Raw genomic sequence first — 72,089 nt, forward strand, 5'->3', positions numbered from 1 at the left:
GTTGTGTGATTTGATAAATGTTAAAGATTGACAAACATAGCATTAAATCTGTCAAGTCTGTATACGTATATATATATATATATATATATATATATATATATATATATATATATATATATATATATATATATATATATATATATAGTAAATACACACACACATTCAGTGGATTACTTTATATCCATCTATCTATCTATCTATACATACAGCGCATCCGGAAAGTATTCACACCCCTTCACTTTCCCCACATTTTGTTATGTTACAGCCTTATTCCAAAATGGATTGAATTACTTTTTTTTCTCATCAATCTACACACAATACCCCATAATGACAAAGTGAAAAAGGTTTTGTAGAAATTTTTGCAAATTTATTAAAAATAAGAAACTGAAATATTGCATGTACATAAGTATTCACACCCTTTACTCAGTACTTGGTTGAGGCACCCTTGGCAGCGATGACAGCCTCAAGTTTTCTTGGGTATGAAGCTACAGGCTTGGCACACCTATGTTTGGGGTATTTCTCCCATTCTTCTCTGCAGATCCTCTCGAGCTCTGTAAGGTTAGATGGGGAGCGTCGGTGCACAGCTATTTTCAGGTCTTTCCAGAGATGTTCAATGGGGTTCAAATCTGGGCTCTGGCTGGGCCTCTCAAGGACATTCACAGACTTGTCCCAAAGCCACTCCTTCGTTGTCTTGGCTGTGTGCTTAGGGTCATTGTCGTGTTGAAAGGTAAACCTTCGCCCCAGTCTGAGGTCCTGAGCACTCTGGAGCAGGTTTTCATCAAGGATCTCTCTGTACTTTGCTCTATTCATCTTTCCCTCGATCCTGACTAGTCTCCCAGTTCCTGCCGCTGAAAAACATCCCCACAGCATGATGCTACCACCACCATGCTTAACTGTAGGGATGGTATTAGCAAGGTGATGAGAGGTGCCTGGTTTCCTCCAGACGTGACGTTTGGCATTCAGGCCAAAGAGTTCAATCTTGGTTTCATCAAACCAGAGAATCTTGTTTCTCATGGTCTGACAGTCCTTTAGGTGCTTTCTGGCAAACTCCAAGCGGGCTGTCATGTGCCTTTTACTGAGCAGAGGCTTCCGTCTGGCCACTGTACCATAAAGGCCTGATTGATGAAGTGCTGCAGAGATGGTTGTCCTTCTGGAAGGTTCTCCCATCTCCACAGATGAACGCTGGAGCTCTGTCAGAGTGACCATCGGGTTTTTGGTCACCTCCCTGACCAAGGCCCTTCTCCCCCGATTGCTCAGTTTGGCTGGGCGGCCAGCTCTAGGAAGAGTCCTGGTGGCTCCAAACTTCTTCCATTTACGAATGATGGAGACCACTGTGCTCTTTGGGACCTTCAAAGCTGTAGAAATTTTTTTGTACCCTTCCCCAGATCTGTGCCTCGATACAATCCTGTCTCGGAGGTCCACAGACAATTCCTTTGATTTCATGGCTTGGTTTCTGCTCTGATATGCACTGTCAACAGTGGGACCTTATATAGACAGGCGTGTGCCTTTCTAAATCATGTCCGCTCAGTTGAATTTACTAGAGGTGGACTCCAATCAAGATGTAGAAACATCTCAAGGATGATCAGTGGAAACGGGATGAACCTGAGCTCAATTTTGAGTGTCATAGCAAAGGGTGTGAATACTTATGTACATGCAATATTTCAGTTTTTTATTTTTAATAAATTTGCAAAAAATTCTACAAAACCTTTTTCACTTTGTCATTATGGGGTATTGTGTGTAGATTGATGAGAAAAAAAAAGGAATTTAATCCATTTTGGAATAAGGCTGTAACATAACAAAATGTGGGGAAAGTGAAGGGGTGTGAATACTTTCCGGATGCACTGTATATATACACTCACCGGCCACTTTATTAGGCACACCTGTCCAACTGCTCGTTAACGCAAATTTCTAATCAGCCAATCACATGGCAGCAACTCAATGCATTTAGGCATGTAGACATGGTCAAGACGATCTGCTGCAGTTCAAACCGAGCATCAGAATGGGGAAGAAAGGGGATTTAAGTGACTTTGAACGTGGCATGGTTGTTGGTGCCAGACGGGCTGGTCTGAGTATTTCAGAAACTGCTGATCTACTGGGATTTTCACGCACAACCATCTCTGGGGTTTACAGAGAATGGTCCAAAAAAGAGAAAATATCCAGTGAGCGGCAGTTCTGTGGGCGAAAATGCCTTGTTGATGCCAGAGGTCGGGGGAGAATGGCCAGACTGGTTCGAGCTGATAGAAAGGCAACAGTAACTCAAATAACCACTCATTACAACCGAGGTATGCAGAAGAGCATCTCTGAATGCACAACACGTCGAACCTTGAGGCAGATGGGCTACAGCAGCATAAGACCACACCGGGTGCCACTCCTGTCAGCTAAGAACAGGAAACAGGCTACAATTCGCACAGGCGCACCAAAATTGGACAATAGAAGATTGGAAAAATGTTGCCTGGTCTGATGAGTCTCGATTTCTGCTGCGACATTCGGATGGTAGGGTCAGAATTTGGCGTCAACAACATGAAAGCATGGATCCATCCTGCCTTGTATCAACGGTTCAGGCTGGTGGTGGTGGTGTAATGGTGTGGGGGATATTTTCTTGGCACACTTTGGGCCCCTTGGTACCAATTGAGCATCGTGTCAACGCCACAGCCTACCTGAGTATTGTTGATGACCATGTCCATCCCTTTATGACCACAGTGTTCCCATCTTCTGATGGCTACTTCCAGCAGGATAACGCGCCATGTCATAAAGCTCGAATCATCTCAGACTGGTTTCTTGAACATGACAATGAGTTCACTGTACTCAAATGGCCTCCACAGTCACCAGATCTCAATCCAATAGAGCACCTTTGGGATGTGGTGGACCGTGAGATTCGCATCATGGATGTGTAGCCGACAAATCTGCAGCAACTGCGTGATGCTATCATGTCAATATGGACCAAACTCTCTGAGGAATGTTTCCAGTACCTTGTTGAATCTATGCCACGAAGGATTAAGGTAGTTCTGAAGGCAAAAGGGGGTCCAACCCGGTACTAGCAAGGTGTACCTAATAAAGTGGCCAGTGAGTGTATATATATGCACATATATATATATATATATATATATAATTTTATTTATTTTTTTCTTCTCCCCAATTGTACTTGGCCAATTATCCCACTCTTCTGAGCCGTCCCGGTTACTGCTCCACCCCCTCTACCAATCCGGTAGAGGAGGGCTGTAGACTACCACATGCCTCCTCCGATACATGTGGAGTCGCCAGCCGCTTCTTTTCACCTGACAGTGAGGAGTTTCGCCAGGGGGGACTTAGCATGTGGGAGGATCATGCTATTCCCCCCAGTTCCCCCTACCCCCCGAACAGGCGCTCCGACTGACCAGAGGAAGTGCTAGTGCAACGACCAGGACGCATGCCCACATCCGGCTTCCCACCCGCACACACAGCCAATTGTCGCGACACCCGACCAAGTTGGAGGTAACGCAGGGATTCGAACCGGCAATCCTTGTGCTGGTAGGCAACGGAATAGACCACTATGCTGCCCGGACACCCTACTTTATATAGTTTAGCGTTGGTCTACAACGAGCAGCCTCGCAAGAAAAAAAATCTGTTGTATTGACTTGGCTAATTTCGAATTTTGAACACTTGCTGAACACTGATTACAGTTCAGTGAAAACGGTTGTGACCATAAAGAAACAAATAATCTCCGTTTGAACTTGTGTTTTAACTCCACTAGAGGCTTTGACCTTGTTTTGTTTTATAACCTCCGTAAACAGTCCGGTGCTAACAAGCCACAACCGCCCATCTGTATATGAAGCCATTTTCCCGAGTTGCCGAGGCAAGTTTTTATGCTATCTAATCCTCCACAGGAACACAACATATTCTCTCATTCTCTTGTGCCATTAATCATTGTAATGTCGTTGTGTTGTTCCATCTCCTTGTTGTGATAAATCAGAACACAGTCTGGGTTTTATTATTCATTTTATGTATGCGATACATTTAGTTACCTTTCCGGGCTTTCTCATCCATCCTGGGTGTCAAGTACGGTATTCACGGTGACATGTTTTCCCTGGATTGAAATAAGACTGATAAAATGCATGTGAATAAAACTTTTTTTTTTCAGAGGTGGAAACTTCTCGGAAAAAAACCCGCTGCTCTCATCTGTGGGTATGTGTGATATTATTGGCAAATTGACAAGTTTGACATCGTTATGGACAGGATGCAGGTGGCGTAACAAAGAGTAGAGATACTACACACTATTGATGTCTGTACTGAACCAGCCTTGGATTGCATGCTGCAGGAGACAGCGCATCCCTAAAGGTAGCCCTGATGAAGGCATTTGCCAGAATGACATGGTTTTATGCATTAAAGTCTCATTTTTATCTTGCACCCAGGAGTGCAAGAATCATTTTCTCTCCCTTTTAGAAGAAAATGTAGAAATCCATACAAGTTTAACAGTACATTGCTGCATGCCAATGCCTCTGAGAACATTACTATATTAACTCAGCAATTGAGGAACTTTATTTGAATAATAGTTTAAATTTAAAAAAAAAGCTTTTTCTTTGGGGACATCTCTGAAAGATTTGTTTCATAGACTGAAAATGCACAGTCAGCGTCCGGGTAGCATAACGGTATATTCCGTTGCCTACCAACATGGGGGTCACCAGTTCGAATCCCCATGTTACCTCCGGCTTGGTCGGGCGTCCCCAGAGACACAATTGGCTGTGTCTGCAGGTGGGAAGCCGGATGTGGGTATGTGTCCCGGTCGCTGCACTATTGCCTCCTCTGGTCGGTCAGGGCGCCTGTTTGGGGGGGGGGCTGGGGGGAATAGTGTGATCCTCCCACATTCTATGTCCCCCTGGCAAAACTCCCCACTATCAGGTGAAAAGAGGTGGCTGGCAATGCCACATGTATCGGAGGAGACACGCGGTAGTCTGCAGCCCTCCCCGGCTCGGCAGAGGGGGTGGAGCAGCGACCGAGACGGCTCGGAAGTGTGGGGTAATTGGCCAGATACAATTGGGGAGAAAACGGAGCAAAAATCCTAAATAAATAAAAATGCACAGTCTGGGGCGTCCGGGTGGCGTTGGGGTCTATTCTGTTGGCTACCAACATGGGGAATGCCAGTTTGAATCCCCATTTTACCTCCAGCTTGGTTGGGTGTCCCTACAGACACAATTGACCTTTCGTAAAGTCCCAACCCCCTTAGTTACTGTTGCTATGCCCTTCAAGCATTTCAGAACCATCCAGGAAGTAGCCGGAAAACCCCAAAACATGAAGGAAGAAATCAGCGCATTCCCAGAGAAAATAAGGGATGTATTTTGGAGTAATTCATCCTTAATATCATCCCGTGAAAGGCAGAAGGGGCTACAGTATGCGGTGGCGGGATACATTCAGAATATTAAAAGTAAAACTGACTTGCGTGGACTCCGGGCTGCCGGGTGCGACTGTAATTGAGTGTAAAGCTTACCGGTCGCAATCAAAGAATGAGAAACCTCATCAACTAATTCTGAAACACATTGTGGACCAATTGTGCTCCTGCACTGTAGGGTAAGTTACATATTTCAGCTATTTTTGGTATATTTTGGATAATCCATTGTCAACATCACCATATTATAGTGTTGATTTTTGCCATGGTTCCCCATAGCGTTCTTTTATCCAGGCTTTTTCGGGGGTACAGTATGGGCTCCTGGGGGTCGCAGGGTGGCCAGGGACATGCCCCGGGGCCGGGGCATCTTCAAGCTTCTCCGCGTTTTGACCACGCTTCCTGTCACCAGTGCCCATGTCGAGAGAAGTTTTTCCCGTCTGGGAAGGATCAAGGACAAAATGCGCAGTACAATGACGGAAAGACGGCTTAATGGACTGACATTGCTCTCGGAGCACAGAGACATTGTGGTGACGTCGGAAGAGGTACTGGACATCTTTTGCAGACAAAAAAGACAATTGGACCTGCTTTTATAAGGTAAGACCCACTTTTATTTATTAATGCATTGATGATTATCTATGGGCCATCAATACGTTGACATTTACCGTACGGTTGGGTATTAGGCCATAGTATACAGTGGGGGAATTTTATTTACCGGTAGCTTTCGGCAGTGTTGCCCGACCCCCCCCCCCCCCCAAATATGTTTCTGGCTACAGGCCTGGCCGGGGGAACCGCCCCATTATTATTTTTTTTTTTTACCTTCGGACCAGAACCGGTATTTTCAACAAAATAAGGCAAACGAGATGCCTCCGCGGGCGGGATGACTTTTCCGAACGGCCGGCCCCCACCTGGAGCTCACAGAGGGGGAGAAACATTTAAAATAGGCCGGATATGAGGAGGTCAGACTGGCCAGAGACCATCCCAGCCGAACCTCCCCGCTGGTCTTTATGCTCTGAAATGAAAGGTGGAACCTGGCTAACCTGTGACTAGCATAACAAAGTTATGTTAGTGGGCTAGCTATCATTAGCTATCATTAAATTAGGTATCTCTGGCCACAGACTAAGCTCATTACGTTCATCAGGTACATTAATAATGTTATTATGTTAGTAATATGTTGATATGTTAATAATGGTAATAATAATTGTGTGGGTAAAAGTAACTAATAATACGTTAGCTGTATTAGCTATCAATAATAGCTAGTAGCAAGCTTAGCTTGGAGCAGACAGGTATTTTTGTTGATTTTGGATGGAATAAGCTAGCCATGGGGTCTGCTATACTGCGAAATCTATTGCCGACATTGCGCTTCTTGTGTTCTGGGTTTCGGGAAGGGAAAGAAAATTACACCCCCTCCAAACTTTTCAGATATCTAGTATCCAATTTGCAGATCCCATAGGCACACCGTTTCAGCATTTTGCTGTGTGTTTGAAAGGTTGACGGACCTCCCTCACATAGAAACCGTTGCTAAGGTAGGATTTTTTTCAAGATGGCGGCGCGCTGGACGCAGCGGCTACTGTGGTTCCCTGTTCAGTGTCGTGTTTTCTTTGTTATTTACACGTTAGTTTTAAGTTTACTTACAAGTGTAGGTCGTGCGCTCTTCTACAACCGTCAGGAACTTTTAAACCTCAGAACGGATTACTCACTTCCCTCCACCATCATGGACAATTTCCCATCGATATTATCCGCTCACCGGTCTCGCAGTGGAAACGCTGCCCCCATCGGCAACGTAAACAAAAGAGGGGAAAACGTGGCGGGCTACATGCTAAGCTAAGTAGCGTTCCCTTCAAAGTTTCCCTCCCCAGCATCTTCATGGCTAATGCCCGGTCGTTAGCTAACAAAATGGACGAGATAAGACTCAGGCTGTCCTCTCAGAAAAGGCTGCAGAACTGCTGTCTGCTGATGTTTACGGAGACTTGGCTCAACAGCAACATAGCCGACTCGGCAGTCGAGCTAGCGGGCCGCACAGCCTTCCGTGCTGACAGCACAGCGGACTCCGGCAAGATCCGCGGAGGAGGTTTGAGTATTTATGTCAATATCTCTTGGTGCAACAATATAAAGATCGTCGAAAGGCATTGCTCTGCTGATCTTGAGCTCCTTATGATTCAGTGCAGGCCTTTTTACCTGCCCAGGGAGCTAACAGCCGTTACCATTGCCGCTGTATACATCCCCCCACATGCTAATGCTAAGGTAGCACTTAAGCAGCTACAATGTGCCATCAGCAGACAACAGACCAAACACCCGGACAATGCCTTTATCATAGGTGGTGACTTTAATCAGGCTAACCTCAGCTCTGTATTGCCCAAATTCCATCAGCATGTCTCCTGCCCCACTAGGGGACAAAACACCCTGGACCATCTCTATACAAACATCAAGGACTCATACAAAGCTACTCCCTGCCCTCATCTGGCGCATTCTGACCACCTCTGCCTGTTCCTGGTCCCAGCCTACAAACCCCTAATAAAACGGATCAAGCCAGCAGTAAAGACAATCACTGTCCTGTCAGAAGGAGCAGTCTCTGAACTCCAGGACTGTTTTGAAAACACAGACTAGAGTATTTTTGCACATTCAGCTACCCATGGCTCCCATACAGACATTAATGAACAGACATCTGCCATACTAGCCTACATTAACTTTTGCACTGAGAGTGTCACAACAAAAAAATCAGTCTGCACCTTTCCAAACCAGAAACCCTGGATGACCAGTGAGGTCCGGCAGCTGTTGAAAGTCCGGGATGCAGCATTCAAGTCAGGTAACTGTCAGCCCTACAGCGCAGCCAGATCAAACCTCAAAAAGGGCATCAGAACAGCCAAACATAAATATTCCCTACAAATAGAGGACCACTTTCACAATAACTCTGATCCTCGGCGAATGTGGCAAGGCATTCAATCTACTACAAAAGCTCGCGGTCCCGCTGTCCATGATGCCTCCCTGCCAGCCAAGCTAAATCATTTCTATGCCCGCTTCGACAAGGACAATACTGACCCAGCCACAAAAATCCCTAGCCACCCAGAAAACCAGGTGCTCACTCTTATCAGTCGCAGAGGTCAGAGAATCACTGCGCAGAGTGAACACACGGAAGGCTGCTGGACCAGACGGCATACCGGGTTGGGTCTACCGGGAATGTGCCGACCAGCTGGCTGAGGTCTTTACACCTGTATTTAACCTCTCACTGTCCCAATCTAAAGTCCCGGCATGCTTTAAGACCACCTCTATCATTCCTGTCTCCAAGAAACTAACATCCATATGTCTGAGTGACTACCGACCCATAGCACTCACCCCCATTGCCATGAAGTGCTTTGAAAGACTGGTTCTGGCTCACATCAAAAACATTATCCCCCCCACATTCGACCCACATCAGTTCGCCTACCGTCCCAAAAGGTCTACTGAGGATGCCATTGCCACTGCCCTACACATTGCTCTGACCCACCTTGAACTTAACAACACATACATCCGGATGCTGTTTATAGATTACAGCTCTGCCTTCAACACTATCATCCCCGCCAAACTAACCACCAAACTCCTCTCCCTTGGCCTCAACCCCTCCCTCTGTAACTGGATCCTGGACTTCCTGACCAACAGACCTCAGTCTGTTAGGTTAGGTGACCACTCCTCCTCCACCCTGACCCTCAGCACAGGTGCCCCTCAAGGCTGTGTTCTGAGCCCCCTCCTTTTCTCCCTCTTCACCCACGCCTGCCTGCCAACTCACCCCTCAAATGTTATAGTTAAGTTTGCAGATGACACCACAGTCATTGGCCGTATCACCAACAATGACAAGATGGCCTACAGAGACGAGATTGAGCACCTCACATCATGGTGTACTACCAACAATCTTGTCCTTAATGTGCAGAAGACAAAGGAGCTGATTGTGGACTTCAGGAGGTCTAGACGCTGCAGCCACTCCCCCATACACATCAATGGGGTGGAAGTGGAGTGTGTTTCCAGCTTTAAATTCCTTGGAGTCCACATCAGCGAGGACCTTTCGTGGACATTAAACACCCAGGCCCTTGTGAAAAAGGCCCAACAACGCCTGCATTTCCTGAAGAGGCTGAGGAGCGCCCGTCTACCCCCCAAAATTCTCACCAACTTCTACCACTGCACCATAGAGAGCATCCTGACCATCTGCATCTCAGTGTGGTACGGCAACTGCAACTCAGTAGACCAGAAAGCTCTGCAGCGGATTGTCAAGGCGGCCCAGCATATCACCGGTACCCAGCTCCAAGCCATAAAAGACATTTATCACAAACGCTGCCTTCGAAGGGGTCTGAGCATCAGCAGAGATCCCACCCACCCCAACCATGGACTGTTCTCCCCCCTGCGCTCTGGGAGGCGCTACAGGAGCCTCAGAGCCCGCACTACCAGGCTCAAAAACAGCTTCTTTCCACAAGCTGTTGCCCACCTGAACCTGGCTATCCACTGAGTGTCTGTAGATATTTTTTAAATATTTTGTACTCCAGCTCTTTTTTAACTTATTTTTAGCTTTTGGTCTTCATGTGTGTATATCTTATACTGTGTTTGTCTGTGTCTGTCTTGGTCTGTCTTGCACTGTTTGGTGAAGCCACAGCCCTCATTTCATTTTTAACATGTGCCTGCACATTGTTTCAATAAAATTGAATTGAATTGAATTGGACAAGCACCGTTCTGGGGCGGTACTTTGCGAAAGGTCAGTTGGCCGTGTCTGCGGGTGGGAAGCCGGATGTGCTTGTGTCCTGGTCACTGCACTAGCGCCTCCTCTGGTCAGTCGGGGTGCCTGTTCGAGGGGGAGGGGGAACTGGGGGGAATAGCGTGATCCTCCCACGTGCTACATCGCCCCGGTGAAACTCCTCACTGTCAGGTGAAAAGAAACGCCTGGTGACTCCACATGTATCGGAGGAGGCATGTGGTAGTCTGCAGCCCTTCCCGGATCGGCAGAGGGGGTGTGGCAACAACCAGGATGGCTCAGAAGAGTGGGGTAATTGGCTGGATAAAATTGGCGAGAAAAAAGGGGGAAAATTCCACAAAAAAAGACGTTTTTTTCTTACGGGACATCTCTGAAAGCTTTGTTTCATAGACTAAAAATACAGTCCGATTTCATGAAAATGGGGCTTTCACTGAGACCATCTTGTAGTCCGTATGCAAGATGAAATAAATGATCATAACAATATCCTGTAGAATGGATATGTATTTCTAATTCATGCCAACACTTAAGGATGTCCGTAGGAGGGAAATGGTTTTAAGAAAACACAAATCTCTTGCTGTAAAGAACAAGCGGGGCTGCTAAAGTAATCTTTATACAGAGAGCTGTTAATCCCTGATGTGATTAAGTCAAAGTCTGAGTGCTCTGCTTGGAATACATCTCAGTAACTAACATATTAAAAAGGAAGGGGGAAAAAAAAGGACAAAATCAGAAAAAAAAGATTAGATCAATAATAACACATTCAGAAATGCATTTTTCTTACAAAATGAGATCATGAATTGTTCAATCCAAAATGCACCAGTAAATACAGGACAAATGCAAAAACTTCCAATCATTTAGAAATCTTTATGGACTGCAAATACCTTGTTCAGCTTCTGAGTCTTACTTCCCTGACAGCAATCATTTTGAAAGAGGACGTACAGGCTTTTATCATAGAGCAGATATCACATTTTTATACAAAAATCATTCAGAAAATTCAAAGGTTAAAGCCAGAAATGCTCTAAGGGCATACTCCGCACGTCACATTACTCTTCCATTTTGACTGATTTCCAGGTGGGATAGAATAAGTGAACATGTGGGTCAGCGCTTTGGTTCTGTTTATCCCACAAATTCTCTTTAATCCAAGGTAGGAAATCTGCTAACACAGTCTCCTCGCCTGCTGAAATCTGGTTTCTAGAACGATCAACACACTTGCCTTGAAGGTTTGTTGCTACATCTGGAGCAGGTGCCTCTATTGTAATTTAGGTCATACGGTTTGAGTAGACACAATTTTGTCCAAAGCCAGGCACTACAAGCTAATTTTTCAGTTGCTCGATCCAATTTGCCATTAATACTCCCTTTAGTTGATCAAAGAATGTAGAATTTGTTCCTCTGGATACCATGTTTATTGACAAATGCATTTCATCACTCATGTAAGTGACCTCTTCAGTCTCAACTAACTGCAGGTATCCATCCATCCATTATCCAATCCACTTATCCTGCTCTCAGGGTAGCGGGGATGCTGGAGCCTATCCCAGCAGTCATTGGGCAGCAGGTAGGGAGACACGCGGGACAGGCCGCCAGGCCATTACAGGGCCGACACACTCTCCTCCTCTGGGTGCTCCGGTTTCCCACAGTCCAAAGATATGAAGGTCAAGTGAATCAGCTGTACTAACTGCAGGTATCCTTACCCTTATAAACCATACAGTGGCATAACAACCAAAACCAACGATCGGTTTCATATGCAAATTGCCATGACCATTAACTAGAGTTTCATTAACTAGAGTGAAACGGATCATTCAAAGAATGTTGAATCAGTTCATCTGAACCGATTCAACCTTCTTTGATCTTCTTACCTGGATTATTGAGCATACATCAAGAAACTGGTCGTTGGTTTTGATCGTTATGCCACTGTATTGTTTATAAGGGGTGGGGATACCTGCAGTCAGCTGAGACAGAAGCAGTCACTTAGATGAGTGATGAAACGTATCTGTCAATAAACGTATCCAGATGAACTCATTCAACCTTCTTTAATTTTCTTACCTGGACTATTGAGCATGTATCAAGACGTCCCCTTAGTTGAGTTTAATTGCAGTTTTTGTAAATGTATATATCAGTTGTGAGAATGTTGTATCGCTTTATTAATATGCCCACATGTGAAGAACTTTGGCCGGTTAATAGAGTTGTCTTCATATGCAGAACGTTTAAGGGTTCTTCAGCAGTCTGCCTAGTTCGGTGTGAATGCAGCCAGTGAAGTCACATCAGCTGCAGCAACGGGGAAGCGGAGAGGAGCTGCCTCCTTATCAGTTAATGGATGAGTAAACAGGAATGTCTGCCTTTTCTCTGTGCTGACACTTAAAGTGATGATTCCTATTTTCCACCCCAAACACAGGACAGCCACACACAAGCGGAGAGCACTTTTGCACCCATGATAAAAAAAGAAAAAAGAAAAACAAAATGTAAGTATGTGAACAACCAATCTCCCGACATGAGTTGTAAGGGGAGACATCCCAAAATTGATCACCGGAATGTGTTGTTTGCCTTGGATGCCATATTGTTATCTCCCACTTAAAGACTGTGTACAAAGCCTTGAACTTGCACATAAATCACATGGTGTGGGTTCGGTCAGGCCTAAGGAGAGGTAATCAATAATGCTCCTGCAGACGCAGAGGAAGAGGTTGAGTTTGCACTCTTGGCTACTCTCATTACCATAATCATCCCCCCTTAAGTGATGCAAATTCAAACACAGACATCAACATGGCCCTGGGGGATGAATTCACCAACAGTAAAGGCCTGCAAGTAAAAAAATAAAAAAAATAAAAAAAATAAGACAAATACATTTGCTTTAACATGACTGAACTGCTTGTAATAATCTCTGATGATTCTCGTGATTGGAATTTCTGGAATTGTCTCAGTGAGTCAAGCAGATATTCTGTGTATCTGAGCTATAAGAGGAGACAAAGGCGCTCACAAGGGAGGAAGACGCAGTTGCCTGGGACGGTGTTTTCAGTCAAGGCGCAACTTTGACAGCATGTCTGATACCCAAGAATCATTTAATAGTAAAAATAAACCAACCCAGATAATATTCTAATAAAAGTATGAATAATATGCCTTTTAGCAAAACTCTGACAAGAACTCAGATGTTGTCCAAAGGAATTGAATCAAGTGCAACTGGACTTGGTATATATCCGTGAAAACGTTTCGCCTCTCATCCAAGAGGCTTCATCAGTTCATGCCTTTCTGACTAGACCAAGCTAGTCTGACTGGCTGGTGATGAAACTCAGATATTTATCCTCTTTGTAGTCGTTATCAGAGCTATTGATGTCCATGGCTCTTTGTGTTCCGATGTTTACCAACGCCCGTCGCTATCAGAGCTATTGATGTGCATGGCTCTTTGTGATCCGATGTTAAGCAGCGACGGTCGTTGGGGGTGTTAGTTTCGACTTCGTTAGTGCTCCATTTAGTGGTCATGAGTCGTTGGAGCCGTTAGTGACTGACTGTTGTTCTTGGAGGCAAAGCTTCTTGAGTCTCCTGGTTAGAGATGAAAGGACGGCATTGTAAGTGGGAGACAGGTGGTGTTGCAGACCTCCTCCTCTGTTGAGGGATGGTTTTTCTAGTTTCGCATAGATGGCTTCCTTCACCCCTCTTTCAAACCATCTATCTTCCCTGTCCAAAATGTGTACGTTGCTGTCCTCAAAGGAGTGTGTCTTCTCCTTTAGGTGTAGATAAACTGCTGAGTCTTGTCCTGAGGAGTTTGGCCTTCTGTGTTGGGCCATCCGTTTGTGTAGTGGTTGTTTGGTTTCTCCTATGCATAGGTCAGTGCAATCCTCATTGCATTGTACAGCATACACCAGATTGCTTTTCCGGGTGTGTGGTACACGGTCTTTGGGATGAACCAGTCTTTGTCGGAGTGTGTTGCTGGGTTTGAAGTATACCAGGATGCGGTGTTTGTTAAAAATTCTCCTGAGTTTCTCGGAGACCCCAGAAACATACAGGATGACTATGTTATTCCTTCTTTTCCTTTTCTCCTCATCGCTCACCTGGTTGGTCTTTTTGGAACGTGTTGCAGTTTTCACAAAGGTCCAACTGGGGTAGCTGCAGGTTTTTAAAGCTCCCCTCAGGTGTTTGGGTTCTTCCCGTTGGACCTGAGTGCTGCTGGGCACATTGTCAGCTCTGTGTTGCAGAGTTCGGATGACGCCCAGTTTGTGTTCCAGAGGGTGGTGTGAGTCGAAAAGTAGATACTGGTCTGTGTGTGTTGGTTTCCTGTAAACCCCAATGTGGAGGCTCCTGTCTTCCCCAATGTGGACGTCACAGTCCAAGAAGGGCAAACTGTTGTTCTTTGTCTTCCCTTGTGAACTTAATGTTCTTGTCCACTGAGTTGATGTGTTTGGTAAATGCTTGCACCTCTTGTGTTTGGATTTTGACCCATGTGTCGTCCACATATCTGAACCAGTGGCTCGGAGGTGTTCCTCTGAAGGATTTCAGGACCCTGTGTTCTACCTCTTCCATATATAAGCTGGCCACAATGGGAGATACTGGTGAGCCCATTGCACAGCCGTGTTTCTGTCTGTAAAACTGGCCCCTGAATTGGAAATATGTAGTGTTCAGGCAAAGGTCCAGTAGTTGGCAAATCTGGTCTGGGCTGAGGTTGGTCCTATCGTGGAGGGTGTCGTCCCGTACCAAACGTTGCCTCACAGTTTCCAAAGCCTCCATGGTTGGGATGCAGGTGAATAACGAGGCCACGTCGTAGGATACCATGGTTTCATTCAGTTCCAGTTTTATGCCTTGGACCTTGTTCACAAAGTCAATGGAGTTTTGGATAAGGTGAGGTGTTTCGCCCACTAAAGGGGTCAAGATGTTGGCTATATGTTTGGCAATGTTGTACCTGACCGAGTTTATGCTGCTGACGATGGGCCTGAGGGGGGTTCCATTTTTATGGATCTTAGGGAGTCCATATATGCATGGAATGTTATCTTGTGGGTAGAGACGGTGGTATTGTATCCGATCAATGGTTCCTCCTTTCTGTAGTTTCTGTAGGTATTCTATTATTCTCCTCTTGTAACCACTAGTTGGATCGCGTCTCAGCGGTTGATAGGTGTCGGTGTCGCTGAGTAATGACGTGATCTTGGCGTGGTAGTCTGTTGTGTTGAGGATAACCATGCATCTCCCCTTATCTGCTGGAAGGATAGTGATGTTTTCATCCATGCTCAGGGCTGTCACAGCTTTCCTTTCCTCCATGGTTAGGTTGGCAGGAGGGAGTTTTGCATTGGACAGAGCTGCTGATACCCAGCAACACACTCCGACAAAGACTGGTTCATCCAAAAGACCGTGTACCACACACCCAAAAAGGCAATCTGGTGTATGCTGTACAATGAGGATTGCACTGACCTATACATAGGAGAAACCAAACAACCACTACACAAATGGATGGCCCAACACAGAAGGCCAAACTCGTCAGGACAAGACTCAGCAGTTTATTTACACCTAAAGGAGAAGACCCACTCCTTCGAGGACAGCAACGTACACATTTTGGACAAGGAAGTTAGATGGTTTGAATGAGGGGTGAAGGAAGCCATCTATGCGAAACTGGAAAAACCATCCCTCAACAGAGGAGGAGGTCTGCAACACCACCTGTCTCCCACTTACAATGCCGTCCTTTCATCTCTACCCAGGAGACTCAAGAAGCCTAGCCTCCAAAAACATCAGTCGGTCACTAACGGCTCCAACGACTCATGACCACTGAATGGAGCACTAACTAAGTCGAAACGAACACCCCCAACGATCGTCGCTGCTTAACATCGGATCACAAAGAGCCATGCACATCAATAGCTCTGATAACGATGGGCGTGGCTAAACATCAGAACACAAAGAGCCATGGACATCAGTAGCTCTGATAACGACTCCAAAGAGGATAAATATCTGAGTCTCATCACCAGCCAGTCAGACTAGCTTGGTCTAGTCAGAAAGGCACGAACTGATGAAGCCTCTTGGATGAGAGGTGAAACGTTTTCACGGATATATACAAAGTCCAGTTGCACTTGATTCAATTCTTTTGGATAACCATGAGCTGGATGAATGAGAACATTCACAGACAACTCAGATGTTATGCACCTACCAATGATTTATATTTAATCGCTGCGTGAAATAATGATTGGAATATGCAATTTGACAACCATGCGAATCAAACTCAGTATTAATGGATTTGTAAATAAACATGTAGAAAATTACACTCCATGTATTATAATTTTATACTAGTTGTTTGGTTGCCTCATTAGAAGCAATTGACAGGCTTGCTGGGGAGTGAAAAGGCAAAAGAAAGGTGTCAGACTGCTGAAAGTCTAATCTGTCTTTTCCTCCATTAATGAGGGAATGAGCAGCTAATTGAAGGATTGTATGGGGCTGAGGGGACGGGGTCCTTCAAACAGATGGTAGGGGCCTGATCTTGAATAAATAAGCTATTACGTCCACATGGAGATGAAACAAAGAGACGGCCTCATGCCAGCTTCTCTGACAACTTTGTTAAAACATTTAACATTATGAATTATGTCAGATGTTAAGATGATGACACGAGTAAATACAAACTGTAGAGCTGCCCCATCACAATTCATTATGCACTAGGAATGGTAATGTTCAATACACTATGAGAAAGGGAAAAAAAACAAGTAAGTGATCCTTGTGGCTTTGGCATACTGATTCCATTTTTTCCATCTTTACCCCTAACAGAGCGGTAGGGCAAGGATTTCTAAATATTCTTTTTGTATTTGTATGCATGATATGCTGCTGGTTTCTGGCACGAGATTCTGATACAGCCAACTGTGTTTGTTCTTTGCCCGAGGACTATCAGTATTTTAATTTTCCAAGTTCATAGAAGTTGTTGACACTGGAAAGAAATTCCTCTATTTAAGAAACCGTATTCTCAACTGGCTTTCATGACTGAGCTGAAGAAATGGAACAGTCTGCCATGAAGGGCATGGCAATGCTATGATGTTTTAAGTTGCAGATATTACTACAAACGATGGAGATTTATGAAAAGAATACAATATTTCTAGTAAAAGATTTCATAAACAGTGGATTTATTTATACAGGATTATCTTTTCTGTTTGTACGGTGAGTCTTGCAGAAATAGGCCAAAGTAAAGCTATGATCTAAACATGTAAGCCCAGCCCAACTTATTCATGATCACATTTTCTCCAAACCCAAACTGAGCATGGAGACCTTTTTTTTTTTTTGCCTTCAGGGTTTGACTCAGATCTAAGTAAGTAAATGAGAAATTCAGAATAACCTGAGTTACTGGGTCTGATTCCATTTAGGGTATAGCTGTCAGTTACATCAATATGGTGGAGCGTAGTCGTCAACATGGCAACATATCCTTTATTTGATGTAGAGCAATACAAGTGATCACTGCTGATTTCCCTGAGCGCAGTCTGCAGCAAAACTCATTTCTCAATCCATTATCCAAGCCACTTACCCCAACTGGGGTTGCGGGAGGCTGGAGCCTATCCCAGCAGTCATTGGGCAGCAGGAGGGGAGACACCCTGGCCAGACCGCTAGTCCACCACAGGGCCGACACATTCACACCTAGGGACAATTTAGTATGGTCAATTCACCTGACCTACATGTCCTTGGAGTGTGGGAGGAAACCGGAGCACCCGGAGGAAACCCACGTGGACACGGGGAGAACATGCAAACTCCACACAGAGGATGACCCCCAAGGGTGGACAACAGGACCTTCTTGCTGTGAGGTGACTGCACTAACCACTGTGCCACACAAAACTCATTTATGACAGTTAGTATAGTTAAAACGGCATTAAGCTTCATAATTAGCATTTGCTCGATTCTTTAGTAACTAATCACAACCTTCAGCCTTACGAAGATGGTGGCAAATTTAATTTTTCCATAAATTTGAAAAATGCTTTGCCATCTCCTTCTATGAGGATGACCCCAAACTTCTTAGAAATGACATTTAAAACATTTGAAAGTTCATCATATATAAAACAATAATTTATTATTTCTCTCATTTTACAAAACATCAAATTGTGTTGCTAACTAAGGATTTTGTTAAGCTGTGTTATTTTGCTTAATACATGGAGTCCTACGAAAGCAAAAGCGACTATGTTGTGCTTCAACAAAAAAACACGGGGATATTTCAATTCAAACGTGAGGAATGCCTTCCTCTAACGATACCTACAAAAGGACATAACTTTATGATGTAGCTGACTGTATGTAACAGATGGTACATTGCAAGTTGAATAACCTATATAAAACAGCACCATTGAAGATATATTTATACTAAAAAAGTGGATTTGCTGGAATTTTTGTAATCATTTACAAAAGTCCTCTTGAAAAAGATTAAGTATTTGACCTTGCAGGCAAACATTATTGTTTCAATACGCATAAGGTATGCATTACAGTAAAATACTGATAAGAGATAATTGTTAAAAAAAAAAAACAAAACAAAACTGTAAATGTTGGTTGCTCACTTATGGCACACTGTCTCAACACACTTTCCAAACCTTTCAAAATTCAAATACTGTATTCTTTCAAATATTATTCAAAAGAGAAAGCACAAATATAGAATAGGTTATTGAAAGCATTTGAAAAACCATATCTTAGGTCATCACCTTAGCCATGTCTGATACATGTCCAAAAGTTCAACTGTGGAGCACATAATGGACCACCTCTCGACCCTTGTGGGTTCAAAAGTTCTTTTAGGAAAAGTTTTCCTTGATTCCTATGTACAAAATGTTGCCACATTGAACGAGGCAGGAATCTCTACCTCAATTGGTAGTGTCCTATGTACAGTACTTACACTGCAGGCCCCTCTAACTTGGCTGCCATTAAGACCTAACCCTAGAAGTACAACTAGACTGTGGTCACAGACAGGAGTGAGTTGTAAACTCTCGTGCCTTCGGGTGACTTGGTACCATGGGTCAACAGTTCCTGAATGGTCATCCAGTTGTCAAATATTTTCTTGTTCCTCTTTTTCATCATCTTTTTGTGGCTCAGTTCAATGATGTTGACCTCCTTTTTGTCCTCTTGGTTGGCCTGCTCCTTCAGACAGTCAGCACGGCTCTGTTTCATGAATTCGCGACGCTGTCTCTGCTCCTTGGCGCGCACAGCATGCTGTTTCCTTTCTTCCTTGCTCCAGTAGCGGCCCATTTTCATCTCACTGATGGCATCATCATCAGTGGTCATGCCACTGCGCTCCTCCCGGATACGCATAGCACGCTCCCTCAGCAGCTTGTCCCGCACGGGCCGCTTAGTGATGTAGCGTGTCCCATCGCTGCGGATCTTCACCTTCCACTCCATCTTGGGCTCTAGGTCACTGGGAGTGACAGGGTCACGACACATGCTGACCAGGCTGATCTGGCTCTGGGCATACTCGACAGCAGACTTCTGCTGGATCAGCTGCATGTAACTCTGATAGTGCTGTGCATGGGCTGGGATGTGGGCATGCTTATAAGGGGAGTGGGGCTGAGACAGAAGAGAGCTTCGCCCCGTGTTACTGGACTCTCCCAGTTTCCTCTCCTTTCCCTCTGCCTGCAAGCCTCCATCTGGATCCTTGGATGAGGCCCTAGTCCGGCTGGAGCCAGCGGCCTCCTGGATGGGGGACAAGAGAGGTTTGAGGACCCTGCTGTTGGAGAGAGTAGAACCCGAAGCTCCAGCCTGATTTTGGCTCTCTGCTCCACGACGCAGAGAGTTATCTGGAGAAAGCTCCGAGGTGAGGGGGGTGCTGCGACAGCTCTCCCCGGTGTTGTATGCACTGGAGCTGTCCTTGTCTGATTTCTCCGGCAGCTCAGTAATGTCGGACAGTTCGTGACGGCGTGCATCAATACTGGTATTGTAGTTGCGAAAGCCACTGTTATGGAGCATCCATGACTCGCGGTACTGCTCCCTCAGCTGCTGCATCTTGTGGGCACGGACAATATTTAGGCACTCCAGCTCGATGCAGCGCAGCTCCTCATTCAGAAGCTCTAGCTCTCTGTCCAGGCCATCCTGCTCCTGGCCGCCGGCCGCAATACTCTGGCAGTACAGACCCTGGCCCCCGCTGTTCCTCACTTGACACTTGAGCTCCAGCAGCTCTTGAAAGCGCTCGCACTCATCGGCTGGGATACCGAGGAAGTCGGCATCTGCATAGTCGGCCGAGATGAACGACTCACTGTTGAATGGCAGGTCGGTGCTGCCCAGGGTGTCCTGACTGTATGTTAGCTTTCTGCAGCTGCCGAGTGTGTTGGAGGCCACTGTGTGGTCATCCCCCAGGTTCTCCTGCTCAGAGCTCTCATCGTTGCGCGTGCTCTCGTCAGTGCGTCCCACTCCACTGTCCTTCTCATGGTGATTGGAGAGCAGTGTGGCTGTGTCTGTAGTGCCACCGTCCTCCTCACGCTTCTTCTTGAACAACAGACAAGAAAAAAATGGGATGAGAAATAATAATGCACTCATAGTGAAAGCGACTTAACTATTACGAGTGGACAATTTTATAAAAATATTCATGGACAAGTCTTACGTTGTAGATATTGGTTTGTAATAACAGCAGGTAACTTACATTTTGGCACGGAGGGAATCAATGATAATTAAAATGAAAGAGGCACTATAGTGTGACAGGCCACTGTTTAGCCCCAAGATAAACGAATTTAGGTAAATGATCGCTCGCTTGAGTTGAAAAATGTTCAGTTGGAGTAAAAATTTTGTTTTTAATGAACCAATCAGCTTAAAGCATGGCTACTATGAAGTCAAATGGGGACCGAGGGACTTAGTTGGAGTTCTGGTAAAGTTCCATATGTTCACTATGGAAAATATCGATTTGCCATTATTTTGTCAACTGTGAGAATAGATGCTCTAACTTACATTTATTGGGAAATATGCTAGTGTGCTAGGGGCGACAGTGGTGTAGAGATAGGGCAGGTTGTCTGGTTTGATCCTTGGCTCCTCGTTGCAAGATATCAAGGTGTCCTTGAGTAAGACGCCGATCCCTAACTGCTTCCAATGAGCTGGTTGTTACCTTGCGTGTTTGACACCGCAATCGATGTACGAGTGTGTGGGTGAATGTGAGGCACTCATTAATTGTAAAGTACTTTGAGTGGTTGTTGCAGCTAGAAAAGCACTATATAAATGCAATCCATTTACCATTTAGTGTGCTAACATTTTGCATGCTGATTTTAGATTGGTAGCCACCGGTCAAGCACCTGATGATGTCGCGAAACTATCTTCACACCTTTTATTCCATTTTGGGTTTGTTTGTGTGAACAGAGATGCACTATATTTGCCATCGTGTTTGTGTGAACACACCATAAGGACTGAAACATTTCCTTCTATTTTCTGACATCTCACTTTTTCTTTTGCATTTTTTTGTATATGAAATAAAAATAGAGGATTTTGACTCGTTAAATCAGCCTGGCCTTCTTTTATTTCAAGGTATTTTTTTGCTTGAGCTGATGAGGGGTGCAGGTTTCCTTTATACCTACTTAACTACACTGGATACGATGATAATTGAAAATAAGTCCACAGACCTTTTATTTTATTATTTGAGGAAAAAGACAGCAGGCAGTATCCCTGCTGAGGAACAGTTTGTGAATTATTCAAGTAAACAGGACATTTTTTGTTTTCAGATATCATGTTTGTAGAATGAAAAGTTGGTTAGTGGCGAATGGCCAAATCATCGCTGTGTACCACAGTTTACACTGTTTGTGGTCAAAATGTTAAATACAGCTGTTCGCTCACTTTATTTAGTAAGCAAAACAGTGTTTTGATCATTTTTGGAATTACAGTTTGGCAATGAATAGCAATTTTGATTTATGACTCTATGCTTTCTTTATCTGTATTAGGATTTATTGTATGAAACTTTATGATTCAGTGTTGACCTAAAATAGCCCAGCATTTGCATTGCTCATTTTGGTACCTCTGAACAAGTGTTACTTAATATTTGAGTAAAAATTAATTAAAATGGAAGCCTTCTCCCATGGTACTTGCCGCCTTCAAAATAATTTAGAACTGAACATATGTGCTGTTCTAGACTGAGCAAGTTGGTTTCCTTCATGTTGTGTGTGTGTACCTGCTGTAGCATGCTGGCAGTGAACTGCATTGCCTGATGGTGTTGCTGCTCCAGCATGTCCATATGTAGATCATCGAGGAAATCATTTCTGTCATCATCCATCCAGCCCTCGTCCAACTGGTACATAGTAGGGGAGATGAGTGGTTTGTCAGAAGCAAATAATGTGCATAAACTCCCTACAGAGATCACCAGATTAAATAATGTATATATTAGATTTATTAAGTATATTAAGTATTGGCCCTGTGATGGCCTGGCGGCCTGTCCAGGGTGTCTCCCCGCCTGCCGCCCAATGACTGCTGGGATAGGCTCCAGCATCCCCGTGACCCTGACAGCAGGATAAGCGGTTTGGGTAATGGAGGGATAGATATTAAGTATATATTCTTCTTCTTGCTCTTTCACCTTATTCCCTGTTTCTCAGGGGTCGCCACAGCAGATTGTACAGTTTTCATCGGTATCCTGTGAGGGTACAGCACCAATGGTGGCCATTGTTAACCTGGGCCTCAGCCAATCATGTATGGAGCCTCGATTGATCCGGTATGATCTTGTCAATCCACACAACAACTTGGAAACATTATATGTCAGATGGCCTTCCTGACACAATTACTAAAGCTATGGTTGGGGGCACAGGTAAAGTGCTGGATGCCAGCCCAGTATTCAAGGACTTGCACCCATGCCTTTCGCTAAAGTATTAAATATATATTAAAGGTATTAAAAGCCTCATTTGCATAATCTAGATCAGAGTGGCTCTTGAGTTTCCATACAGAAGGTTGTTCTACCTACCTGGATCTCTGGTCTGGCCACCAGCAGACAAATGTTCTGGTTCTCCTCACTGGTTAGCAACGCTACGGCATCCTCACGGTTCTGGATCTCAACACCATTGATCTGGGGGGACAGAGGCAGGACTAATGAGAAAATTGGGGCATCATGCATAAAGATTGCATATGCAAAAAAACGCTTCAGAAGACGTGTGCATCACTTCCCATCAGGGGAAATAAAGAGTAAACCTGAGTTGAGAATGACTCCCGAGGCAAAATAGTAAAAGTAAAGCACAATGACTTTTTCATTGAAATAATTTCACTCTCTGTCCAAGAATAATGCTTTTTTCAGTGAGTTAAGTAGGCTATCAGATAAAGTCTACATCTAGACGCAGGCAATTTGTGTTAAGTCTATAAAGAGTAGAATGATTTTGCCCCCCCCCCCCAAAAAAATCACATAATTGTTTATTATTTGTGTGAGCTGCAAATATTTGAATACTCAAATGGTTTCATCAATCAGATAAAATTGACAATAGGAAATAACCTAAATGGGCACATAAAGATGTAACACACCTTGGTCAATATTCAAACGGACAAATGAACTGCTTACAGTTCATTACTGGTGGCTGCATGACAATGATGGCACGATGCTAGACTGTCTACAAAGGTGTGGTGCCCAATATCTTATAGAAAAAAACATTATCTCTTCTACCTGAAAGGAGGATGGATGACCCTGGCCCATGTAACGTGTAAACAAATGCTGCCCTCTTGTAACGGAGTTGAGATGTGATATGTTGGGAAATGGGAGTTTTAGTGAAAATGTTTATTTTACAACACAGCTTTCACTAATTTTTTGTCCCCAGGACAGAATCCATGATGACATGGCGTAATTGCCATGCAATTCTGGTGCAGTGGGGCATTTGATGCTGCTGGTGCCAACCTTTCCATTAGTGCTTTGTCTCCAGTATCAGTCTCAAAAATTATAAATAAACATTATGTGCAGCCTGCTGTTCATAAATCCATTAGAGCCAGAGCGAAAATTGGAACTGTTTAGTTTGGACTCTACACTTTGCAAGTGTAGTTGCCACAATGTAGTTTTTGGCATCTACTTTTATGTCCAAAGATGTTTTCTTTAGTCTAAGTCAGTTGATTCTATCTTAAAGACCTTTTTTTTTTCTTCTGGCCTCCACCTCACCAACCAGCATCTCTATTTCATAAACCTTTCTTTTCTTTTTTCACTCAGATTTGGCCAATTTTGTTCACCCAGAAACAGTTGACTGGAAATGTGGGCCTACTTATATCCATATGAATGTTCTAAAAAGTTGTTTCAACAGCCATTTATGGCTACTTTTGGGAGGTATCAGGGTGGACAGAGAGGCTTGTGCATGATTTCAAGTTGGTTGGCATGGTGCAGGATTTGGCATGTTCAGCATTTTATAAATCGGATTATTTTTCAATGCCAGTAGTTTTCTTCTTTTGTGCACACGTAACTTATAGTATGTGTAGAACCGCCACAAAATCAAATGCAGGAGTCCCCTGGTCTTTCCCTAACCCTTGTCATGACTGTTTTGTCTTGTGTAGCGTTCTACGTTGTGTGCTGCATTTAAATATAGTTTTAAACATTAAGCAAGTACTCCTATACACCATAACTCACAAAAGCTGCATCAGTAGATAACCTCAAAATCCAGTATGATAAAATGGAGTGCAAAGTCCAAACTACAGAGCTAAGACAGTGGAAAAAGTAAATAAAAACAACTCTTTTTTTCCCTGGGATATTAGTGAATCATTCACAAGCAAGTAACCAGTCCACAGAGAAGTGCCAGGTGTTAGAATGAGGACCTATAGACCGCTAAAGCCTCTTATTTTGGGGCTTGAGTCTGTTGACATAGAAAACTTACCTGGATGATTCTGTCCCCTTCTCTAATTCTGCCATCTTTTGCGGCGATGCTGTTTGGGTCGATCTACAGCAAACAGAGAATAAAAATGATATATGCAGTGGGAACCCCCCCCCCCACCCCAAACTCTCTCTCTCTCACACACACACATCACCCTAAACTTGTGGGGACCCCTTATTGACTACATTCATTTCTTAGCCCTTAAACCTAACCTTAACCATCATAGCTACATGCCTAACCTTAACTTAATCCTAATTCTTACCATACCCCTAAAATCTAAGTCCTAACCCTAAAATAGACCCTTTTCCTCATAGGGACCCATAAAATGTCCCCACAAGGTAGGAAGTCCTAATGGGAACATTTGGTCCCCATTAGGACCAAAAAAAAAAAAGGGTAAAAGATAACAAACCTGACACACACACACACACACATGACCACTGACAATCTTATTTGCTGGCTTATTCGTGTTGAGATGCATCTCATACCTCACTAACATAGATCCCGGTTTCATCCTCATCGTCAGTCCTGTAACAGACTGTCAGGCCGAGCTTGTCCTGGATATTGGCTCGATACAGATCCACCTCCTAGAGAGACACACAAGATCACAACCTCCAGGTTATACCTCAACATCGGGAACGTTTTTCCCAAGTCTGAAAATTGCTTTGTCTTTGGATGTTTTTTTGTTTTGTTTCTTTTTGTTTTGTGGATACGAAAAAATATATTGGATATAAAATGAGATCACAGAGCAACAACGATCCATCAATCATTGTAATTAATCTTTCAGCTGGGCCCGGCGAGGCCACTGACTCTCTTCGACACCTGGTGACAGCATGAGAGATGATGCAGCGGCCTGTAGATGGGCAAAGTCCCGTGTGACACTCGTCAACACCTGTAATCTGGCAGATACAGATATAGATAGGAGCTGTGCTTTTCTCCGGGAGTAGGCCACAGGTTCTGAGAGAGTTAAATATCCCTGAGCTGTTTCGAGGCGCAGTCAATATTTGCTAAAAGCTCTCCTAATCTGCTGTAAACTGCACATTCAAATCGCACATGAAGAATATTTGGTGTGGTGTGCACACACGTGTTTTAATCTAACCATCTTGCTTTAATTTACTGCCTACGATGGCTGACTTTAAAAAAAAAACCCAAACCCTTATCCTTGTCTGCCTCATGTTCAGACTAAATCGTGCATCAGTTGTGCCAAGGCAGCATAAGTCTTAAGGCGTGTTGTAATGTTCTTATGTAAATGACTTGTAAGCAGTCAGTGCTATTGTTTACTAGGAGGCGGAGAATCACTATTTCACAACAGCAGAATGTGTATATTCAGAGAAAACAACAGTAAAGTCAATGGATGAAGCTGGTAAAAGAAAAAAAAATCCATCAAAACAAAGGAAAGATCCTTTGTCACTGTCTCTGTGTGCCTCGTTGATCAGGGTGTCTGAGATGGAGCTTCTCCTCACAAGGGCGCCAGGCTGAGTCAGAGACTATGTGATTGGTCCATGGTGAGAGACGGTGAGCACGTCCGCTGCGCATCTGCCCCTGGGGCAGCCTGAACTTCACCTCAAAGGTCCTCAATGGATATTAATTATCAAGCGGTAGGTGGTTGAGGTTGAGGGGATGGGGGGTGGGCATGGGAAGAGGTCATACGCAGAGCAGACCAAAGGGGCCGATAGTCACTATCTCCCAGCTACATCCTCATCATTATGGCCTCATTAGACTTTGTTAATGTGCATCATCCTATCCATCACTGCAGAGCTATTATCCCTGGCATGTAACGATCCACTGGCTCTCATCTCTATACCTCAGGAGACTCAAGGAGCGCCCCCTCTGGAGGACACAGGCCTTGTCACGAATAAGTAATGATGTCAACGATCCGCATCTGCCGGAGGAAAAAAGATAGCCACTCTTTTCCTGTCTGGCTTACGTCTGAGTGTGTTTGTGTGTGGGGAGAGTGGGTTGGGCCCATCAATAGCTGAGATATATCAAGGGGCTGGGGCCTTGTGGTGACCAGCGGGGCCATTGGGCTGGAGACACCAAGGCTAAGCCAGGCAAACTGATGGAGTAATATTGCATTTGCTGTCTGAATAAACATCTTCACTGAAAAAGTGATGGAGGGGAGACAAGAGATGGAGATCTACCTCATACTCCAGCTCCTCTCGCTCCATGTCCTGCTGTATGCCCTCCAGGAAATCGGGGTCAAAATATCCATGCCCTGGAGAATGCCTAAGACGAATAGAACAGCATTAGATGTGATAGAAAGATGCTAGCTCAAAACAAGGACTGGCAAACTGGGCGAAGACAAGTAAATATTTAAAAACTCGCTAATTGTAAAACAGGGAGGAAGTAAGGGCTCATTGTAACAGTAAGTCTTGAATCAACTGGAGCTTTGCCCTGAGGCTTATCAGAAATGAATATGCCATATACTTAATGTCATTCTAAAATCAATTAAATGAGCAATGATTGGTTATTAAAGGGCAACTATACTTCTACCAGAGAGAGAAAAAAATATTACTAGAGGTATAAAATGTACCCAAAATAGAAATTTAGTAGATAAAAGCTGGAACTAAATATGCAATGGGCAGGACCATTTTAATATGCCCGTGTGCCCTGGAGACCAGTTATCTTCATGTGGCATAATTGACAACCGGAACATTTTCCGTGAACTTTACAGAGACCAAATGAAAACTGGTCTGGTCAGGCCAAAAGAAGAGATGTCACTGTTCTAATTAACTTATTATTCCATTGTGTCGAGTGGTGGGATGACCTTTTCAGCACAGGCAAGCTCTGAAACCAAAATCTCTCTGTGTCTCAAATCTACATTTAAACTAAAAATCCTTCGGCGAAAGTAGTGGATGAAAAGCTTTTTCGCTATCAAGTATTAAAAAAAAAAAAGAATCAGGATAACTTTGTTCCCCCCCATTGTAGCTGATTTGAATGAGACTCACTCCTCGGGAAGCAGATCATAGTCCAGCATGGTCGGGGCGGAAGCGGGCAGCTTGGTGAGGGCCATGATCTGCTCAAAAGTGATGTCGGTCTGGGTGCTGATGTCTACCAACGGGGCATCAGAAGCAGAGCTGGCTGGTTTGGGGCGCGGGGCACGACGTAGCACTTGCACCATGATGGGCTCTTTGGCCATGCGGAAAGCCTCCACTGCCTGGTCGTGGGTGGCCTTGGACAGATCTTTCCCATTGACCTACACAGAGGCAGGAAAAAGTGGAGAGGGAAGGGTGGTGAGTTACGAAGTGTCTTGGCGAAAACACAGTTATGAAGAAAAAGACACAGAGTCCACACATTACTTCTTTGTTCCATTAGGTTCAACTTTAAAAATACAAATAAATAAAGTGCCAAGCGTGTTGCTCTTTATAAGCCAAGACACTGCTGTTTGTCAAATATCATCAAGGCATAGTCCGACATGTCACCCCGATTATCAGGGTAGTCAACTGCTCCACCCTCCACCCCCTCTGCCGATCCAGGGAGGGCTGCCGTCTACCACGTGCCTCCTCCGATACATGTGGAGTCACCAGCCACCTCTTTTCACCTGACAGTGAGGAGTTTTGCCAGGGGGACGTAGAGCGTGGGAGGATCACGCTATTCCCCCCCAGTTCCCCCTCCACCTTGAGCAGGTGCCCCGACCAACCAGAGGAGGTGCTAGTGCAGTGAACAGGACACAGACCCACATCCGGCTTTCCATCCTCAGACATGGCCAATTGTGTCTGTAGGGACGCCCGACCAAGCCGGAGGTAACACGAGGATTCGAACCAGTGATCCCCGTGTTGGTAGGCAAAGGAATAGACCACCATGCCACCTGGATGCCTCTAGGGTAGTCAACTTTAGGGGTAAAACATCACTTTTAGATACTGATATGAGTTGAATATACTATAGTATTGGTTGATGGAGAAGAAATGCCAAATAAGATGTAAAACCATCAAAGAGAGAAATGCATTTATCATGTATTCATGCTTTTCCCCCCTTTTGGTACCTACCCAGTCTTGTGACACCTAAAAAGATACCTTGCAAACAAATGCAATTATTTCCAGTGATGAATGAATCATACAACCAAGAGATTTATCTACTGAGATAAAGAAGTGATATTTCATTTCAATGAAATTATTAGTGCCACAGCATGTTTTACAGGGCCATGGCTGGACCAATTAGGAATAGACATTCATTAAAGCCCCTCCTTAATTAATCAAGGTCATTAGTGGGTCCCACATGGAGGGGACCTCATTTAGCCAAGTAATTTCTCAACAGAGGATAAATCTAACCTCCTGTCAGAGACAGTGGAGTGGGCAGAGCGCGCTAACCTGAAAAGATGGATTTTAGCAAAAGGCTACACAGGGAAGATGCTAAGTTTGGTTGAACCACTTATGGCCTCTGGGTGCAAATGAATTATGAGCAGAGTCTTCATTCTCAGCAGATTTGTGCAGCTGAATCAAGTAGGGCATGTTTGTGTTTAAAGCATATTGAGATAACTATGTCAGCCAACACGTTTGGCTATTGGAAGAGGGCGCTCTCTAGGCATGCTTAAATTGTCTGATGAATGAAATAATAAAATACACACTGTCCTTCATCGCAGCAAATTTTGCAGTAAAAAAGATTAAAAAAGTAGAACAGACAGCAAATGTCTGAGGCCGTAGTGAATTTAATGAAGTCACTTGAATGGCAACTGTGCTAGCGGGGGTGGATTATAGCCTGTGTATCATAGCCTGGGTCAACACACTGCATTGCGGCTTATCAGGAGTTTCCACAGAGCTGCTGTTCTGCTCTCAATCATCATATCATGGTGCATTTGTTGATTTGTGATTCCCTTATGTGTTGAGAGCTGTGATACAATCAGAGCCCAGGGCTCTTCTCATTTCACAAGCTCCACACTCTTTCCTCTTGCTCTTCTACACACACGGACGTGCAGGCGTACGCGTGCACGCACAAGATCACAAACACACTTCTGCCCCCAAAAAACACACACACAAACATAGGCCATAACTCTTCACACACACACACACACACACACCTAAGTAAATTTACATATAAAGGTTTGAATAAATGCACATGAACAGAAAAATGTGCGCGCGCGCGCGCACTCACACACACGCTCACACACACACACATGCACACACACTGAGTTACCTTAACAATAATGTTACTTTTTCAATGAACCTGACTGACGTGGCAGAGCTGCATGTCAGAGGAAGAATACACTTAGCCTTGCAGGTCATTAACTAAGTTGTTAATCTTTAGCATGCCTTCTCAGCTCTCCCTGACATCTTACACACAAACAAGAGCATGTCTAGGATTAATTTTCTGATAGGTAAGTGGCTGGTTGATGCAATCGCCTCCGGCTATTTGTGTCTCATCCCCATTCTCAGCATAGGTTGCAGACCTAACTGTGCTGCTAAGCATCAGAAGTAGCAGCAACCCCACTTGGACCATGTAAGAATTGATGGTATTCCACAAGGTCATGGAGGAATGTGTACATGTGTTAACGTGTGCAAAAGTGTTTGAGTGTGTTTGAGTGTATGCGTATACACGTATCTGAGCATGTGTTCGTGTGTATCTGTGGGTATGCATGGGTGAAGAAGGGAGGAAATGAGGGAACTCGATGCAGTTTAAATCTGAAGAGGTTATGGGCCCACTAATAACCGAAGAGGATTAATGCTAATCCGTAGCCAGCAGGATAATTGGATCATCTCAATTGGCCTTCACTTCTTCTACATTAAAAACCAAAAATTTAATAGTTTCACAATTTGCACTTCACTCTGAATAATTGGGTGTTTAGAAAAGGGAAAGATGGGAGTTAACAGAAGAAAACCCAAACCACAAGAAAACCGACAAAGAAAAACTGAACGAAACTTCACTCAAAGATTATTGTCCATGTTTTGTTCTAGCAAAAGAGTGAAAAAATATCCATTTAAATCAACTCTTATTTTCTTATGTTGGATATGATAATTGGTGGAAAATACACGGCTTCCCACAAGCTTAGATGACACAACCCACTATTCCCTGTCTGAATTTCAGAGTGCTATGATTTTGCACATCAGGCGTACAAGTGCCTTTGTGTTTTCTCCTCTCGCTCTGCAGGCAAACAGACAAACCTGGTTGCCAGGAATCCAAGCGCTACTTGAAGGCAGCGACCCACAGACAAAACACTGCCCCTTTTTGGAGAGCCCTGAGCTTTCTGCCTCAGTGCGCTCAATGTGGAAGTCTCCTCCTATCCAAGGAGGGGGTCCAAGAGTCCCCATTCACACTGTTCACCTCTGACACAGCCCGGCCTTGTGCGGCACACAGGGAAAAACACACACACACACACACACACACACACACACACACACACACACACACACACACACACAGAGCCCATTATAACCTGTCTGTCACCACTGAGCTCCTAAACTATGCAGTGTCAACGGTGCACTTTAACATAGCCTCAGTTCTCATTTGCCAGTAATGAATTACGGCAAACTCAAATTAAAGCCATCTAATTGGGTGATAAAGGAACGATGCAACTTAAATCAGTCAAAAGCAAACATTTTTTGCAGATGTTATCAGCAGCCGTGTTTGCATTTGCAAATACAAATGCCCCTGTTTAGGCTGACAAAAGACACCGATGACTGACGAGAAGAAATTACTCTGTCAACCTTTGGTATATCCTCGAAGAGAGGTCTCTCGTAAATCCATTTTAATGACAAGAGGGTAGCAAGGCCCTACTTAAAGGAATACTAATGGGGTCTAAATCACATGCCTGATGTATTGGTGTCCGCCAAACCAGCGAGGAATTTCCACAGCCTCGGCTTTGTTAATCACTCGATATTTCCTTTATTTAAAATCTCACATTTGAACTTTTAAACAACAACACTGGAGTTCAAAACCTGTATTCCTGTGCATGGCCTTGTTTCAGCGATAATTACATAATTTTAGGATTTTTCAATGATTTCAATGATTTGTTCAATGATTTGTTGATTGGAGACGATTCATGTGTCAAATAGAGTGGCCCAGCCATGTTGTCACTTGGCAGCTCAAAATTAGACTGCCGCAAGATGGCAAAAGCCAAAACCACCATCTATATTTCCCTATTGAAAAAAAACCCCAAAACAAAACTAAATTTCCCCAAAGAACTCCTATGTTTCACACAGGGTTAAGTTACCTAACCCTTGTTCTACAAGTCAAATGCTGTCTTATGCATGCTTATGAATTTTGAAGCAGTAATTTAATTACAAAAGCAATGTTGTTAATAAAATCGCTGGCTAGCTGGGCCAATCTATATTAGCAACAGGTTCCTTATGAGTAAATCACAGCTTCAGAAAAATGACTACTTCAAAATTCATATGCATACTATCATACAGTACCATTTATCTCATAGAAGAGAGAAGACATAAAATAAAGATGGAAAAAAAATTGCGGTAAGCTATCTGTGTCAATCATATTTCTTATTTGGGGTGACTTTGTTTTTTTCAAATGACAAAAAGTAGAATGGTGTTTGGGACATTGAACCATCCGAAATCTTGACTTCCATTGCCAAAAAAGCATTTCACTGTTCATTGTACTTGTATATGAAGTATGTGATGAATAAACCTTTTAATCTTGCATCTTGTTATGACAGAATGAAAGACTGGGCCACTCCTTATGCCATTTATTTAAGGGCTGTAAGGGGCAGCCATACCAAAGTCACCATACCACACTTGCATTACATCTATGGAATGCAGTTCAGGCCAAATTGAGAACTTGGTGTGGGTGCAGAAAACTCTGTGTGTGTGTGTGTGTGTGTGTGTGTGTGTGTGTGTGTGTGTGTACGTGCATGCATGTGTCTTCTTGTGCACCTGCACCTTTTCTTTATATCTTTTAGCTATACTGCTGAAGCTGCCGCCGAAAGTGCTGACTGGAAAAGGTGCAAAAACATCTCAACTATATGGGAAAGGTGCCTTCAGGTGAACTCCAATAATGGACTACACTTTTTTCTTAACCTTAGGCATAGATACGGCTATTCAACTGCCAACTAATCCCTTAATAAAGTAAGTGGAGACCATTAAAGAGCCACTGTTTCTGTTCCATGGGGAAATGCAGTGAGGTGAACAGAGTGGAAATTCTGCCAGGCAAAGGGTGCCTTTCAGCTGTGGGCTGAAAAGCCCTGGGAACTTCACTCTATGGACGAGCCTTCACAGAGCATTGAGGGCCGAGGCACTTGCCTCTCTTTCAGGTCGGATACACTTCTTAAACAAATTCCTTAAAGTCTGTATTTCAGAACAGAGGAAAGTACTGACGTGATAGAGAGCGTGAAGACTTAAAGGCTTATGTTTTGGGGGGCCTATACAGAGGCCTATACAGATCGACTGAATGTGGGTCACCCAGCTTACAAAAACACAGTTTATCCTTCAATTATTTCACATTCGACCATTTGCACAAAAAAATAATTCCTGGAGATTCTCTCATAGTAAGTGTACATGGATGTATGCACATTGTGTGTGTGTATGTGTGTGCGTGCATGTGAGCATGTGGGGAGTGTGTGAGGGTGTACTTGATGCCTACTTAAATGTGCGCTTGTTGTTCTTTTGACTGACTGGAAAAGAAACTACAGTGTGAGGCTGGAGAACAACAGTCTTTATTTACCACAGCATGAAAGCTTAGCGAGGATTACTGAACAAACAGCCAGAAACTTAATGCTGACTGAAAGAGACACCAGTGTTTACTTTTACCAAATCTGATGTAAGCAAAAAGACATTGTGTTAACCACATTAGATTGATTAAGTACCCAAATCCTTTCTCTAATGCCCTCTGCCGCCATTCTCTGGTCTAATGACCTTGAACAAAGGTGCTAATCGAAGAGAATCTCAGCGTGCTGCTGAATCGCATGATATTAACGTTTATTTAACACACCTGTTTCATTCACAGAGTTCCTTTCTGGGAGCTTTGATGACATTGCTTATCAAAAATGTCAAAATGAAGCGAATGGTTCCTCATTTTGTCCGCCAGACCAAACATACCAAGTGTGGTATTACCTGAACATAAAAAAAGTGATTCACATGCAATCCAAATCAGCCAACAAAAACACTGAACTAAATGAAGGCAATATTCCTTAAGGTCTTCAGGTTCTCTGGGATACCTTGGCATAAATCCAGCTGTGCAGAACGCTAATGGGACGTTGTGTCAGTTTTTTACCCATTGACTTCAATTGAAATGGCAGGCTAGTGCTTGAGTGGTAAAGAGCGAGAGCAACTTTGCATACTCGGTAAGCCGAGCGCACGCCATAGTGTTAGCTAACTGGTAAATATCTGCCAAGAAACAAGATCATTCTTCAAAATGGAGGCTAAAATCTTGTGGCCCTATTAGGGTGTTATTTGGTGAGTGTGTTAAGTCGTCCACCTAAAATCTGTTTGTGTTCAAAAAAGACATCCTGCTCCACACAACTGTCATGCTGTTTGAGCAAATAACCAAAAAACAAATAATTCATGACTTCCCAGATTGATCCTTGCATATCTTTCATACTTTTGTGTCAGCCAATAGTACACCAACCATCAAGTTATGTGGCTACCTCGTCCTTTGCATCTCAATACTAAGGTATTAGGTTGCATTTAGAGAAAAAGGCACATAACAAGCAATGTTATGTGCCATTTTGTTCCATATGTGCCAGACAAGAAAATGGTTGGACTTTATGGAACAGTAATCTCAGCAGGCGGGGCTGAGACAAAGGGGAATGTCAGTCTTCATTTGCACCATTATCTCACTCCACCAGTGCCACAGTCATCCTTTTGCCTTCACTTCTTCTAAGCTCCAGACACAAACTTATGCCTCTCTGTACACACAAGCCCCCCTATGAGCACAGACACAACATCTGACTCTGCACCGACGCCACCTGGGTTTGTTTGCTCACGTCAGGTTTGTTTGACCAAGTCTGCAAAGCCAAACTGAGCAGCACAGAGACCCACTCCACAAATGGCAGCAATAATAATAAAAAAAAACACCATAGCAAATGAAATACAGCAAGAGGGACAAATTGCCATGTGGACTACATCTTTATCATATATCAGCGGCAAAATATCACAAGGCCATGTACCAAAGTGGCTGCAGTAATAAACAATCAAGGCATAACACGCCCACAAAAGGATAATAGATCAGAGTCCCCTGTGGCATCCGAGGCCAGAGAGAAACTCACCCCGGTTATCATTATTGGTACTTTAATGGGACTGTGAATGAAAAGAGGGGCTCCTGGGTGGATAAGCTGTTGAACTTGGGTCCCTTATGCAGCCTGATGAGACGTAATAATCCTAAATCATTTGTATTCAGCTGTCCTCTGAAACATGGGACTCTTCAATATCTGCTAATTGTCCATGACAAAATGTGTTTTTGATTACAGGGTGTGCACACGTGCAGTAGTTACACTCGTACCCTGATAATATGACCATTCATCTATTGGTCATTTACTGTGACTTCCATGCTAATGTTTTACTGATCTCCTTCTGTATGTGCATTCATTACAAGACAGGTATTTAACCAAAAAAAGAGGAATGAGATTATTGTGACTCCATCTTGACTCTTATTTGAAAAAAAAAAACAACTTGGGGGAAAAACAATCTTTAGCCAATCGTGGTCTTGCTAATTTTTTTTTAAAGGAGTAAAAGCAGAGGGCAGTCCTAATTTCCTCATATATCTGCACATAGACAGTCAAAAAGAGTACAATGCCATTCAAGTGTCCTTGTAAAAGGATCAGGATAACTTGCTGCTACAGCGAGACACCAACAGACTCCCATGTGGGTCAGGACTATAATGTCTCTCCATCTTTACAAATGGGCTTGGACTTTATGACGAATGAAATAATCCCTGTGTCAGTGACACGACTTCTTTATGAGCCTGTGCACTCTGGGGAGTTCAACATTAATTTAACCTGACAGAGTCCATGGGATTACTGCTGATCCATTGAATCCATTTCTATTGCATCTGAATTAAACGACATTTATTCATAAACGCCCTTCATATACTACAAGATAGCTAGCTAGCTAGCTAGATATTTAGATAGACATGGGGACACACTGCCTTTTTTTTGTTGCTTTTTCTTAGTACGATCTTGGGGAGTGACAGTGAAAACTGGGTTTCTCTGAGGGCTCCCCAGTGGTCACCAGCCACCTGTTCCAGTGTTTAACAGATGTGACGGTGCAACGGGATTGATCGTTCTTATTAAAAACACACACTGCTGGGCTCATCTAGCCTTGCTTGGTCCTGGTGATCCCCACTTTGTCTCTCTACGCTCTCACTGTCAAAGCCTCATTATGAGGTGAGGGCAGAGCAGGCCAGGTTACATGTCCATCCTTTGGTCATGGCTGCTTTGATGGCAGCAGTTCTTGATAGGGGGGAGTCGGCTGTCTTGTACAAATATCTCCATCTGTTTTTTTTTTTGGTCAGGTCAAAAAAAAAATGTCACAATGAGACCATCTGGCACAGAGACAACTTGAAAGTTGACCCTTACCTGACATCTCCCTAGTGCACACTGGAAAAAAAAGAAAAGAAAGATAACCTAATTACAAATGGGCACCGTAGGTGGAAAAAAATTATGCCTGCCCATTTGTAGATTTTCATTTCATCAGCAGATCCATCATTTCTAATGACATCTCTTATGACAGCTGCTGCTGCTGCACTGTCATGGGAGAATAGAGAAATAAGGATGGAGAGGGAATCTGACAGGAAGAGACAGTAATAGGATGGATAGATAAAAAGATAGATGGAGAGAGAATGAGAGAGGGCAAGAGAGAGAGTAGGACCTAACAGTGACATGAACTTAGGAGAAACAATAACACAGATCAGTCCAGAGTGGATCAGAGCCTCCATGGCCGGCTGGGGTTGGGGCTCTAATTAAACTCTGTCTGTAGTAAGAGCCACAGCTAGGCGCCACGGCCATTACAGACTGCTTCTGGAGAGATTAAGAGCCCTAGGACTTTCAGACAGGAGTTTTTCCTAGCTCTCTGCCTTAACTGCCTGACAAAAGCCGCTGAGCTTACAACTCTGCATGGTGCTTACCTTTGGCTTTCAAGAAACAACCATGAGGTTCACTGCTGTTAGAGGGGTCGAGTTTAAATGGGAGCACCGAGGCTGCCACAGGGCTTTAATGATCATGGTTGAAACAGAAAAACAGTTTTCCAGTTTGCCTTTCTGGCTGCATCTTAAAGATAAAAAAAAATACTGAGAATCATTACCCTCCACTAATAAATATGGTCATGTCTAAAAAAGATATTTTCTTTGTACATCAAATAAACATAAAATATGTTTCTCATATTTTGTGCTAAGAAGAAGAGCAGAGAACTGGAGAGATTCCCAGCATCTTTGAATAAACATCCTCGTCACGGAGAGTTGATAGAGAGGGCTGAGTGGGAACAGTGCCAGCCTCCCTGATCAGGAGATGTGTGTTGTGTGTGTGTGTGTGTGTGTGTGTGTGTGTTTTTTTGTGTATATGTTTTATCAATAAAATGAAACATGGCTCACGCCTGATCCCTGTCAGAGTTGCGACCAAAGGATGAACATCCTGCCAGCCAGTGATCACCAACAAAAACGACATGTCTGATGCAATTTAAAGCTCTAACAACTGCTCATAGCCGCAGCTAATTCATTAATGGGGTGTACACCCAAATCCACACACACACACACACACACACACACACACAGAGTCTTGTGCAGATTACAAGAGGGATTTTTCTTGTTGTACTGATTTGACTTACCTAGGCTCTGACCAAAGCCAGCCAGCACTTCAACTCACTGAATGACCTGAACGAAGTTGACACATGAGCTGTCGCCCTGCGGGCCACAGTAACAGAAAGCCCAGGATGGCAAACGCTCAATTCTCCTCTCAGTTTGAGACAATTCTGATGGCTAATGATTAATGGACTCTCAATCATAACAAGCACAATTTCCTCACCATCGCCTCATGACATGAAAAAAAAAATACTGTCCAAACATGAACAACAACCCATCAGTAGGAAAACTTGTGTACAGTTCACTGTTTATCTAATTAATATAGGGCCGGTCATATCAGCCTTTACTTTATGGATTGTTAGGGGCGTCCGGGTAGCGCAGCGGTCTATTCCGTTGCCTACAAACATGGGGATTGCTGGTTTGAATCCCCGTGTTACCTCCGGCTTGGTCAGGTGTCCCTACAGACACAAATGGCCGTGACTGCGGGTGGGAAGCTGGATGGGATGTGGGTATGAGTCCTGGTTGCTGCACTAGCGCCTTCTCTGGTCGGTTCGGGACGCCTGTTTGGGGGGGGGGGGACTGGGGGGAATAGTGTGATCCTCCCATGCGCTACATCCCCCCAGCGAAACTCCTTACTGTCAGGTGAAAAGAAGCGGCTGGTGACACCACATGTATCGGAGGAGACGTGGTAGTCTGCAGCCCTCCCCAGATCAGCAGAGGGGGTGGAGCAGTGACCGGGACGGCTCAGAGAGCGGGGTGATTTGCCAGGTACAATTGGGGAGAAAAACCGGGGGGAAAAAAAAAAACCTTTATGGATTGTGGTTTTTTAAATCCTTTATTACAATGAAATTATGTTTAAAGGAGTGTTGCCATAGTGTTTTTAGTGATTTTTCTTAAGCTTATTTTCTGCTAAAACTTTTGCATTTGTATAAATTGTGTTCAAACTCGAATAAATTTTTGAATTCGGCATCGTTTTTCTGACTGAAAGTGAACGGCCGCTGCTGAGCTGCAGCAACTCCAAAAATGACTGACAGGCAAAAGGAAAGCTTCACTGTGAACGAGACAAAGGGATCGCATGCCCTACTCCATCTACCATATTTTTGCTGTCCCTTTCTGGAACGAGAGCAGACAGCTCTATGGTGGGTGGTGGTGGGTCCGATCCCAAACATCAGCTGTTTGGCTCACAGCAGCCATAATTCATTTACTATTCCCACTCCTTGCAGGCCCCCTAGCCCTGAGACTGGCTGGAATCTTTTAGTCTTTTTTGGAAGAGATTTGGCATTATCAAAGCAAGCCAGAATATTTGCAGACACAATGTCACGGCTCCCCCTGTTATCTTCCCCCTGATGAGAGGGAGCTGTTTTTTTTTTCTCCCTTTTCCGGGGATGCGGGGGGGGGGGGAGTAATAAGGGAGAACCACAAAGAGATTGATCATTACATGCATTTGAACCAGCCATTAGCCACCCGGCACCCTGCGCGGTAAATGGAGATGTAATTTGGTGTGATAGGAGGATAACACTTGGTTGGGGTCCATTCAGATGAAAAGAGGGAAGAAAAATAGACCATTCCTCAAAGAATTACAACAAAGTGCGTCAAAGTCATGCACTGTGAGTGAAGCTTTGTCCGCTTTCAAGAAACGACAGTGTTTTTACTCATTAGTCAAGACCAGTGCTTGAGTCCAAACACTCTCAAATAAATACACTGTCACGTTGAGACTGGCCTCCCAATTAAATGTGACATTGAGAAGAGCCTGTGGAGAGCACAGCGTAATTGCAGAGTGGACTTTGTTCTGAAGCGCTGCATGCAAGTCGCCAACAGTAAGCGATAACCATATTTCCTCCACGAAAGGAGTATATTTCTTTTTTTTGTGGCTATCTTTGTCACTTTCGTCCACACTCCAACATAAAACCTTACTCCTGCTGTCTCAAATTCGAAACCAGCTGACATAAAAGAACAGATGAGGTTGTCTTCGAGTGAGCTCGCCCGTAGTTTAAAGGACAATATGTTAGATGGCCTTTGAGGAACACGCTATGATTCAACACTTTGCAATTTTTGACAACAGCACAGAATAAGGGTTACTAGAAATTACATTTGGTTATTTTTTCAGCATCAGCCCTTCAGGAATGGCTATCTTTTCCCATTGGAATTCAAGAAACCCAAGCATGGTTAAAGTAAACAGAGATTTCCAGCATATATAGGCCATTTTGTGTGAAATAAAAAAGCAAAAAACATTGCAAAAATCATGATTGTATCAAGATTAAATTTGGACTAATTTGGAAGAATTTGGTGCTCAATTGTCTTAACTCTTTTTTTTCTTTTTTTTTTAAAATATAGTAGCATACCCTGCCCAGCCTATTTTCTTTGTTCTGAAATGTGCAAAATAAGCATGTCGGTGTTAAATATAAACTTCGGTGAAAGTCAAATTGGGGTTAAAAGCAGAAAAGGTCCTAGTCAGCATTCAGTTGACAATGAGGAGGTGGGCAGTGATTGGCACACACTAGCAGATGCATTGAGAGAGCTGTCACCTCTTCATCACCCCCTCTTTTTTACCAGAGCGGGCCACCTCTCGCTGACCCTCACAGCCAGAGTTCAGGCTGCTCAGCTGCATGAGCTTTAGCCCACAACAACTCCACTTCACTCCCACTCATCTGCTCTCCCTGGTCCAGCTAGCCCGCAGACATGAGCAGCAGCTGAAGTCCAAAGAACAAATTCACACTCAGCTACTCTTTAACAAGTTACAGAGTACAAATAAAAACCGAACCAAATGAAACACACACACACACACACACACACACTGCAGGAACACATTCAGATTGTTTTGTGTTCTGAAAATACAAACGAAAAAACAAACAAAAAAACAAAAACAAACCCCAACCCCATATATTATGGAACCAGAGGTAATGTAACCATGTTGTTTCTCTTGTAAACCTGCCAAAGCGCAACCTAAAAGTGTGAGCCCTCCTTTCTCTAAAGCCCGAAAAAAAGTTAGTCACAGTACCTGGCAGACTTCATAGAGTAGTTTGTATTGCTCCTTGGGCTTCTGCAGGGTACAGAGGCTGCATCCCATGGTGGAGGAGATCACACCATCCAGGCTCCCCCTCCAGCCAGACAGGCAGGAAGGGAGAAGGAAATCTTTTCTCCTTCTTCTTCTTACTTCTTCTTTTTCTTTCCTTTACTTCTTTCTTCTCTGGCTTTCTAAATGCTCTAAAGGAAGCCTGGTCCCTCTTTGACTGGTCTGTGCATGCTCTCTCTCTCTCTCCCTCCCTCTCTTTCCCTCTCGCTCTCCCTCTCTTGTCTTTATCTTCCACTGTCACAGTAGTCGCATAAATAAAGTTGGCTGACAGGATTTACTTCCAAGACCTGACTGTCCTTCCTGTGCCTGTGACTGAACTGGAGCACACACTCTCTGCACGTCTCTATCCAACTCACACACACTCCCACTTGTCTCACACACACACACACACACACACTCCCCTTGCTCTCTGATGTTCTCCTGCTTTCTGCTGAGCCTGTGGAGGCCGGGGCCAAAGCACCGCTGTACACACCCCCTCATGCTTATTAAGCGGACGCTCATTGGCTATTCATGAAGGGGGGAAAACTCATGAATGGGTTTTAAAAGAGGTGGCTAATGACGGAAATTATACCAGATGAAGTCTTCTTAATTAATAAGCACCATTGTGTGGACGATGAGGGAGTGACGGAGGTGAGTTTCATGCTCATAATGAACAAATTTGATTTTCTGTCAAGGTGCCAGGGAAGTTTGTCATTTTTAAGGGTTAGGCATTTCAGTTGATTTACTATACAGTATGACAATATCTCAAACATCACATGCATTTGCACTTAAAGAGAACATTCATCTATGACAGCTGTTGTAAATGGCAAACATTGTTTTTGTATGTGATATATGGATCCATAGCTATGCTCTGCAGAATTCTCACAAAAGGGTTTTTTTGTGCCCAAGTTCAAACCTTCCTATTTCCAAAATGACCTCTGGTACATTGATCCAGCAAAAAAAGAAAAGAAAAAAAGAACACTTAGCATTGTTTTCTCATGTACTTCCCTGAATACTTGGGCTGAGGACACTGAGCAAACAAATAAACAGGCTAAATGTTTGCACTGGTCAGGACGAAGGACAGCCTTCGTCCAGTGGGGCATCTGATGCATAGTGACATGCTGTTCTCTGGGTCACCCATTGCACTGTCAAGGGTTGCCCTTTCCAGGGCCTGAGATGACAAAGGGTATAGCTCCATGCTGCAGATCTTGCAACAGCCCTACTGTCTGTGCTGCTGCCATGCAGCCAACCAAACCTAAATGTCAATTGGGGCAAGCAACAGTGGCACCAGACAGCACTGTTTGTAATGACTTAATGACTGTGTGTGTGTGAGGGGGGGAGAGAGAGAGAGAGAGAGAGAGAGAGAGAGAGAGAGAGAGAGAGAGAGAGAGAGAGAGAGAGAGAGAGAGAGAGAGAGAGAGAGAGAGAGAGAGAGAGAGAGGAGAGAGAGAGAGAGAGAGAGAGAGAGAGAGAGAGAGAGAGAGAGAGAGAGAGAGAGAGAGAGAGAGAGAGAGAGAGAGAGAGAGAGAGAGATATTGCATGATTGGAGGGTGTTATGGACAACAGACTTCTCCTGTTTGGCTGTTTTACTATATATGTCACTGCAAGTAGGGATGTCATCACCATGCCCAACATGATTTCACCGGGGAAGTAAGTGGTCATCCATGCCTATGCTGACAGGACCAAGAAATAGCACACCTCTACAGATCTTTCAATGCCAACAGATGAAGCAGGATTGCCCATACAATATAAGTATATTCTATGACAGGTGGATGTGATTTGTTATTCTAAGCTCTTCTGCAGCTAGTCTGCTCATCCAATGTGGAGGTATTACCAGCGAGATTGGTGTGTTTACCTGTTTAGTTTGGTTCACTTGGGCTGGTGTGAACAATGTCATTTGAATTCTGGTGTGGGCCAAAAAACTGCACTGAGACCACCTGAAATGGTGGGTCTTGATCCACTACCATGTAAACTGAGGTGCGATATGTTTGTGGTGTGAATGCTATCAGAACCAAACTGAGGATATCATGCAAAATTCATTGTGGGAGATGTTCAAACCCTCCTATTTCCACAATGACCTCTGGTACATTGATCCAGCAAAAAGAGAAAAGAAAAAAAGAACACTTAGCATTGTTTTCTCATGTACTTCCCTGAATACTTGGGCTGAGGACACTGAGCAAACAAATAAACAGGCTAAATGTTTGCACTGGTCAGGATGAAGGACAGCCTTCGTCCAGTGGGGCATCTGATGCATAGTGACATGCTGTTCTCTGGGTCACCCATGGCATGTGTGGGGTTTCTTTTAACTTTGTTAAAAGAAAGAAGAATTTGTTTACAACAAAGCACCCTTTTCACCAGTTGAATTAGACCAATGAACTAGACTAAAGGTGTGAACACATATCTGCACATATCCGCTCTGTTTCTCACATTCACAAGTAAAAACTTGGCTTGATTTAGTCAGTGGTGCTAAATACCATATCTGAAGAAATTTCATGGTGGGGGCATGGCCCTCTGAGGGAGCGTTGCTTGCTGATAATGACATGAACGGGGGGAAGTGGGTACATCATGCCACCAGTTTTGTCTACTGATAACTATGTATCAGCACTCTCATGGCTCTCATGCCTCCAAAAGGTATCCACATCATAGCATGGCTCCAACAAGATCACTATTCCCACGTTAACCATATGCTTGCTACATCTTGCAACGTTTAGTTTATGACCCAATGGTGCACTTTGGATAGATACTAATTTTTCCCCAAAAATTATTCACAAAACACATGGGACAAACTGAATCGAGAGACCCTATGGTAGTGAGTACCCTAAAGGTAGATAGACTGTATCGGACGAGAAACAGTAGCCTCAGGCAAACCATGAGGAAGACTGTGTGAACGTTACAATCATTCATGATTACTGTAAGCACTGCCTCTCTGGGAGCTAGTTTGGGGAGATTTCATCCGGCATACCATGAAAACTAATGCCATGCCAGTATCAGCGTCAGTGCTGCGCCTGGGGCTGGGATCAGCAGAGAATTTCAGCCTGCAATTTCACTCAGCTAATCTGTCTTTCACACTGAAATGAGCCATTCACAAAGTCAAGGCTGAGATAGCTATATGATGTGCATAACAGCAGTTTAAGTTACATTTGCAGTATGCAGAAAAGGGAATCGCTATTCTTGGACCGTTATTATCCATCAAACAGGACACAGGGAAGTCAGCTGTGGGCTTGTTCGATCACATGGTGGGCAGTGTGCTGGCACACTATGTATTTCACTTCAGTGATCAATTTTAATTATTTTTGTCACTGATCTAATTTGACATTGCACCAGTGATGAAACATCTCTTCTCTGTGTCTGCATGTGGATGGACAAAAGCAGCAGTTTCTTCTGCAGTCTCAGGAGAGAGGATCATCCATAAGATATCACTCATGTGCATTCACACACACACACATACACACACCCACCCACACACACACCCACACACACACCACACACACACACCACACACACACTCAATTTTGCTCTCATTCATTAATGGTCTAGACCATGACAGATGCTCCTATCTAGGCAGGAGGTGGGTGTTGGAGGATGGGGGAAAGTAATAGTTCCATGCAGCCCTCTAAAATAAACATGAAGATTTTTTTTTCTCCCATGGGGCAGCTGGAGACAGTTTTGAGGTAACACATCCACTTCTAATTACCAGCATGATCCTTTAAAAAACGTGAGGTTCCTCCATTTGATCTATGCTACATTGGTAATTCAGATTCATGGAGGCTGGTGTTGTGTTGGTGTCCCACAGGGCCCATTTTGGTAGCCCTGCCTTTTACAACAGAAACAGTAGGATCAGGTGGTCATCGCCCTGGCATATCAGTTGTCTCTGTTTGGTAAGTAGTAACTGCTCGGTGTATTTCCCTCTCCCTCCAGTATCTTCTCTCTGTCAATTTTCCTTAAAAAATGGACTCTACTTTTCATCTGGTCAGATTCCACAGGTACATACACTGCAACTTTAATTTGCTTTCTGGTGGCAGCACTTTCATGCATTTTCAAACATACAGCTGACACCCTTTAAGCTAAGACTAATTGGGGATTTACAGTTGGCATTTCAGGGTTAAGAATGTGTATCTGACCCTCAGTCAAACCCTCCGGCAGTTTTTATTTACAGCAGTGCAGGTTTAGTGGTCGTTGCCTTATTGCCTGGCCACAGGGCTGCATCTCTGCAGATCCACTAAAGAGCCTTCATCACAATAGGTTAATTCAAACCTGACCTCAGCGTTTCAGCTTGCCATGTGGTAAAATGTCAAGCTACTTATCTCTCCATCGTGGAAAGCCTTCTGACCTGGGTGAGACTTGGATGACCGGAAGGGAGGAAGGGGAAAGCACAGGGCTTAACAGAGTGTTGAGACTGGGTCTGAGGAAAGCAAAGACGTGGCATCGTGTGAAGAAACCAGAGACCGATGGCAGATAGTGATCACACATGCGGAAATCACGATGTCTACGTCTTAACACTCCTCTCTAATGAACTGTCCAGATGGCATGCGAAGGTGAGGAGAGGGAGGAGATGGGTGGGAAATGAAGAAAGGAAGGGTGATAGTGGCAACCAAATTAGTTACATATCATATTTCCATATGAGGAACACCCTGGTGTAGTCCACCAGCATTTAGTGTCATTTTTATTTTTTGTATAGAAGCAAGCGATCTATTCATAAATGTATGGCAATATAAACAGTCTGCTCAGAGAAGATGACACTTTACACTTGCTCCAACTGTTGAAACCTTGTTTTTTTGATGAGGTGATTTGGGAAATGGTGCAACATGAATGCAATTAGAATTTGCATGTTAACTGAATGACTGAGAAAAATGTTCAAAGATTCACGTTTCAGGATTCAAAGGTTTATTTGTCACATACTTTGTGTACAAGTACAATAAGCAGTGAAATGATTTTTGGCAAACTTCAAAACTGTGCAAAAAGAAATGGAAGATCAATAAGCATAAAATGGGAATGCCATAAAATACAATAAATTTTTAAAAGGTATATCCCGATAAATATCTATATTATTACATTATTAGTTCAAAAATATGGATTTCTTGCTGTTGACTGAACCTGGCTTACTGAAGGCAACATCATCCCTCTGACTGAATCCATACCCCCTAACTTTAAATTTCTTAATAAACCTAGATCCTCAGGTAGAGGTGGGGGGCTAGCAGTCATGTATAGGAATTCTTTTAACTGTTCTCCTGTCTCCTTTGGTGATTAAATATCTTTTCAGCTGCAAAGCTTTTCATTCAGAGGAAACATTCAACTGCTTTGTATTATGACTTACAGACATCCTGAGACAAATACTTTTTTTTGTCTGAATTTTCAGAGCGCATATCACTAATTATGCATAAATATGATAGAGTTTTGATACTTGGTGAGTTTAATATTCATGTTTGTTATCCTCCAGATCCTCTCTCTACCGGCTTTATTGATCGACTCATTTAGTCTTTCACAAGCAGTCAAAAGACCCACAGATTCAAAAGGTCATACCCTGGACCTTGTTCTTTCGTGTAGTATTTGCCTGAACTCCTTAAAGACAACATATACCTATGTATTGGACCACCAAACTATCACTTTCAAGGTGTCCATTACACAAGCACCTCAGACAGTGGACCGAAAAGTCTATTCTCCGGTTTTCAGTTCAAATTCTGCAGCTCAGTTTTCAGAGACTTTTCTTGCATCCAGCCCCGAGGCTTATGCCACAGCTACTCCATGTAACACTTAGTCATGTAATGACTTAGTCAGGCACTGGAATAAAAATTATGCCTCCATTCTCAATTGTGTTGCACCACTTAAACTTCAGAAACCTAAACCAAATGCACGTCCATGGCTTGATGAGCTCATTCGCAAACTAAAAAGATAGTATTGGGCTCTGCTCAATTTCAGCTCTCCTTGACATCATTACTGCTTTTGATACAACAGATCATGAGCTTCATGTTTGAGAGATTGGGTTGGTATCTCAGGTCCTGTTTTTAACTGGTTCAAATCTTATCTTTCGAATAGAACATTTTCAGCACTGCTTGGTTGCTCCTCATCGTCCTGTGCTCATGCTCACATTACTTGTGGGGTGCCACAAGGTTCTATTCTGGGTCCAGTGCTTTTCTCACCATATATGCCCCCATTAGCTCACATAATACAAAGACATAATGTGTCCTACCCGTTATGCAGATGATACCCAGATATACTCACCACCCCAAATGACCCAAATAAACGAATCCACCTGCAAAATTGTTTAAATGAAATCAAAGAGTGGATGCATCAAAACTACCTGCAGCTCAACAATAATAAAACAGAGGTACTACTTATTGGTCCACACTGTGCAAATGAGCCCCTCAAGCACCAGCTGGGCTCCCTAGGTCCCTATGCAACAGATTTTGCTAGACATTTAGGTGTTATATTTGACTCTAACCAGATCTTTGAGGAACAGTTCGAGAAATTTGTCCGAACGGGGTTTTTTTTTTTACAATTAAGAACCATCTCCAAAATTAAATATTTGCTGTCCTTAAGTGATTTGGAGAAGGTCATAGGTGCTTTTATCTTTTCCAGGTTCAACTATTGCAACTCTCTGTACTCCTGCCGTAGTCAGAAGCAATTGTCACGCCTACAAATGCTTCAGAATTCAGCTGCCAGGCTTTTAATGGGTATTAAGAAAAGGAACCACATTACACCTGTTTTAGCATCACTGCACTGGCTCCCTTTACATTTTAGAGTTAATTTTAAAAATTGTATTACTTACTTTTAAAGCCCAACTTGGACTGGCCCCAGAATATATAATAGACCTCAACCTTCTATAAGCCTGAACGTGATCTTAGATAATCTAATCAGTTATTCCTCATTATTCCCAGGTCCAAGTTTGTGACCAGAGGGGATCGGGCATTTGCTGTCAGGGCCCCCAAACTCTGGAATGCTCTTCCTATAGACATCAGACAGTCAACATCTGTGTCAACATTTAAAAGCAGTTAAAAACCTACTCTTTTAGGATGGCATTCATGTAATCGTACCAATGTCGAGTGTCTGTGTCTGTGTGTGTGTGTGTGTGTGTGTGTGTGTGTGTGTGTGTGTGTGTGTGTGTGTGTGTGTGTGTGTGTGTGTGTGTGTGTGAGTGTGTGTGTGTGTGTGTGTGTGTGTGTGTGTGTGCGCGCGTGTATGCTTCTACACGTATATTTACGTTTTTGTGGCCGATTTGTATTCATGTGTGCATATATTTGTTTCTATGTAATGTATTTGCTTTTATCAATCTTAACTGGATTTTATTGTATTGTTTTTGTTTTTATTCGATTTTATCACCTTGTCTCATATACTGTTTTAACCGACTTGAGAAGCACTTTGTAAAATTTATTTTGAAAAGCGCTATGTAAATAAAGATTATTATTATTATTATATACAATGTGCAGTTGCTATACAATAATAGAACAAGTACAGGAGTGGAAATAGACTGAATGAGTAAAGCGTCTGAGGCAAAATGGCAAAGTGGCAGTAGTGTTACCAATGTAATTGTTATGTGGTGTTTAGTGTCCTTGTGGCCTGGGGAAAGAAATGCCCGAGTCTCAGTGTTGGCCTTGTGGATGCAGAGGTGTCTGCCTGACTGCAGTGGCTGAAACAGTCTGTTTTTGGGGTAATGGGGATCAATAATAATCCTTTTGCCCTGGTCCTGCACCACATGGTGTATAACCAGTTATCAGTAAATCAATCAGACTATTTGTATAGTAGCACTTTTCATACAAACAAATGTAACACAAAGTGCTTCACACAATAAAACAATAAAATCCCCCCCCCTCACAAAAATGACCCCTACCCTACATAACTGGGAAGACAGGCAAACATTCAAGAAATTGCAAAATTTTAAATGCCCGTTTGCTAAAAACAAACTGCTAGTCCTTATTCTTGTGCAACAAATTGTAAAAATTACAGTGAACTCAACCAAAATGAATGGCTATGTTTTTTGCCAAGATACCAATTTTTAACACCTTACAGGTATGCCATTCGGGGGTAAAGGAGAGGAGGAGGAACAACTGACCTTTGCAGTCAGGTTCACGTTGGACAAGGATTGATGTGGTCTCCCCTCAGTTGACTCTGGCCTTAATCTAGTTTTTCCTGAGTTGACTTTGGCCTTGGTGTTACCTCTGCATGTGTGAACTTTGCTCTGAGTTCTGCATATCAGCCCTCCAATCTGTGTTAGAGGATATGAGAGGTGAAGGGCCACTATGTGCCACTATGCTAATGAAGAGGCCAGGCGACACGCTCCATTCACATGTTCTGAAGGAACGGGATGGAGTGGGGGGAAAAAAAAGAAGGATGATAGCCAACACGTGGGATGTTAAACGAGGGGTTTTTGAGGAAAAGAGACAAAAGAAAGAGAGGGGAGGGGTGTTTTAAGCAGAACCTAAGTGAGCGGAGACATTTAATGAGTCTCCGGTTTGCCTAAAATGTACCTTTGGGGCCCCAATGCATTAGGACGAATGTGTTTGTGTGTGTGTGTGTGTGTGTGTGTGCGCACACATACATAATTCTGAAATAGTAAGCTGTGCATAATTCATCAGACAGCTGTCAGCCCTGTACTCTTGTTTACTCTGTGTGCTAGATTCTGGGCCAACAGGGACCTCGCCAGTGGGTAATGACAGCCACTTCAATGTTTTAATTGGAGGCTAAAACATCAAATAATGCAATCACTGTCATTGGAATGCAATGACTCTTAGTGTGAAGAGATGTTTAATTAGACTTGTGTGTTGGAATACTATTACATAGTACCTACATGGACATGACAAAATTCACTGGCGGTCACGAGTTGGCAAGGAAATAATGGATATATCAGGTTTTGTAAAAAAGACATGCATGTGTCAAGGTAAAAATATTTTTCAAGTTCACTTGCAACCATCAACAGCTTGGCAAGAAAAAAAAAAGACTTCTTGAAGAGGAAAAACCCCCCAGCTAAATATGCGTGGAAATATGGCACAAACTCAAGGCTCTGTAATTTTGAAAGCAGCTTTCTTATGGCAAATATACAGATCCAGTTTACACAAACATCCCATTACCCACAATCAGGAGGTTTTGTGTGTCTGAGCCACATGCTTGTCTTCGAGAGTGTGTGACCTCTGTCTACAACTGTCATCGTGTAAGCGGTGAAAGAGTTCTCCACTTTCGACTATGTACATGTTTCTGGCTTCTCTGGGTGAAAACAAACAGCTTTCATATAGAATCACATATAGGCTGTCTGGCATCCTAATCGAGCTAGTATCAGCGAAGGTGCTGTTGGCACAGCCCCCCCCCCCACTTTCCCTCCCCAATTTTATCCATCCAATTACCTCAACTCTTCCGAGCTGTCTCGGTCACTGCTCCACCCCCTCTTATCCGGGGAGGGCTGCAGACTACCACATACCTCCTCTGATACATGTGGATTCGCCAGCTGCTTCTTTTCACCTGACAGTGAGGCGTTTCGCCAGGGGGACATTGCGCGTGGGAGGATCACGCTATTCCCCCCAGTTCACCCCTCCCTCCTGAACAGGCACCCTAACCGAACAGAGGAGGCGCTAGTGCAGCGACCAGGACACATACCCATATCTGGCTTCCCACCCGCAGACACGGCCAATTATGTCTGTAGGGACATCCAACCAAGCTGGAGGTAACACGGGGATTTGAACTGGCATCCATGTGTTGCTAGGCAACGGAATAGACCACCCAGACGCTCTGGCACAGGCCTTTTAACACAGCACAGGGTACTGGGTAGATTTAAGTGTAACTAGAACAAGTTGGTTTCAGCTAAAGTTGTAGCCAAGGTGCAAAGATGTGGCCTTTTGTTAGACAAACTGATTTGTGTAGCTGCAACATTAAGTCTCCACCATACATGTGCAGTGACCTCTGGATCAAGCTGTATTAAGCACTGTATTAGGACTAGTGAAATTACCATCTAACCTTTGCCACTATCAAAAAAAGAAAAAGAAAAAAAAAGCCTTGGCTGTGACTGTGTGATGAGGAGATGTCATAAAATTCTATTTACAGCCAATTATCCAAATGCCATGGCCATCCGGTAGAAGGTAACTCATAGCTTTTGTCAACATGGTTATTAGGTGGGATATTAAAGCCATTCGTAATTCACCCCATCTTTCTTCAGCATTGAGAATAGGGCCCAAAGATGTGATTCCACTATATGCCCTTCGCTACAGGGTCTGCGAGGACTGCACACAAGGTGTCCAATCACAAACTAATTCCTGAAGGCATCACTTCTTCTGACTACTCTGGCTGTTTTGCACCCTAGTCTCCATCTAACAGGGGCAGAGAAAGCTGATACAATATGCAGAGTGGATACAATGCAATACCCCCCCCCCGTTTTCTCCCCTATTGTATCCGGCCAATTACCCCACTCTTCCGAGCCGTCCCGGTCGCTTCTGCACCCCCTCTGCCAATCTGGGGAGGGCTGCAGACTACCACGTGCCTCCTCCAATACATGTGGGGTCACCAGCTGCTTCTTTTTACCTGACAGTGAGAGTTTTTGCCAGGGGGACGTAGCACATGAGAGAATCACGCTATTACCCCCCCCCCCCCCCCCCCGAACAGGTGTCCCGACCGACCAGAAGAGGCGCTAATGCAGCGACCAGGACACATACCCACAATCAGCTTCCCAACTGCAGACATGGCCGATTGTGTCTGTAGGGTCGCCTGAGCAAGCCGGAGGTAACACGGGGATTCGAACTGGAGATCCCCGTGTTGGTAGGCAATACAATAGACTGCTACACCACCCGGATGCCGATACAATGCAATGTAATGTGAAATGGCTTCAGTAAAAACGTATAGCTCTTATTAACAGTGCAGAGGATCTTTCACTTTTTTTTTTTAACTACTCAACGTTTTCCACTAGCTGTAGTTTGAACTGTGGAGAGGGAGGTATGTCTGTTTGTCTATGTGTCTGTCCACCTGTGTGTTGGGAAATGAATTATGATCAAGGCTCCATGTTCAGTCCTCAATCTCATTACATTATAGTGCTGCTCCAGAGTGAAGCTGAGGTCACTGAAAGGTAAGTAAATGGCATGTTGAGTGACATCACTCAAACGTCTCAATAGCTGGACAAAGAGCCGCACTAAGTCAGCCATCATTCATGAGTGACCTGTACCAGTAGCAAAAATATTATGGTTTTGAACGTCCCTGTCGACAGCACCTAACAGGAACTAGATGATGCTGTCAGCGAAGTTAACTGGATGCCTTGACCAGATGGGTAAATCTCTTTATTAATGACCTCTGGACCTTTAGTCAGACTGAGGCAGTGACCTGAGAGGCCTAGTGGGCAGTAAAGGCCAACTCACAGCCTCCCTTTTGTGTTCCCTGAGCAGCTGAACAGTTTTAAAGTGAGACAGCCCCTCCACTTCAGATGTGTCAGGCCCCCACTGCCTGCCAGATGAGACATAATTTAAACACCGGTAGGTAGTGCTTTATGTGTGGGTGGGTGAATGCATCTTTCCAGAGGTAAATAACATGTGCAAGATATTGGCACCTTCAGCTCTTCTAAGGTTCATTAGCAGCCTGAACAACTAAGGGCATGTTTCATGCAAATAGAATGTAAACTTTGCAAACTTGTCAAGTTTGGTAAAGACAGATAGAGCAACATTTCACATGGAGTAAATTTACCAGATTGAAACATGCAGGTTAAGAAAAATAAAACTTTAAGAAGATGTGTGTTTTTAAAATTGTGCAGCCATTAGGCTAGCAAACTCAATGCCTTCTTTTAAAACACTTCTTTAAACTTTTATAGGAAGGCTTTTTATAGTAAATCCACTATTGCCCAATTTTTATTTATTTATTTTATATTGTTTATATTTTTCTTTCATTATCTTATTTTGATTGTTTCATCATAATCCTTGTTCTATCAGCTCTAATTCTCTTAATTATATTAATTATTTTCTTGTGACTTTATCCTGGCAGTGTTTTACCTTGTTCTGTGGAGCGGATCCGGCATTATGTCCTATATTTGTATTGTATTTTGTTGTTTTATTTTGGCTATGTGCATTATTTTACCCTGTTGTGTAAAGCACCTTGTAACATTTAGAAAGATGCAATATAAATAGTTTATTATTATTATTATTATTATTATTAGCAGATTAACAGCTAAAAGTGAGTATGTGGCGAACAGAGTCCAGAGCCTCAGGGTCCTGATAGCAAAATCCCAGTCACCCTTATTCTTAAACCTAGATTTTTAAATGACTGGTTAGATAGCCCTTGTCTGAAGACCTTAGGCTGCACACCAGCCAATATGGAGATAGTGGCTCTAGAAAAAAAAGATCAAACTAGACCTGAATGCGCTTTAAAAGTAATCAGTAAGTCTTTAACTGATTTTACGCCAAACGGGTAGCCAGTGATGAAATGTGCCAATTACATTTCAAACCTGCAGCATTTAGAAGTAACTTGAAATATGAGAGAGACACTTGAGATCGATATGAGAGGTAGCCTGGAGGAGATGAAAGCATACATGACTTTGTCAAATTGCTAAAAAATAAAAATGGCTGCATTTTGGAGAGGGAATTTTTATTTAACGAAAACAAATACATGCCACTTTCTCAAGTTGTGCATCGGGCCTTAAGTCTGCACCAAAGACTACCCCAAACCTTCTGCCAGTTGGCTTCATTGGAGTGGAGTAATCTGATTCCAAAAATTATTTTAAGTGTTAGCCATTAGAGTTTAGGCGATAACACTGTAGTTACATTACAGATAGTGTTGTTACTTTTGTAAATTTAGACAGTTTCTTGTGGGATAACTCAAAATATATATTTGCCTGAGGAAATGCCATTCAGACTGCCAAATTAAGGAATAACATAATTTTACAGATGAAAGGAATCATATTACATTATTGAGTTTTAGCATTCCAGGAGATTGCATTACTCCTTGTAGAAATAGGGGCCAGTAATCTGTGATGGATTAGATTTCGATGGCAAACTTTTCTAACCCTGCCTTTCACACAGCTGTCCAATGAAATACAAATATGGTTTGGCCCAAGTGAATTTAACAATGAACTCCAGGGTACATCGTTCACCTTTCTGGTCTCACATCCATTATCCGAACCGCTTATCCTGCTCTCAGGGTTGCGGGGATGCTGGAGCCTATCCCAGCAGTCTTTGGGCAGCAGGCGGGGAGACACCCTGGACAGGCCACCAGGCCACACAGGGGGTCTCACAATTAAAAATTTTTTTTTGCTAATTCCAAGAATGTGAATTTAAAATTCAAATGTGGTTTGGTAGTGGTGAAAAGTATTTTCCTGCAGTGAGTATTAAACCATTTAGCTTATCAGTGTGCCTTTTAGAAAATGTCACCCTACAACAGAAGGCATGTCCAGAGATGTGAATGAACACAGAAATACAAATGGAAAGCGCTACAGGCAGTTAAAAGGCTAACACTGCCATTTTCTTGTTTATCTTTCAGCATATAGAATGTTTTGATATTTTCTAGTGCTTTTTATCCAACAAACGAAAATATAATGAAATTATTTTTGGTGTGTATGGGATGCTTTTCAAAGTGGGGAAATTGTGTACACAAACCAGGCAAGTGGGACCATGCAAACCCCTATGTTCAAATTAAAACAGGATGCTGGTAGAAGCCATTGCATTTCTGAGCCTGTGAATGGTCTCTTTGTGTTTTATGTCACATCATTGGAAAATTGTCTTAAAGTGCTTGTTTCTTCCCTGATGCTTTGTGCATCATTAACCCACATGTAATTTACTGAGTACTGTTTCTTGTGCACAACACATCTCAAGATGGCGTATAATTGATTTAAGAATAACATGAACTGCAAATTCAGGCCTCCCCCCCCTCCTTATTTCCTTTTAAATGGAAAAGAGAAGAAAAAGGTAGCATGCTTTTAAGGCACCCGAGCCTCTAATTTCCATCCAATTCCAACTTCATTTGCACTGAAGGCTCTTGCAGATGCTGCCATTACAGAGCACAGTGCTACAGTGACTCTAAGTGGACCTGCTGCATTAAGAGGGGGAGAGAGATAGAGAGAGAGGATGTATCTGACCAATCTATTCTTCACTTTTACAAAGCACAGGAGAGGTGGAGAGCAAGAGCGAGAGAGAGAAAGAGAGAGAGTGGCGAGAGAGAGCTGTAGTTTAATGAGGAGACAATGATTTTGGAGGACAGCAGGGGGATGGTTTGACCTTTGACCCCAAATATCCTTTGGTGCATATGACAGGCCTGAGTTCAGAGAGAGGATTAAGGTAATCAAGAGAGTAATGAGAACAGAGCACACATTCATGAGCTGCAGTGTTACCCTCTCTCCTCTGTGTGTGTGTGTCCATGTGTGTGTGTGCACTTCACTGCCTATGGTGTAACTGTATATGCCTAGATATTGTCTTTGCCTATATTTCTCTGACAGAAGTGGGCCATTCTAGACAGATATAAATGTATGAAATGGTGCCTAATGATACTCCCCACACCCATTCCTATAATAGGAAGTCTACCCTTTGTCCCACTTTACTAGGGCGTAGTTGTGTTTACAGGTTTTAGTTGTTAAATAACACTTGAACTGAGATAGCTTGGCTTTAATCTGGTATAAAAAATGTGGTGGTATTTGAGTTACAGGACATAGGCTACATCTCATAAGAACCATAAGCATCCACCCATCCATTATCCAAACTGCTTATCCTACTCAGGGTCGCAGGGAAGCTGGAACTTATACCAGCAGTCATTGGGCGGCAGGCGGGGAGACACCCTGGACAGGCCGCCAGTCCATCACAGGGCCCACACACACACATTCACACCAGGGACAATTTAGTATGGCCGATTCACCTGACCTGCATGTCTTTGGACTGTGGGAGGAAACTGGAGCACCCGGAGGAAACCCATGCAGACACAGGGAGAACATGCAAACTCCACACAGAGGATGACCCAGGATGACCCCCAAGTTTGGACAACCCCAGGGCTCGAACCCAGGGCCTTCTTGCTGTGAGGTGACCACGCTAACCACTGGGCCACCGTGCTGCCCTAAGAACCTAAGCAAAGCTATCTAAATCCACAACATATTCATTAGATCATCTAGTTTAGATGATCTAGGTTTAGAGAGATTTTAATCAGGGACTACTTGACTGGTTAACACTCGCTGTACACAGTTTGCAGAGGCATGAGAGCCTCTATAAATAACTATTTATGAGGCCCATAGTCAGGACCTGAAAAGGTTATGTTCTGCCATCAGTGGACTAACGTGATTTAACATCTGAGGCCAACACAATCCCTTCAGTCAGCGGCTCGAGACAGAACACCCACAAAGAGAGAGAAGCCAAGTCCTCCGCCTTGATGAGAGCGCCGTGTGCCGCTGCCATCTTTCAAGTGGTGTTTTTGACAGCGCGGTGTTCACCGGTGCCGGTCACGGCATCCCTCGCTGCCCTTAAATCATCACATGTTTTCAATGACTGTGGGTGAGCGTGGAGCCGACAAGTGCCATAATACAATGAAGAAACCAAAAGGTGGGTGAAACAAGTGGGACCATGTCATATTGTCCATACAGGCAGCTGAGTGACAGGGGTGAAGTCTGCGCTTCCCCCCCAAGACCCCTGGGACACAAACCGGTTATTTTGTACTTGTCAGTCAAGCCACGACACGGGGTGCCTGCTGTCAGGCAGGGCCCCTCAAAAACAGGCCGAGGTGACAGGTCCCCAACAACAGGCCAGCTCCCCAACAGCAGGTGACTCCGAAGACGGTGCCTTGAAAGACACCAGAAGACAATAAGAAGAGCTGAGCAGCTGGCTGGCTGGCTGGCTGGCTGGCTTGCTGGGGCACAACAGGAAAGCGTGTGGTAATAAACAAATGCAGCAGAGCTTGACATTATTTCAGTGGTGCTATCTAAGATGATCTGGAGACAGCTTAAGATGGACTGCGGTTAGAACAGCTGGCTCATCTGGCTCATACAACCGCAACTAGTTTTGGAAACAAATCCTCTAGTTATGTGGAATATTACTGAAAATGAATGAACCTAATTAATGTTTGAAATTTCACTCAGCTCTGCAATGTTATGTTGCTAAAAGATGGGGTTTTTTTCAGACCCCAAAATGCTTCTGTACAATGGCAGAGGCTTGGTTCAGCTGACCGCTGAGGTTCACGCGCTTTTAACCAATCTCAAACCTCCCTCCACGAAGCGCTCTCCCCTCAGTCCACTCGCACAGCATCCTTATCTCCTGCTCTCAGCTAGCGCGACACCATTCGGTCTGCTTCCAGGCCAGCGGGTATCTCGCAGCCAAGGCAAAAGATAAATTTTCCCGCTGTATGTTGGAGACGAGAAGGTATCATGTGCCAGTTGCAGCTAGCTCTGCTTGCCAGCTGGAGTGGATGGCTGTAAACAGCAGGGCCGGCGAGATCACGCAAACAGAGGCCCCCAATAACACTAATGAAAAAAAGAAATCAACAGTAGATGTCAAAGTACTTTGGATAGAGTTCTACTGACAGTAAACACTCATTGATTTACCATTAGACGGACACTGACAGACAATAAGATTGAGTTTGTAATGTAAGAGAGAACCAACGGAGATAGAGTCAGTAATTACCCCAAGTGGCCAGTTAAGGTTCATGATCCTGAATGATTGCTATTCATCTGTTTGATGTCCATATATTTTACACACACACACACACATACACACACACATATATATATATATATCCATCCATTTTCCGAACTGCTTATCTTGCTCTCAGGGTCGCGAGGATGCTGGAGCCTATCCCAGCAGTCACTGGGCGGCAGGTGGGAAGACACCCTGGACAGGCCGCCAGGCCATCACACAGGGCCGAGACACACACACACACACACACACACACACACACATTCATACCTAGGGACAATTTAGTATGGCCGATTCACCTGACCTACATGTCTATGGAATGTGGGAGGAAACCGGAGACCCCGGAGGAAACCCACGCAGACACGGGGAGAACATGCAAACTTCACACAGGATGACCCGGGACAACCCCCAAGGTTGGACTACCCCGGGGCTCAAACCCAGGACCTTCTTGCACTAACCACTGCACTAACCACTGCGCCACCGTGCCGCCCATATATATATATATATGGTTTTTTTTTCAGAAACCATCAATGGTGTTCTTAATACTATATCACGCACACACACACACACACACACACACACACACACACACATATATATATATACAGTACTCAAACATTCACTCTAAAAAGTTATTGATTTGTGAGGTTAAAAAATATTTTTTTAGATTAAATACCTGTTATCCCAACTGCAACAACCCCCCCCCCCCCACCAACCTCCCACTCCCCACCTCTGCCCCTATACCGCCTGTCTCCTCCCATCCGGGGGTCTTGGGTCCCAATGGGGTGTCATTAGTTGCCCACAGTAATTATTCCCCTGTTCCTAATTGAGAGCCATGGGTTGACATGGCCTCTCATTACCCCCACTGCTTTGATTCTGTTGTCTCCTTCATGCCTCACCAGACACCAGCTTCTAATGGGAGAAACAGGTGAGCAGGGAAAGGCATTACCAAGCCTCGCTGCAAGCTAAACATGACCATGTGTGTCTAGAAAAAGCAGTTTTTTTCATGTTTTCAAGAGACATGGAATAGAATAAAGGACACTAGGCTAGACTACTAGATGAGAATAGAGTAGACAAAAATAGAATAATACAATAAAACATTTTGGTTTAATTGTGGGTTATTCGACTTTGGTTTCACAGCATCTTTTATGAAGAGGTGGTAATACAGGCTGGAAAATGGATAGGATGAATGTATTTTGTGTAGGATGTGGCCATATGGGAGGAGGTTGTTTGGAAGTGAATTCTCTCTCAGACAAGGTCCATTGTCTGTGTATGCGCGTGTGTGAATGGCTGAAGAGCCTGACTGGCGGCTGCCACCTAAGAGGAATTTAACAATGACTCTAATGCAGGCTCCAGGCAGGACCCCAGTCGTCAAGGAAACTTACCTGTGCCTGATCATTGCTATGGCAACCCGCATCCCAAAAGTGAGCAGGAATCTTTTGCAAAGGGATGATGATCCATTTATGATTTTTCTCTTAATGGAATTTGCTTCCTTAACTAGAACATGAGAGCACATGGCTGAAATAAAATACTTTGAGACTAACTGACAAAACACTTCATAAATTCCAGAATCCAATGTTTTGTAAGCACAACTACGGTTAAATACCCTGAAAATCCCAAGTCTTTAATTCTGACAAGAGATGGGGGGAAAGAAACCTGCCATGATTGGATATTTTTCTGAAAAACAGTAATGATGCTCCAGTTATTACAGCTCCCAAGATCAGAACATCTTAATCTTGGGTCATTTAGGTCTCGGAAATGATTGAAAAAGCAAGACCCTCGTTGACCAGTCTGTCCAAGCCTCTCTACATCCCCCGTTGACCAGTCTATCCAAACCTCTCTTGTCAATGGGCTTGGCCTCAGTGACAGAGCTGGTGCCTGTTCAACCAGCTCAGCTGCTCATGGTCATGTTATGCAACCTGAGCCGAGCCCAGAATGTGATTACTCCATCTCACAGGGTCTAATGCTGCTCTTGATGTGGAATAAGTACGAAGGTTCAGGTGAACTGAAGCCTTTGTTCTTTCTTGGTGTACTTTGCTGCGGTAATGAGATTATTGGTTCGGATAGCAGTTGGCGCTGGATGGGCGGAGGGTTGCAGCGCAAGGAGATGGGGGGAAGCTGGGGGGTGGATGAGTTGGTGGGGCTGCATGTCTGCGCTGACTCGGGCAGGGAAGAAGGTTGTGGCCTTGGGGGCTGCGCGGCAAGCAACTGGGCAGGAGATTAACTCATGATTATATCACAAATCTGTCCCAAGCCGCTGCTCCATGCCAGTACATTCAGCATGCTGATTTGAAATGTAGAAATACACCCTACATCAGAATCACTTCTTCTCGTTCTCGCTCTCTTCCTCTCTCCCCATTTCTCTGTCTCACACATGCACAGCATTAGAGATGTTCTCCAAATGAGAAACAACTTTTGCGTGCAAACCAACTGTAAAAAAATAAAACACTTGAAAACCAGTCGCAGAGAGAAAGAGAGGTCACCGAGTTAAGCTCTGTTCTTGCAGTTCAGACTAAACAATCCTTAGAGGCCTATGTTGTCCCACGTTTACCTAATCTACTCTCGTTCAACAGAGGTTGTGTAATTTGAGAAGGGATGGAGCTGAACTGCCTCCTAAGGGGTTCGGCCACAAGGTCAGATCATTCACAGATGATCTCTTACAGAAAGCGAGAGAGAAAGAAAACTAAAAAGGATTAATATGGCCTGGGTGACTTAGCAAGCGTGGTATGTTGTTGTGAGGCTGCGGATCCAGTTTTCGAGGGTTTTCGTAATTGTCTATAATTTTTCAAACCTCCATTTGTTGTCAAATGGAGTATAAATGCTCTTGAAATGATTTAAAAACAACAACAAAGCAGTTAAATGTTGGATTAGTACATAACCATCGGACCAGTGGGATCCTCTAGTCTAGGGAGTAGGTGGGCTCAAGCCAATAGCTTTGCCAGACATATACAATTCAATAATCCTTGAATGACTAAATATGCAAAGTGTACTTTCCTCTGCAGGCATATAGCATGTTGAACTGGTTGTTTCTCCTGAAATGCTGGCATACTTTACTCTGAGGCAACACTTGGTCATCAGAAACCGTGTGGGGCTATCACAATCATCACCTGATGGCTGTCTACCACAACCGGTCATTACCTGTGTTGGTTAACACAGTTGGCCTCCTTTATTTGACTCCCTAAGTCGAAAGCATCTGGGCTTGTGACAGGAAGGTCACCGGTTTGATTCCTGGATCGGCAGGACAGAAAACTGGAGCGGAAGTGTGTGTGAGATGCTCTACCCTCCCTTACCATTGAAATACCCTTGAGTAAGGCACTCAGCGGCCTACAGGAGGAGGAGACTGTTGTTGTGCTGGTCAGCCCCATGGTAACAGTGTGTGGTGTGTGTGGTGTGTGTGGTGTGTGTGTGTGTGTGTGTGTGTGTGTGTGTGTGTGTATGAATGTGAGGCACAGCATTGGTGAAAAACTACAACTACCACTACTACTTTCGGCTGCTCGCGTTAGGGGTCGCCACAGCGGATCACCCGCCTCCATCTCTTCCTGTCCTCAGCATCTTCCTCTGTCACACCAGTCACCTACATGTCCTCCCTCACCACATCCATAAACCTCCTCTTTGGCCTTCTTCTTTTCCTCTTCCCTGGCAGCTCCATATTCAGCATCCTTCTCCCAATATACCCAGCATCTCTCCTCCACACATGTCCAAACCATCTCATCATTGATGAAAAAGAGAATCTCATTATTTAGCAGGCACACCTCCCCTAGCTCAGTAAAGGTTTAAATACCCGCTGCACCACAGCCAGGGCACAGACTTTACAGAGTGCAGGTGGGTATTTGTATGCCACTGTTGTACAGTATACATATTCATGACGCTAACTATAGAAAGACAGACAAAGCACCATTCAAAAAAAAACAAACTATACTTGGCCAGACTTTTGAAACACTTTGAAAGACTCTAGGTTTTTGCTTTTCTTTTATCATGCAAGAGCGCTATCAAGACAGTGTTTTGCAGAGGAGACTGGGATCAAATGAGGTCAAGGAAGAATGATTATCGTCTCTGTGGAGCGCCTCGATTCTGTTTCTGAAGAGTCATATCGCCACCTACTGGTAACACGTATAAAGGTAAAAGAATAGGCCGCTCATCAGCAAAGCGGCAGGGATTGGAGAAGAATCTATACACAGTAAATGTTCAAAGCTTTTTGGGGTTTTTCTTTCATGCTGTCATATTTGTGAGAGGAACGGAAATTATCCAAGATGCTGGGGTTAGTAAGAGAGAGACAGAGAAAGACAGAGAAAGAGAAATAATGAGCATGAACAGACAGACATTGAGTGAGAGCAGGAGGGTGGGATTTGGTACAAGGATGGGGGTGAGGTCCCGCCTGGATAGAAATTTGTAGCAAACTGAGAATTTGTGGAAACAGCCTCAACAAGTGGCCTTATCCCTGAGATCTGTCCTGTGAGAGATGGAGCGAGGAGGGGGGATCACATTGGTATTTACCTGCTAGATTCTACAGCAGGCCATCAATCTGAGTATGTGCCTTTCAACCCTCTTCTCCCACCCTCCTCCTCCACCTCCCTTCGGCGTTTCATCAGTTGCCTGTCCCTCCCTCCATCTGTTCTGCCGTCATGTACTCCTCTGGCATGTGTATGTTTGGATGTTTCAGGAGCCCAGCTGGTTGTGTAGGCAATAGGAGGAGAGGGGGAGGAGAAAGTAGAAGGGAGAAGGGAAGGGGGGGTGGGGTAGGGGAAGGTGGGAGTGTAGATTGCTGGAGCCATGGCTCCAGTCTAGCATGACTCAGTCTGGATGCATCCGTGCCCTGAGGGTAAAAACACGAAACACAAACCAAAACACGCAGTCCCCCATCACCCCCAACCCCGCTCCGCCCGTCCCGCCCCACCCTCTGTAATCAGTGTGCTCAGGCACTCACTTTCCCCCCTTAACAGACAATTCCATGTCCCCTGGACCAGCTGCACAGAACGCTAATAACAGATATGACGAGGTGGGGGTGTGTGGGGCGACTGGAAAAGCATTAGTATGGTGTCTATTTGGATTTCCCTATGAGGCCTGTAGAGAGGGAGCTGGGCCAAACTGGGCTAAGCTGGTTCTCTAGTCGGGCAGTCTTGCAGCCAGCGCTGGACGGAGAGGAGAATGGGCCTCTTTGTGCACCACCGCAGAGGGCCGCGGCTGGTGTCTTGTAATGCGACGACCAGGAGAGCGCTAACTGATGGACATGAGAGAAGCCGGAGTGTTTATGGCCCCAGGTGGAGGGACCACCTGTTTAAACAGCCAGCGCTATCCTGAGGAAATGAAAACTTCCATCTCTACAGAGCTGTGTGGATCCTGCACACCAAATCCCTCTCTCTTCCTCTGGCTCAGTCACTATCTACTGTTTCCACAGCTGGCCCCTGGCCTGTCTTTCCTGGTCGCACACCAAATCCATGCTATGCACAGAGCCAAAAACGGGGGGGGGGGGGGGAAGCAACACTAAACTCATTAAAGTGCAACTGAAATACTAAATGTCTTTTTTTCCTGCAGTATTTTACATATACGTGTGTCAAATTTTGAGGCAAGAAGGTCAGCTCTAAAGTAGGCCACAGCTGTGTGTCACAGTACAACCGCGATTATTCACCAGCCAGCCATGTGACAGAAAAAGCCTCCTGTTTGGGTCTTTCTCTGGTGTGGTGAAGGTTGAAGTCTGAACAAGGTGTTCTGGTGGCATGGCTGTGGGGTCATGCCAAAGGCCTGGGACAAACGTGCCCTGTGACTGACCTTGCCCTGCCACTGATGAGTGCACTGCTCACACTGTGAGATGGTTCGCCAAGCGGAACAATTCCACTTGACTGGAAGACAAGGCGCAGCAGGGCAGAATCCATCCAATCATCAAAAATCCCACAGCAAACATTAGACCGACAGGGAAAGGTGAAATGATTTGGAAGCTACAGTGCATTATAAAGTAGTAGAAACTATTACTACAGTATATGTGAATATAACTTTTTAGGATTTATCAAGAGCATATTTTGTCAGTTTCCAAAGCATGTTCCCAAAGACTGTTGGGGGACCAACTTAGTTTTTAAAGACTTAGATTTACATCCCAAAAGTGGGGAAAGTGACACAACACACTAATTTTCTCTTGCACAACTTTATCCTGAGGCAAAAGCAAACTTCTCCCAGATGGTGGGTATTAACCTTGAGTCCCTGTCTCTTCCCAGGCAGTCTTGTCCTTATCAGCAGAGGCAGACTCCTGGCGTCAGACTGGGCAGACTGCCCTACCTGGATATAAACACTACCTTAACTGCTCCCATCACCATGGAGATACCCTTCAGGAGAGACCAATGAAATGCCTGACAATGGGAGAATAGCCTGCTAGTGAGTGCCATCAGCTCTTTTCATGAGCAGCTAATGTACTCCCTTGCATCTGTCAATAACAGGCTGACTGTTAGTATAGCTGTTTGCCAAGTCCTCCAGACAGACAGACAGACAGACAGATGGACAACAGGCCCCTGCTCATGCACCCCCCCCCCACAAGTGAAGCACAAGCTTGCTTTTTTTCCCTTCTTTTTTTTAACTTTACTATTTTCAAATTATACCTTTCAGAGCTGTCGTAAATCATACCTTGTTGCATTAAATGCTTTTGTGTCAAGCAATAAAAATGCATGAGAAATTTACAGTGGAGGGAAAAGTGATTCAGCTAATAGCATGGGGTGAACGTTACAATAAATTCATTCGTAGGACAGAATCAGTGTGTAAAAAAAAACCCTCAACATCCCTCAACATGGTTCTTTGACTATAAATTATCATTTTTTTGACAGCTGGAAAAAAAAAGGCTCCAGACTGTGAGTACACCCAACAGCCAGTAGGAGTCTCTCCATACCTCTGATGCTGAGTGGGGCAGATCAGAGCATGCCCTGCTGGACACAAGTCAAGAATGATCTTAACAGAGCCGAACCTCCGTCACAACCTAAAACCCAGCCCAGGGGAACAGGTCGACCCACACATCTCCTAACAGACAACAGCTACAGTTACACATAAAATGCATACTTAAGGGAGCATATAAACACTTTATGGAACTGCCACAGCTGGTATGAAATATGAAAACACGTAAATCCCCTCTCACTTTTGAAACGATTGTGCCAAAATTCCCTCGCCTCGCCCCGCATTTCCAGGCTACGTCTCACACCTTACTTACAGACTGAGTGAGCGCAGAACTCAAGGGTGTCTTTGGAAAAAAAGAAAAGATCAGAACACACACACACACACACACACACACACACACACACACACAACACAGTGACAGGCTGAATGTGGCATTCATGTATGAAATTAGTTTGCCTTGCCAGCACGACCCTCAGCAGAGCGAGACAAAAACAAAGAGAAGTGACTCCCTCCCCACTTAACATTTATTTCTGTTTAGGTGTTGGTAATAAATGCATCTTCATTACCCTTTACAACACAAAGAAAGAGGGAGGGCAAATGAACAGGGGGAAGAGAAAGAATATAGTTTAGGATGTTTAGAGCCTCTTTGCTGATCTCACTGGGCTTAGTAGAGGAAGCGTCAAGGCAATGCATACGGCTGTCTTGGCCCACCGTGGGCACGGCTTTTCAGCAAGGCAGGCAGGAAGCATCTGTGTCCGAGGGCCATGGAAAGGCAGGCAGGCATCAAGTAGAAGTCCCATGGCTCCACCCAACACATCGCATCAGCAGCCTGACTAGAGGAATTCTGTGTCGGCTCCATAGCTCAGAGCCTCATGATTTCCATGATTCAGAAAACACAGATGGAATAACAGAATGGGAGACATAAATAAGGTTTTTAGATACTAACTAAGGAGTATGCTGAATTTGGAGATTTGGAGGGAAATTATTACACAATTTGTGAACATACTCAGAATTTAAGGTAAGTTGTCCTTAAACCATCCGTCACTCTACCTCCCAGAAACCCTGTTGTGCTTTTGTGTCTTTGTGCACATGAATGAGGGCATTACAGCATGCACATCAGTAAACGCATGTGGGTTTGTTGTATGGGGATGGAGGAAAAAAAAACTGTCAAAGCGATCTGCATCACAGAAGACTATGCCAAAAAAAAAAAGGTAAGGAACACAGCCATTTTTTTGACTACTTTTATTAATCCCCATGGGGCAATTCTTTCTCTGCATTTAACCCATCCTAGCTGTGTAGCTAGGAGCAGTGGGCAGCTGCAGCACCCGGGGAACCAACTCCAGTTCGTCTTGCCATGCCTCAGTCAAGAGCACAGACAAGAGTATTAACCCCAACATGCATTTCTTTTTGATGGTGGGGGGGAACTGGAGCACCCGGAGAAAATCCACCGCAGACACGGGGAGAACATGCAAACTCCACACAGAGGACGGACCTGGATGACCCCCCAAGGTTGGACAACCCAGGGGTTCGAACCCAGGACCTACTTCCTGTGAGGTGACAGCGCTAACCAGAGCCCATTTTGCTCCTGTTTTAATAATTGTAGTTGTTCACGCAAACTTTTTTTTTACAGTAAAAATGGTAAAAAGAAAAAATATCTACAAAAAAAACATACAAAAAAACCACCCTGAATTTGGTAAAAAAAAAGAAAGAAAACCAAACAGATTTCATAGGGCCCTGATAGCTTTAGCAATGCTGCCAGCACATAATGTCTTCTGAATGCAATGGTGGGACAAGGGAACACACTCTTTCATTCTGTCTCAACCCTCAGGCTAAGAAAACACTAAAGAAAACAGTGTGTGGTGTTGCAACTGCTGGCTGTGAGGCCTGCCTCCTCATATACTAAAACCTCCAGCGAGTAAAACTTTTTTTCCTTTTGCTGGGCTACACACATCCAATTGTAGCAAGCAGCCACTGCAAAAGGGTTTCGCTAAGATCATGACGGATGGCGCTCAGCGGGGTTTAAGGAGGAGCAACAGTGGCTAAGAGCGAGCCCGGATGAGTGGGCCTGGTGGGCGCTGGGTTTGCATTTTGGTGACTGTGCGGCTGCCCCTGCTGGGCTCAATGGGGGATGAGAGGCTGGCCACAACAGCCAGAGGCAAGTGGCCCAATGTAAACAGCTTCCTCTGGCGGGAAGGCTGGGGAGATTCTGTAATTACTGGTGGTTATAAGAAGATGAATTAAGACTTGGAGAGAGAGAGAGAGAGAGAGAGAGAGAGAGAGAGAAGGAAGGAAAAAGACGGAGAGGGAAAGCAGCATAGGGTGGGGGTGTTGAGTAAGTAGAGGGGGTTAGATAGCTTGTTTCCATCTCTCACATTGATCTTTATCTTCCATAGATTCCCAGGCTCCGAGTTGAACTGTTGAGTCCGGGCCTGGGAGAGATGGTTGGGGCAGGGAGTGGAGTTCACACCAACGCCACACTTTGATGCCAAAGACATTTCAGAACATCCTCTGTTCCTAAGGCCCTTGGCAAATCATCTTTTATTCTACTGAGAGTGAATGTGCAGAAAATATTGGAGTTAGTGTGAGAGTCTGTCCAGTAGAATGATGAACTCCGGACATTTTTTAAAATGTTTCTTTCATTTCAACACTTGGACTTCTATTCTCCTCTTAAATGAATTTGATCTTGTTTGCCTGGAGGATAACTCAGTGGGTGATACATCTTTTTTTTTCCAAACACAAAACAGAAGAATCTTGCAAACTAAACTCAGCAGAGAAAAACACAAACAAACATGTCTTTAAGGAACTCTTATAAACATGTTCTATCAAATAAAAGTAGAGCCTTTTTTTGCACTTCAGAGGCTTTCCTTTTTATCCAAAAGAACCCCCCCCCCAAAAAAAACCAAAGGTAACCTTTAACACTAGAAAATCAGTGAGATGCCAGAGTGTTGCTTTTCATGGCACTAAAACCTTGATCTGAACTAGATACAAGCAAAGAAAACTCAGGGTGCTTTATCTTTGAAACAGCCTCTGAACCTGTCGATTATGAGTTATTCTTTAACTTTGAATAACTCGCTATAACTTCCGCGTGAATGAAAGAAGAGCTCTTTCGTTAAAAATTAATTTGACATGCACAGCAAACTACAAAGGATCCCCGGTATGCCAAAGTTTGACGTTAAATCAGAAAAATTTGCTTTTGATTTGATTGACTTTTGTCTCCTTGTAGTTTTTAACATATCTAAAAGGGAAACAATAACAAATATTAACAATGTGTCTGTGTATATATTGTAGGGATAACACGCCATTTGTAACCATAATTCTGAGCAGTCTTCTGTGCATCTCTGAAACGCTGTGGAAATTGTGCAGAAAAGAGATATCGTAATCCCCGGACTGAAAGTCGCTGTTTCTTCACTCGTCTGGCTGATCCTGCGACATACTCCAAAGCGTCTTACACAATGTAATTTTGTCGGACGAATACGCTACATTTCAACTAAGGCCACTGGATGGCAGTGTTCAATCTAGTGTATCAATTGAAAATACTGTACCACCATATAAATGCAGCTTATGCACCGGAGCAATTTACGCCCCCCCCCGCAACAAGGCGTTTTTTGCTGAGTGCAATTACACTTTGGTGTGACCTGTAGTCCGGGAAATACGGTAATGTTGAAAATTGTGATTGCATCTCTTTAATGCGGTGGACTTTACAGTGAAATAGCTACATTTAGGTTGAAATATTTTTGCATTAACCTGTTTTGCACTCTAAGCGTTTGAGTTTAATTTCATCAATCCATTAATACATGATACTTCATCAAGACCCAGTCTTAGTGTATATACAGAAGAATGAGGCTGCCTACTTCCTGTTATTCTAATGTTTCAATCCTCCAAGGACCTTTGTCAGTTTGTTTTTTAGTCCGTCATTTTCCTGGCTACATGTTTATTCTTCTGTCTTGCACCTGCCCATACTGGTTGGATGTGTATGCTCTGTTGACCTCTGCCCGTCCGTAAGTGTGCCCTCATGTCTGTGTGAGACGGAGTGACAATCCCCGCCTGCAACACCCCTTCCCCCGTTGCTTCTCTTTGGCCTTCACTCCAGCTTCTTTCTGATTAACAAATTAACAATCTTGGGAACTGATATGGGCTTCAGGTAGTAGCACGGGGGTATGTGACCTTGCTTCTTAGGATTAAGCTTCCTTCATACACAGATTACATAGCATTTAGTCCCATGGCGGAAGGTGGAGCCGGGGACGGAGCGTGGGGGACGGAGGGGTTAGCTCCGTGTGCCCCTTACAGATTAGCACAAAGCTCTCGGTAATGAAAGACAGGAGAGCCGCCACTCCCCGCTTCGCCTTTGAAGTCCGATCTGACAGGGGAATACAAAAGGCCTTCTCCAGGAGGAGCCCCAGAGGGTCAAGATCCATACGCAGTCTCCCTCAGGGCTTCACTGATAAGAGAATCGGGATTAGACCGTCCGTCTTCAAATTCTCTCTTTAAAACACTTTTTTTCCTCTCGCTTTCCTTCTGTCTCTCTCTTTGTCTCTCTCCGCTTCACTTTCGTCAACTTGTGCTCAATCAATCAACCTCACAAAGTCTCTGCCTTCACATCCCCAAACTGAATTAGATTCCAGGAGTCAGAGTCAAAGCTTCGGAAATCTCATTCTGAACTCGTCAAAGGACCCCTTGGTCTGGATGGAGTCTTTCGCTTAAAGCTGCAGTCTGGGACTTTCTCCATCAATAAATTGTTATTTTATCCATGTGGACCATGGAGTCAGGTTACTAACTGGCATCTTTACCACGGTTGGGGACACTCCGCATACAACTGTTGAAATTTTTGATCAGGTATGATAAACACTGGTGCAGCATCAAACACATTCATACTCAAGAAGGAAGGGAGATTGAAACGTGATGACGATTACATGATGCTTCTGTTGGCCAGCTAATGTACCAATTCTACAATCAAGTATTACAGTAAGACAATATTCCCTTATAATTTGATGTGGTTTGTATTACATTAGATTGCCTGTTAGCCTTGGTCTGAGGATGCTGTTTTTAGAAGGGTGGAAACTGTTTACTGCTGAGCTGACAGCACATGAGCAACAGAGGCCGCTATACCCTGTTTGTAATTCTTGCTGTCGGAGGGAGGGACAGTTCAGGGAAATCACCGATTTCAGTTTCAAAGCAAGTCTTATTCTTTTTTTCCCCCCATTTTTCTCCCCAACTGTATCCGGCCAATTACCGCACTCTTCTGAGCCGTCCCGGTTGCTGCTCCACCCCCTCTGCCGATCCGAGGAGGGCTGCAGACTACTACATGCCTCCTCCAATACATGAGGAGTCACCAGCCGCTCCTTTTCACCTGACAGTGAGGAGTTTCGCCAGGGAGACTGCTATCCCACCAGTTCCCCTTCCCCCCCAAACAGACGCCCTGACTGACCAGAGGAGGCGCTAGTGCAGCAACCAGGACACATACCCACATCCGGCTTCCCACCCGCAGACATGGCCATGGGGATGCCCGACCAAGCCGGAGGTAACACAGGGATTCGAACCGGCGATCCCTGTGTTAGTAGGCAACGGAATAGACCGCTACACTACCCGGATGCCTGCAAGTCTTATTCTTAGCAAAGTTAGGTTGAACATAGAAAGAATTCAACTTCAGAAGGTCAGCCTGGACCACTGGAGGAAGGTGGATGTGCTGTCAGGAGAGAAGAGAGTGCTAGGGTAAAGCAGTAGAGGAAGTCAGGGTTTTAGACAGACTCAAGACTTATCAGTGGGATTGGCCAAAGCTGGCAGGACAAGAAGGTCACAAAAACTCTTCTGCCACATGCTTTTACACATTAAAAAGAATTCAAATGAAACAGCGCTGAGCCTCGGCGCGGTTATACACCAAGGAACATAATCAAGTTTTACTCACACTTGAGGCAAGGACATGGGGTTAAGGGGAAAAGTCTGAAGTCAAATAACTTAAAAAAAGATAACAGAGAAAGAGGCTTAGAGCAGTAAGACTGAGGGAGAGGGAGAGGAAGTGAGGAAGTAAACAAAGGCACAGAGGTGAAATGGATGTCACACTCAGTGCTCGAGGCTCATCGGTAGAGCAGCAAGTGATGTCACCGATGGACAAGTCTGACACCGCATTAATAAGCAGTCTGTGGCTCACATATAAGCACCACATATGCACCCAAAAACACTCAACCACGCTTACAAGCGCACACATTTCTCTCTCTGGGCAACTCCCACCTGATCTGAAGAAGGGCCCAGTGGATAAATCAAGGCTTTTAAACAGGGTGAGGTCTTCGCCAACCAATCCAAGGCTTTGGAAAGAGGAATGTACTCCACTGTGAGTTGTTGGGGTGGGGCGGGGTAGACGGCATGCCGAAAGAGATGCCTCCAACTGTGTTGCAACCCAAGTTGGCTATTAATGGACTATCCAGAGATGCTCCCCCTTTAGAGTCAGCAATTTTTTTTAGCAAGAATGCCCTGACTCATAATTACAGTGACTAGGGAGTTTCCAATCAAGTTTTTCTTTTTTGCTTCTGATCTGATCCAAGTTATTTTCTATTGAGTATCTGTTGTTACCAATTCCTGATGTGACAGTTATCATGTTTCCAGCATAATATAGCTGAATAGTGCACACTTTGAATACATTAGTTAGTAAAATCAGTCCAATTTAGATTAAGATATACTTGACAATTTAAGATTTAGCTTTGCCTAAAGGGAAAAAAAATCAAAACTGTCCGTCCATGGTTTATCATATATTTATTTTTTGAACGTAGTAACAAAGTGAAAAAATTACAAAAATAATACTAAATACAATAACTCTGACAAATATGAAAAAACTGGCCAAAAGGAAAGGATCCAAAGAGTAACATATAAAACTAATTTCTTTTTACCTGCCCGTACCACATTAGTCGTGTTGAAGGTAGCTCGGGCTCAAGAAACACTGGCATTGCAGACTTTACAAGTGGCTGTTGGTTTGCTTTAAATTTCCAATTTAAAGAAGTTCCACACTGCAAACATTTTACCTGCTTTCTTGTGTTGAACATTTAAATGCACGCCTCACTGTTGCCACTCATGTATGTCAGTTTATGACACTTAGATGGAGCACAATTGGGTGTGCACAACACCAATATGACAGCAGGTGTAGACAGAGTTGGGGTAAAACAAATCAACGATCGGAATTCGATCTGGCTTAATGTAGTTGATAGCGATTAAACAAAATAAGCCTTGAGCAGCTGTGATACCAATCTCTATGATCAGCTCGGGACATCCCTAAAGTTGGGAACACACTCATCATTATCATCATCATCATCATCATCATCATCATTATCATCACACTAGAGGACCTTTAAAGCCCTGATCAACTGGGAAAACATTCAGCATCACGCATTTAATTACTGACGTTTGCCAATTACAGTTGTTGACAAGCACACTTGTTCCAACTGCCGTCACAGAGATGGACACACATGCCGATGAGCTCAGACTTGTCACAGATTCCAGTTGTAAAAAATCAAACTTGTTATATATCATTGTAGCGGCTCTGACTGGTAGAAGGCTCGATCGGGAGGTGAGCGATTTGAATCTTAAAACCCCAAACACTACAAGATAACGTGTGCTGACTCTCCGCGGTGACATGCCCTATTTTGATCTCCGCAATCTTGAAAATCAGTCGTCGTGGCAAAATCAGGGACATAATCAGCCTTTAAATCATCGAGTGCGTTCCTGCCTTAACCACATTTATATCTACAATGCCTTCACAAGAGAGACGTCATTGGCTCTCTGTATGGTGCCAGAGTGCTAAAAACAAGTTTGAACTTCTTTGATATATCTGTTTTGTTTTTTTTGTTTTTTTTAGGTACTGCTGCGATGGTACAGATGCCAGGTTATCATTCGTTTTAATGAGCTAAAGCCAAGTTGGTGCTGTCATCCACCGTTCCATTGACCCCTTGTGGAAGTCAGCTTATTAGTAAATGCCCCCTCCGTATCTTTAACCGACTCAAGTCCGATCAAGGGATTTGGAAGTAAGAAATGAAGAAGAAATGGGGGGGGAAACAGAATTGGTCAAGAGAAAGCCACAAGAAGGACAGGAGAATATGAGAGAGAGAGAGAGAGAGAGAGAGAGAGAGAGAGAGAGAGAGAGAGAGAGAGAGAGAGAGAGAGAGAGAGAGTACTAACACATAGTAACACTTTAGAG

At 44.0% G+C, this 72,089-nt stretch overlaps 1 protein-coding gene across 2 annotated transcripts; it reads right to left on the reverse strand.

Annotated features, from left to right (window-relative positions):
- Positions 1-17,172: 17,172 nt before the first annotated feature.
- Positions 17,173-40,784, reverse strand: pdzrn3b (PDZ domain containing RING finger 3b). Of its 2 annotated transcripts, none has more exons than XM_056273315.1 (8): positions 40,431-40,784; positions 27,709-27,956; positions 26,902-26,986; positions 25,249-25,347; positions 24,767-24,829; positions 22,894-22,995; positions 22,114-22,230; positions 17,173-20,450 (listed from the first exon to the last, which is right to left on the reverse strand). In XM_056273315.1, exons 1-8 carry the CDS (start codon positions 40,497-40,499, stop codon positions 18,927-18,929), a joined length of 2,307 nt encoding a protein of 768 aa, XP_056129290.1. In that variant the 5' UTR covers positions 40,500-40,784; the 3' UTR covers positions 17,173-18,926. The 2 variants fall into 2 exon arrangements, with proteins under 2 accessions (XP_056129290.1, XP_056129288.1); XM_056273313.1 differs by having other exon boundaries at positions 17,173-20,453.
- Positions 40,785-72,089: the final 31,305 nt, after the last annotated feature.

This window comes from Lampris incognitus, chromosome 2 (assembly GCF_029633865.1).
Source record: "Lampris incognitus isolate fLamInc1 chromosome 2, fLamInc1.hap2, whole genome shotgun sequence".
Taxonomy (NCBI): Eukaryota; Metazoa; Chordata; class Actinopteri; order Lampriformes; family Lampridae; genus Lampris; species Lampris incognitus.

Coding starts and splice junctions, on each gene's coding strand:
- pdzrn3b (XM_056273313.1), bottom strand. CDS start 40,499: ATGGGATGCAGCCTCTGTACCCTGCAGAAGCCCAAGGAGCAATACAAA. Junction 24,830..25,248: donor CCGGGATCTATGTTAGTGAG/GTATGAGATGCA, acceptor TGTTTGCTGTAG/ATCGACCCAAACAGCATCGC. Junction 20,454..22,113: donor CTGCCAGCATGCTACAGCAG/GTACACACACAC, acceptor CTGTTGTTCAAG/AAGAAGCGTGAGGAGGACGG.